Raw genomic sequence first — 72,089 nt, forward strand, 5'->3', positions numbered from 1 at the left:
AATGCATAAAGTTATTTGTGGAAGAAGAAGGGTGAGGTGTGTGGTTTACCCTGGAAAAGTGAAGCTCAACAGAAATATCTATACAAGAAGAGCTAAAAAGCTATAATCTCACAAGAATAGAGGGTTAGCCACTTCTTTTAAAGTGGCTCTTTTCTTTTATATTTATATATGTTGGTCTTTGGGGGTTAACCTTTACACATTCCACCTACTCAGCAAACTCATACATACTAGTTAGCATTAAAAGTACTTTTTTCCAGGAGCTATACTAAGGATGTATAATATTCATGGCCAAGGCCGCTGGTTGCAATTACTCAGAATACATTTTTTTAAATTTTCTATATGAGATTAATAATTACAGAGTGCCTTTCTATGCTTTGGCATAGTCAAGGCTCTTTTGATTAAAAAAATCACAAAAGATATTTTTATTAATATATTTTGCAAAATAGTTCTTTGACCATTTATCTTCAGGCTCTTAAAGGCCCAAAATTGTAGAAAATGAGAGCAAAAGAGAACAAAGAGATTACTGTTGATGTCAGAACATAAGCCATTAGATATAGGGAAAATAAATTTAATTTAGAGTCATCTACAAATCAAGACATAATAGGTATAACCGAGATATTTAATCACCTAAATGTGTAAAATAGATGTTAGGATATCAAATAGAGTGCAAATAGAGTGAATATGTTGCTAATTGATGACAAAATATAAAGACTACTTTTGCTTAGTATTCAAACAGCTACAGTGCTAATCAAAAGCAAACCAGGACAGGGATAAGTCATAACCAATTCCTTTATAATTTATATCACAACTATGATGATGGATTCATCACCAATATTGATCTAGTGGTGTTTACTAGCTAAATCTGTGGTGCGGAATTTTAGCATGTATTAGAATAATCTGGAGTAGTTGTTAAAACACAAGTTCCTAGGACCCAACCAGAGTTTATGGTTCAGTTCTGATTCAGTTTCTAATTAATTCTCACCCATCTGGATTGGTGGAATCTTAGAATGTGATTTCCTGGCAAGTCTCTAGGTTCTGATTTGAGACTCACGGATATAAACCATACATCAGTCTCTATATTTATTTTTCACCAAGCAACCTTTACATTCCATGTAGCTCACTCACAGAGAAAAACAAACAAACAAAAATTTGGTCAGATGATATGAAAATCAGACTTCCTTAGCTTTTATAGTTTGATTTAAAAAACCAGTTTGCATTCTGGTTTTATATATGAACTTCTGAGAGTTCTATTAGCTTGAGTCATCTGCAAGGTTATTCAAATATGGAATCTAAACAGATTATGCACATATTGTAGGCTGCACAATTACCTACTTAAAAAGATATGAGGCCTCTTTGCTGGCTTTTGCTAGTGGGAGCTTGAACATTAAATCTCCAGTAGAATAAGTTCAGTGTTTTCTAAGTAACATTTCTCTTCAAAAGATTGGCAAAAGTACACAAAGTGATTCCAATACACCCAAGATATTATTAAAACTAATCTCATTTCACATTTTAGAACCCTGGCTATCTCAACAACATCATAACTCTTATAACATATTTGTTAACATCTTTTCCTTCACCCAGATAAAAAAAGGCAATACATCCACTTAATGGCATCGGAAATGTAGGCTATAAGCAAGTTATTTTTTCTTATATGTTTTAAAGCTGAAATATAGTCATTAAATTGATGGAATTATTTTATATGCTATTATAAGAAATCTGTCATTTAATTTTGTATACCATTAAGACTTCACCTAATTTGTTTAAGCTTGGTGAAAGATATCACAAACATGAAAGCAAAAAGAAATGATAATATGAACATGAAGTTAAACATTAGAATCCTTATACATGAAATTATTCTCTTCAAAATACTAGAAATTTGAATGCTTAATGTAATATGATGAGATTTTGTTATTTAAAAAGAACTAACATTTAATATATATATATATATATATATATATATATATATATATATATATACATCTCAGCTCAAGGAAATAAATTATATGTGGCAGTGACACTTCCTATTTGCAAACAATATATACACAAATACAGACACACGGGAAAAGCCGATGTTTTGAACCTAAGGTTATATTTTGTTTTACGAAATATTCCTCCTCTTAGCTTTTAAAGATAAGGAAATGGTTCTTATAGAAAATATATAAAGATATAGTTATATATATATAGTTACATACTGTTATTTAGTCATATATATAAAACACTGAAGTGATTACAAAATTACAAAGAATTTCTGTATATATTAATAAAACAACATTCTTTTATAAAGAGATGGTTCTTTAAAAATATTTATTAACTAACTGGGCACAAATTATTTTAACTAGTTAGATATAATTGTATTTCAAGTCTCTTGCAATACATAATTTTATATACTATGAAAATACTTCAGTCAAATTTTAGGACACTACTGGTTGCCCTCATGCCCCATCCTTTCCCCAAATCAAGGGAGTGTTGGCATTCCCAACATAATCTAAAATTCTCGATGTCTCTAAATTTACATTAATTGACTGACCCATTAAAATATTGATTTGTAGCTATATTTTGTTTGATAAAATAGTAGTGTAGATTTGCCTTTAGTAAGGTCCTCCCAGAAATGTCAAGAATTAAATTTCCCACAGAATGTTTAAAAAACAAATGTTCTCAAAAGTTTCACGTAAAAGCTCATCTTTAATCTTTTTAATGTTACCTGACTAAATTCTAGTCATTTTAGAGTACCACAAGTGTTTGCAAATTTCTTTATATATGTTCTTATACTGATTATCTGATTTAAATTACTATTTTGGGAAAGAATTTAATGCTCTTGCTGTTTCAAAATATTTCTGCTTTAAACTTTGTGGAATATAAAAACAATGATGAAAATTGTTTCATTTTTAATTGCCTGTATTAAAAATACAGAAAAAGAAGACAATGCATAGTTTCTTAAAACAAACAATAACATACCCAGTTCCTGAAAGTTTCACCCTCATTAGTGAGATTATCACGATTATCGGATATATGAATTTGGTAGTCTTGCCTATCATGCAGTTTTTATGTTTTATTCAAAAAACATTTCTAAAAAAATACCAGGACACAGAGGAACACATATATACAGGAACCAAAAGTAAGGCAAAATATGAGATAAGTGTAGTAAACTAATAGATGTCTGAGAGGTCTGTTTTCCCTTGAAAATTCTATATTTAATCTATGCTAAAATTCCTCAGAAGATATCATTGAGGGATGAAATGAACCAAGAACTATTCAATTTAGCTATAAAGATAAGCAAACATATCAGAATGTGCATAATTCAATCTTACATTTAATCTTCTCTACAGGAAAACCTAAGGGTATTTTCTTCTATCTGAAAATTAAAAAAATAAAATAAAATAAACCAAACTCAAAGAAAAACGAGAGAAGGAATTCCTTGATTTAATCTTCTAATACTTTCAAACATCAGAAAATGTAAAGGTATGTTACATTGATATGTATCTTATCTCTCAGGATTAAATAGCACTGTATCATCTGAAGACATATACAGGCACTTATTTTTCTGTTTTTGATTTATTAAGCTAGTGTGGAGAAAACATAAAGCCTCAGCCATTCCTGGCAACTCAGCCATGTGTGCTTATTCCATGAGAATAGTTTTTGTTCTGCAAAGAAAACTTTCCTTCATGGTATTAATGGACAATAAAGGTGAATTTTTATTTCAGTCCTCTAATCAAGCAAATTAACTGTGTTTGAAAATGTGATTTAACATGAACATTAAACATAATAAAATTTCATACACATTCTTGTTTAATGAAATATAGAATTAAATACCCCAAAGGGCTTTGTAAAACCTAAATGTGAAAATCTCCTATTACAAGGAATATAATAAGTATATGCTTATGTTTTCAAACACAAACACACACACACACACACACACTTCCCTGAATTTCTTAATTATTGGATTAAACCATTTTTTTTAAATTGACTTTATAAATAATTCCTACTTGGTCTTAGTCTGGTCTGCTGCCATAATCAGTTGTTTCCCTGAAAATTCACATTAGTTTAGGCTTAAAAATAGTTCCACTACATTTGCAGAATAGTGTTTCTAGGGTTGCCCCAATCCCCCCTTTACCTTTAAAATGATTACAGTTCGACCACAATTAGACACTGAAGCTGCCAAGACCTGTAGAATCAATGCTGGAATGCTAGAAAATGTACATTCACTTTTCCCACAAGATTTTTTGCTTAAAAAATAATATCACCACTTTTATCAGTCTCTGATATGAATTTGATGAAATTTGGCTGGAAGATGATGTTATTGACAGATCTCTTCCTAGACCCCATATGAGCAGTTTCAATTTCAAGCACTTCTAACCTTTTGTATCAGTTCTCTTTATGTCAAGGTTTCTGTTTTTGTGTTGTTGTCCTTGTCCTTGTTTGATTTTCACATGACACTTACCCTAGTAGGCCCCTCATTATGCACAGATTAGTCTAAAAGTTTAGAATCAAGTTAGGATTTCTGATACACATAGATATAATTATGTCAAGGAATCATCTATCACAGACATTTATAGTCCAATGTAACAGCCATTTTCAAGCTACCATAGTATTCAAATAATGTTTTAAGTTCTGTATTTCACATATAAGCATAATTAACTTCTGACAGTAAGTTTTTAACTAATCACAATATATAGCTATCAATGCAAAATAATAACATTATAAATGTTTAGTAGCCAATCTGATGCCTTTGTTCATAATTGATATACGATTGACATTAAATGCTTTTACATTACAGATATTGACAGAAAAATTTGACAAACATTCAATTATTTATGTGTACATTAATATCTATACTGCATAAAAACATTTAAAAAGAAACAATGGGCAGGTAAACACAGCAGGAAGCTAATTTTATCTTAAAACGTATTTATTGTCTCTTAATGGCCAAGCCATTATTAGTACCCATGATTGAAAGATATGGCATCTAGATTAAACTGCCATTTATTTAAGATAATCTCTGTTCTGCATATTTTACTGTTTATAACAAGTATTCTGTTGCTCTTTTTGAATGAGTAAACCTCAAAATCATAGAAATCAAGAGCCAGAAAACACTTTTAATATTATTTTGTTGAGTGCCTATTTTATAGTTAAACTTAAATAATGTACTGATAGAGTCAAAGTATTAATCTTTAAAACTGCCATTCCCAGACTCCACCTATCATTAAATGCTGCCTCTTTTATAATGTAATTAATGTCTACTATTTTCAGCAAAAATTAGGAATATCTATACTTCTATTTGTGTACTAAGACTATTATTGCTTTTAAATTTATAGAACAGAGAACTAAATAATACTTTCTTATTTGTTTTTTATAACATGAGTTTAGAGTAAATAAAAACACTTTATTATTATTACAATAATATACATTAAAATTTAATTGCATGACAAATTTCAAGATAGATTTACATAAGAAAAATGCATATTCTTATTATTGCCTATGTGATTATTTAGATTTTTTAATGTGGTAAAATATTTAATGTATCTCATTGCTTCATTAACATAAAAAGGTGATGTACACAGTGTTCACAATTAACACTATGTATTTATTTAACTAAATAGTGTTTGCTGTTAAAATTTTTGGAAATGTGGAGTATTATATTTTCAACTCACTAATCAAGGTGATTAGTTAGATAAGGAAATATAAACTGCTGGTTTTGCTAAGTTATTTATTGATTTAAAGTATGTAATAATTTTCTTGAAGCCAGCACTCATCAAGTCATTGACTTGAAGAGTCGCATCAAAACAAAAGGATCTCCAAGTTTCATTTTTATTCATTTGTTATTTAGTTACTCTAAAATCTCTTTGGACTGTTATATTTAAACTTGTATTATATATATATATATATATATATATATATATATATATATTTAAGCCTGAATCTCCAATTTTTAGGGTGGTGCAAAAGTAATTGCAGTTTAAAAGGTTAAAAATAATTGCAAAACACACAACTAGTTTTGCACAAACCTAATATAAAGATCTGAAAACTAAAAGTAGAAATAATACATTTCCCCTTGCTTACAGTCTTTAAATTAATTAGTGAATGAACTGAAAAGCTGATCCTGATAAAACAGCATATTTTTAATCCTGAGGAGGGCAAACATTTATCCAGGAAGATGCGCTGAGCTACAGTTGATGCAGGATGCCTTCTCTCAGGGTAAGCAACCAAAAAAAGAAAATTATGTAATAGTATCCTGGAAAACAAAGTTGTTGTATTCTGCTGGGAATAAGCAACATTATCCTGCAATGTGTTGTACTTCCTTTATTGATCTAACTAGGGAAATGATATTCGTTTACTTACAGTCCAAATTCTCTGTTGGTTACACTGACCATGGAGGTAGACCAGGAAAATTAATCCACATAATAACTATGTGTCCAAATATATCTACAAATTGTGTAATATACCTACAATTAATGCTGGGAAATTAAAGTTTAAGTAAATGTTGGTTGTGGCAAAACTATTCATTGTATCACTAAAAGTTTAATATTATATTTGTTGCATTATCCTTTCAAACAACAAATATAGGATTCTATAAATTATTTGAAGTATAATTTCACATACTAATTTATCAATAAACCTTTAAAGATGAGTTTTTGAAGTTAAGAACATTATTCATTTCCATATGAGTATATGGATAATGGAATCCTAATTTAAGAAAAGTATATTAAAACAATTAGGCAGTATATACACATGAGAAATATATCCAGAAATTAAACAGATCTATTTAATTTTAAGGAATATATTTACACCTCACAGATATTCAGAATCTATTAGTGCAAACTAATTCAGACAACATACGTGTAAATTCAGAGTTAATTAAATTTACTTCTTTTATTATATTTATATTTTATCTACATGTTATATGCTTACATTTTATTACAAAAGCAAATGGAGTATAATGGCTATATATAAAGAGTTGGAATCCAAGTAGTATGTTCCAATATACTCCCAGCTAAATTTTAATACTTACACACTTAGGTCTGTTTTATCTGATGATATTGGATAGCTACTAGTTATTATTCTGTAACTATAAATAAATCCTTATGCTTTTCATACTTTGATTTTCACAGTTTTTTAAAGTTATTATTCAATTTGTGAAAATTGAGGCCCAGATTAAGTAACATTCAGGTAGTAATTGAAAGATTCTTGTGAAGTTGAAACCAGATCTGTTGAAATACCCCCAAGTATTATGAAAACTGTTTTTTAGACTAACACACTGATGCTTTATGATTTTCAATAAAATAGTAAATATATGTTATATATTCCATATATAACTAGTTCTGGATATGACTGCTAGAGGTCATCAAAAATATTTCTAATCACAATTTTTTGAAATCATGACAAAGAGTACTGTAAAAGAGCAGTATGACTGAAATTGTATTATTCACAATCTCTAAGTCATTTTTTTTAAAAAAATAAGAATTTTTGTCTTAGAGAAATTCTAAATTAGATGGTGAATCATAAACAAAACTATAAATGAGCTGCATAGGAAGGCAGAGACCATATTCTTCACATTGGAAGTTATTACCATATTGCAAAATCAATATTGTCATAACCTGTGGTTTCCTTAATTTAGCTGTTTCATGCATCTCTCCTTTATGTAATTAATGATTCATAAAATTTATTACATATTGGGTAATATAATATTACCGTAAAATAAATGGAGATTATAACCATAATTAGTTGCATAGTAAATAATAAGTGATTTCTGGCGTTATATATGTCTATTATTCTTTTTCTTTTTTGTTATTTGCCTATAAAATAATTGCATAATTAATAAGTATAGAAGTGGCAGATTAATTTCACTCTGAAGCAATTTACATATGAATCAAATCAGTAGTGGCAAAATTCCTAATAAACTTGTAACATTATAGAAATAAGATATTTAGCACTATCTCTTTCATGACCTATAAATTTTAATGAACAACAATATTTAATTAACATTTACTGTTTTAAAAAGAGTTTACTAGAGTGTAAAAACCTACATTGCCCTTGCTGTAGATATAACTCATTTAAAAAAAAAAAAAAGAACTAATTTGAACTAAAAAATGAACAAAGCAAAACATGTGCAACATCTTTGATTAACTTAAAAATTGCTTTCAAATGCTCAATTCTTCAAATTGTTATGTGGAAACGCTTTTTTAAAGTTATAAATATAAAAATAATACCTAAGTGTAAATTAGGTACTAGATATTTACTCTTATTACTTCAACTAATATTACCCTGAGAACAAAACCGCTGTTTTGTCGACAGTGTTTAATAAACATTGACTGAAGAAAACATTAAGAAATTAATGAACTACTGGAGATATGAGGACATATTATATTATTTGACATTCAGGAATTTAGGATCCCATAAGCAAGACAGCCCTCAGCCTATTCCAGAGTACCTTAGGGTAGATCATATCTTAAAAAATACATTTTTTTTTTAATGTGAGTAAACTTGAAGATCAATTCAACTTTAACGCTACCAGGATTTAATGACGTGAATGAAATAGTCTGTTTTCAGTGCAACATTGCATTGTGTTTGTACACTATGTTTTATAGAAAATATACAAAATTAATTGCAAATATTTAATTTAAGGAACTCATGTTTTAATTTTTAAACACTAGGCTGGCTGCCAGATTTTTCCATGTTTGTATAATCATCTTGTGCAATGGACCTTCTAACAGTGGCTACAGTCTTCAGGTCTGAACCATACAAGTTTCTTTGACATGGCTAAGACCAGCAGAAGATGCAAGTAGGATGGTAAGAACTCTCCTCAAAGTATTTACAAATTATTTTTTCACCCATAACTCCATTACCGTAACTCTTTAGCTACAGGTTATAGCACAGATCCTTGACTTTAGCTCAAGATGAATCTGAGCCTGGGCAGTGAACTAAGAGAATCAAGTTTAATGACACATTGCTGTGGTTGTTTCCTTCTTCTTCAAAATGTCCTTTAGATGTGGAAGTAAATAAACGATTATTAAATTTCAAAGAAATCAGAGACATACAGATGAATATGACTTTGCCTAAGGCAGAAACAGATTTTACAATTGTTTACAAACTACCTAAGTTCTGGGGATGAACATCTTAATAATGTCATGATCATAAGAGAAAACAGACCCTAGAAATATGGGTTTACGTTGTACTTTTACCCTAAAAAGTAATAAATCTAAAGCTTTCTAGGAAGATGCTGTGTGGAAAAATTTATAAAATACTCAGAGAATGAAAAGTTTTTGCTTTTGAATTTAGAAATTCCAACAACAAATGGTAACTTTAGAGGAGAATTGCAGATATACTCCTCAAAATGGTAACAAGGCTTGGGAATCTCCAGGAAGTAGGTTCAGTAGCAATTTAAAAAGTTATGATATTTACAAAATCCATTTATAAGCATAAATGATTAAACATTTTTCCAAAAAACTAAAAATCAAATATAGACTAACTTTATAAATCATTTTATTTTGAAATTTTATCATCATCTTTTTTTCTTCACCATGACATGCTGTTATATCCATGCTGTATTTTTGGTTTGAAGTTTATTTAATTCAATTAGGTTAGCTTTGGTCGAATACTGAGTCACTTTTATCTATAACTAGAAATAAAAGTAGACAGCAAGCATTGTATTTCCTACAGGCAGATAACCTAACAATATGTACATGAAGTGTTCTCATAAATACCTAAAGAAATGGTCTGGAATCCCAAAGCATATAGGCAATGATACCAGAGTCCTGTGTTTTAATATCACTAAATTTATTTATATATATTCCCCCCTTTGGTGAATCATGAGGCACTTTTGAACTTTATTACCTTATATACTTCCAGGCCATATTCATAGAAAGTTATATTATAGAGTAATTGGTAATGAATAATTCGTTTTGAAAGTATAATTATAATCTAAAGATATATCTCCATTTACCTAATGGCATTTTAATAAAGTTTTGTTAGTATGATGCAATAGAAGTTACGATCTTTCATAGTTGAAAATTTTCACCAAAATACTAAATGATTGATCAAATACATAATAAATTGCACAAATAAAACTAAGAGCTTAATCTGATCAGCACAAAACACATTTTCTAAGTGAATATGTGATATTTTGAATATTAATTTGCTTATTTATAATTAACATAAATAATTTTATATTTACTTAGAGTCTCAGTATTGTTTACATTATTCTTATGATCCTTTGTGTCTCAGAGTAGATTATTTTTCTTTTAAGAAATGTATTTTCCTATTAAGAATTAAAAAAAAACACACAGGAAATAACATTAAAATGTTTGGAAACAAGGACACATTTCTTTAGGGGTACCAAGTTTATTTTCTACTTGTAATATTTCCAAAGTCAAAGCCATCATATTGACATTCCCTCTACATGGTATAAAGCTAACATATGTTGTTTATGTGGCTGCATATATTTTTACAACCTTATATCTTTATAATTAAAATAAATTGAATCACCATTGTTGCCCAAAGATTTAAATTTCATAAATATGTAATATTTGTTTATATATTCATCAAAAAAATTAAATACAGACAATTGAAGTTAAAAATGTTTAACCAAATATCTGATAATACTGATGAAATTAACAAATGCTATGGAAAATTAGAAGTGGGTAATTGATAAAGAAATCATTTTGCAATGAACATCAAATCTTTAGACATTGTTCACTGATGATGTAAGTACAAACATTCATATTATCAGTCAATAAACAAGATAGGTGTTTTGGAGCCGACACAGTGGCTCAGGCAGTTGGAGCTCCGTGCACCTAATGCTGAAAGCTGCCAGTTCGATTCCCACATGGGCCAGTGGGCTCTCAACCACAAGGTTTCGGTTCAAGTCCTCGACTTCTGCAAGGGATGGTGGGCTCCGTCCCCTGCAACTAAATTGAACATGGTACCTTGAGCTGAGCTACTGCTGAGCTTCCGGATGGCTCAGTTTGTGAATGGCTCAGTTTGTTGGAGCGCTTCCTCTCAACCACAAGGTTGGCGGTTTGACTGCAACTGGACCTGGAACAGAGCTGTGCCCTCCACAACTAAAATTGAAAGAACAATAACTTGACTTTGAAAAAGTCCTGGAAGTACACACTGTTCCCCAATAAAGTCCTATTCCCCTTCCCCAATAAAATCTTTAAAACAACAACAACAACAAAAGATGGGTGTTTTGATATAGACAGAATAAAAACATTATTTCATAGACTCTGTAGCATCTGAAATCCAGAAGAATATTAAAATGATCATGAGTTTAAAGGCCTGCAATACCTGGTCATCTTGGATGTATCTACAGACGAAGCACATACACTAACATAACAGAAATTCACAAAGATTGGGTTAATTTTATTATAAATAATACATCAATCAATGCTCCCTATATCACTATATCATATTACATTTTAGTCAAGAATTGTGCGAAGACATAATAAAAAATAAGTTAATTAAAAAACCGAGCATCCACAGTTCATCTAATTTAGCAACACAGCCTCTACTTAATGGACATCATGAAGACTGTGAAATATCACCTTCCCCACAACAAACAAGTAAGCATTTGCAAATAATTCTATTGAGACTCTTATACAGCTTTAAAATTGGGGTTCATACAATAACACAGCAGCTTTAAGAACTAGACATGATTTTCGTGATATAGAACCCACAGAGAGTCAGGAAAAAAAGGTCACAAATCATCGAATTAATAGAACTTATAAAACTGACACTAATTGATTCTCCTTTAAAAAATTGTGAAATAGATTAAAAATTGTAGACTATGCAAATGTTATTCTGGAGTCTCAATTTCTTTCTTCTATTCTCCCTTTCCCATCCTTTTCACTCTCACATCCCACTCTTTAGGCATGTTTGCTTGCAATGTTCAGGCCCTAACTTTACTCCAGTTATAATATCTTTAAGTCCTCCAACTTAGAGTTTTTCTGTCATTTTCCTTTTCCTTTTTCTATCTCTTTATGAGTAATGAGAAAGTAAGATTTTTAAATGGGATTAAGGTGGAATTTTAGAGACGGAAAAAGAATACATATATTCTAACCTGGAGTAACCATAGCCCTTAAATGTTAACCATACTAAATAATGAACAGTGGGAGGTTTGGGTGAGAAAGGCTGACAAAAGGAATCATAAAATAGTGAACCTGAGACGTGAAACCAATTAGAAAGCTACTCAGAAAAAAACAAAAATTATATCTCATATATGCTCTGAGGAAGGGCTAGATCAGACTAATTTGAAAGATAATAAAGCAGAATAATAAAGGACTTGGTGATCCACTGAAAGAGAGCCAGAAGTATTTTATGTCTCCAGAGACTATCAAGTCTTCATTCATTTCTATCTTTACTTCTCACAAACTGTGCATTTGTTTTCTATCCTGCACAGAAAATCACCATAAAACCAATGGCTTAAAACAATACTCATTTATTATGTCACAGTTTCTATAAGTCAGAAGTTCAGACACAGCTTGCTGGATTATCTGTTCCTAGTCTCAAAAGGCAAAAATCAAGGTATCAGCTAGATAGTGTTCTCATATTAAGATTCATCTAGGAAACGATTGGCTTCCGAGCTCACTCAGGTTGTGGGAAGTTTTCCTTGTGGCTATAGAATTCATGGCAGTTTTCTTCATCAAGGTTTTATCAGGATAATTTTTTGCTTAAGTCTGCAAAAGACTCCTAGTCTTACACAATACAACATAATTGTGTAAGGGACTCTCCCATTCCCTTTGCCATACAATGTAACCTGATTAAGGGATGACTTTCCCATCACTTTTGCCATATTACTGTCTAGAAGCAAGTCACAAATTCCCCCACATTACAGGGGAGGAGATTATACAGGGGTGTCAGTCATTGTTCATCTTAGAATTCTACTTAGTGCAAAAATTATGTCACTCCTGTAAAGAAGAACCCACATCACCACCCTTAAGAACAAAGAAATAATTCTATGTATCATTGTTATGGGTTGAACTGTTCCCCCCAAAATTCACATGTTGAAGTCTTAACACCGAGTACCTCATAATGTAATTATATATGTGGAGATACGGTCTTTAATTAAGTTAATTAAAGTTAATGTAATTAAGTTAAATGTAATTAAGTTAAAATGAAGTCAATAGGTGAGCCCGAATATAATAGGACTGTGTTTTTATAAAAAAGAGGAAATTTTAAAACAGACATATACTGAAAAAAGGTGATGTGAAGACACAGAGAAAAGACTGTCTTCTACAAGTCAAATAGAGAGGCCTCAAAAGAAACAAACCTGGCTAACACTTTGATTTTGGACTACTGCTCTGCAGAATTATCAGAAAATAAACTTATATTGTCGAAGACATCTAGTCTGTAGCTTTTTGTTATGGCAGTCCTAACAAACTAATACAATCAGTTTCCAAGGTGTTGATTTTCTCACACTTTATAGGAAGGCATTTTTTGTGGTAGTAAGTTTGTTTTAATGTGGGCATGGCAGGGCATCATAACTGACTTCCATATTAAATGTAGTCTGTCTCTCTCAATTTTTTTTCTAGATGGAGAGATTAAAATATTTAATAGTATACAATTTTAAAATAGTTTTATAAGTCTTGTGACTGTGTTGAGAGAAATGTACTTTTACACCCCTTAGGAGAAAATGTACAAAAAAATTATTTCAAATTAACACAAGACTTGACCCATGAATTACTCATTGTGTATTTATTGAGTGCTTAAATTACTAGGCTGCTTTTGATGTCTGAGATACATCAGGAACCACAACAGGTGAAAGTTCTTGTAACAATCTAGTGGGAGGAGAGACCCAAAAATATAAGAAATAATTATAAAGTGTGTGGTTAGAAGGTGATAAGCATTGTGTGAAAGCTTTTATAAAATGAAAAATGGGGACATATCCTGAAGATGACAAAGTAGGTAAATGCTGTGCTCACCTCTAGTCAGCACCACATCAATTACAAATAAACTATAGAACAACCACCATTGTGAATTTCCTGAAGTCTAGCTGAATCAAAGCCCTACAACTACAGACATACAAAAGAAGCCACCTAGAGACTGGTAGGAGGGGCAGAGACATAGAATGGGCTGGTCCCACACCCACATGTGACCATCAAAAATCAGGAGGGATATCTCAGTAGCAGAGGTTCTCTCTGGAAGAGCAAGGTGTCCTAGCCCCACACTAGGCTCTCCAGCCCAAGGTTCCAGTGCCAGGAAGAGAATGTCCCATAACTTCTAGCTGTGAAAAACAGTGGAGATTGTGGCTGAGTGAGCCAGAGGTCTGGGTTCTCCTCTTAAAGGGCCTTCCCGTGGACTTGCTGACGGACTCACTTGCTCTGAGCTCTAGTGCTGGGGAAGCAGCTAGAAAGGCAACAGGAACATACAGGGAGGAATTGAGTTGGCTGCCAGCAGGACGAAGGCTAAAGGGGGAGCTTTCCCCCAGACAGAGGAGCTGGCAGAAGCCATTGTTTTTTTATTGAGCCCTTTTTACATGCAGACACAGACAGATGCTACATCTGAGTCTCCATCAAACTGGTTATCACTTATCATTGCCCCACCCTAGTAATTCCCTGAGACGTAACCCCACCCAAGTTTTAGGCATACCCAGGTGGATTCCAGTGGTTTGTTCACATAAATAACCTGTCTTAGGTCCAGCTGTGGACTTTCATAAAATCTCTCAAAGGTTCACAAAGCCCAAACAAGCATCACGTGGCTCAGGAATGTCCTGTATCCCTGGTTGAGAAGCTTTAAGCCCATCACTAGAGACAGCTGTCCTTGATTTGCAGATTGGCCTCTTAAGGCATTTCCAAGTCCAGTACAGGTGGTGACCATCTGTGGATGGATGGCTTTGTGGCTCATAACAGGTGGCCCCAGGCAGGGCCCCGGCTGCTACTAAACTTGGCCTGCAATGGATCTCCTCCCAAAACACCCCAGGGCCAACATACCTCGTGGTCAAATTTGGACCAAACAGGAGGATCACCCAGTCACCTCCAAGGACAGACTGGACAGGAATCAGAGTCCTGCTAAAGCAAACCCTGCTCTATAGGGTCAGCTCTTGCACCACAGCTACTCCACTGTAGTCATCATGGCCAGTCCTCACAATAAATCAGCCTGAGGATCAATCCCTCCTATTGATATGCAAAGAGCAACCAAAGCTTAACTATAACAGGAAGGCACACACAACACACAGAAATGACACACCTGGAGCACCCAGCTCTGTTGACCAGGGAGAGTGCATCACTGGTCCCACAGGATAGCTAGTATATATGGCCACTCTCCTAAGACTGGAGGGCATAGCCATCCCACCTAATACATAGAAACAAACACAGGGGACAGCCAAAATTGGGAGACAAAGAAACATGTCCCAAGTAAAAGAACAGAACAAAGCTCCAGAAAAAGAACTAAACAAAATGGACACAAGCAATCTACCAGGTGCAGAGTTCAAAACACTGGATATGAGGATTCTCAGTGATCTCAGGGAGAACATCAACAAAGAGTTGGAAAACATAAAAACAGAGATAGAAAACATTAAAAAGGACCAGTCAGAAATATTATAAATAATACAATAAAATAGTTAAAAAAAATATGTTACAGGGAATCAATAGCATATTAGATGAAGCAGATGATCAAACCAGTGACTTAGAAGATAAGGTAGCAGAAAACATCCAATCAGAACAGCAAAAAGAAAAAAAATAATTCAACAAAATGAGGATAGTTTAAGGGGCCTCTTGGACAACATCAAGTGTACCAACATTCACATCATAGGGGTTCCAGAAGGAGAAGAGAGAGAAGAAGGAATTTAAAACCTATTTGAAGAAATAATTATGTAAAGCTTCCCTAACTTGGCAAAGGAAATAGACGCACAAGCCCAGGAAATACAGAGTCCAAAACAAGATAATCCCAAAGAGGCCCACACCCAAAAACATCATAATTAAAATGCCAAAGGTTAAAGACAAAGAGAGAATCTTAAAAGCAACAAAAGCAATTATTTACCTACAAGGGAATTCCCATAAGACTGTCAGCTGATTTCTCAACAGAAACTTTATTGGCCAGAAGGGATTCACAGGAAATATTCAAAGTGATGAAAAGCTAGTATCTACAACAAGATTACTCTACCCAGCAAAGCTATCATTTAGAATTAAAGGAGAGATAAACAGCTTCTCAGATAAGAAAAAGCTAAAGGAGTTCATCACCATCAAACCAGTATTAGAAGGAATCTTAGAGGGATTTAAGAAAAAAAAAATCAATAATGATTAATAAAATGGTAATAACTACGAGGTGTGATCAAAACATATGGTAAATGCGTAAATAAAACAAAATTATTACAGTATAAAACATATTGCCATTAATCCCCCTTAAAATATTACCCCTTTGGAGCATGTTGAGGGGGATTGATGGCAATATGTCTTTTACTGCAATACATTTTTTTTTATTTAAACATTCACTGCATTTTTTATCACACTTCTCATATCTCTCAACAATTACTTTAAGTGGATTAAATTCTCCAATCAAAAGATACGGTGGCTGAATGGATAAAAAAACCCAAGAGCCTTATGGATGCTGCGTACAAGAGAGTCACGTGAGATCAAAAGGCACACAAAGACTGACTGTAAGGGATGGGAAAAAGATATTTCAGGAAAATGAAAAAAAGCTGTGGCAACAATACTTACACCAGACAAAATAGACTTTAAAACAAAGGCTATAACAGGAGACAAAGAAGGACCTAGTAATCCCACTTCTGGGTATTTATCTCAAGAAACCCAAGATTCTACTTTGAGGGGATGAATGCATCCATATGTTCATTGCAATATTGTTTATAGTGGCCAAGATGTGGAAGCAGCCTGGGTGCCCACCAATGGAAGAATGGATAGAGTATATATATGTGTTTGTGTGTGTGTCTGTGTGTGTGTGTATTTTACATTTATATTCATAATATTTATATTTGTAACATTCATGTTTATATATACTGCTTAGCCATGGATGGGAATGGGTTCTCGCCATATGCAGAGACATGGATGTACCTGGAGGGTATTGTGCTGAGTTGAGTATGTCAGACAGAGAAAGACAGATGCAATGTGATTTTGCTTGTATGTGGAATCTAAAGAACGTAATAAACAAAAAAAACAGAAACAAACTCACAGATGCAGAGAATGTTTTGATGGTTGCCAGATGGGAGGAGCTTGAGGATGAATGAAAGATGGGAAGGGATTGAGAAGTATAAATGTGTTGTTACACAGTAGTTAGGGGGATGTAAGATATAGCAAGGAACATAGTCAATAATATTTTAATAACAATGTTTGATGCCAGATGGCTACTATATTTATTGGGGTGATAGGGAGGTTTGGGAGCAGGGTGAAAAAGGTAACAGGATTTAAAAGTACAGATTGGTGGTTGCAAAATAGTGATGGAGATGCCAAGTAAAGCTTACAGAATATGGGCAATAATGTGGTAATGAATGTGCATGTTTCCAGGTAAGTGCTAGACCAGTTATGGGGGTCACTTTTTAAATTATATAAATGTCTAACCATTGTACTGTATACCTGAAGTTAATATAAAACAATATTGAATGTCAAAATAAATTAATAAATAGTAAAAAACAAATTTGGACATATTCTTTTGAGGTACATGGATAAACTAACTACACTAACCAAAGGCTGTAGCAGGTATGGAAATTCTTCATATTGTATGAGAGAGAAGAAAGAGAGGAGAGAGAGAGAGAGAGAGAGAGAGAGAGAGAGAGAGAGAGAGAGAGAGAGAGAGAGAGAGGAAGAGAGGAAGAAAGAAGGAAAAGTAGAATGTAGTTCAGGGGTGTAGACTGAAATGTCAGACATTTTCATTGTGGATGGTCATGGTAGGACTAGAAGTTGGTATTTAAAAACAGACTTACTTACAGAGGGTGAGGAAGTGACCTTCCATAATTTGCAGGGAAACAGACTCACTGCAGAAGAAACTGGTAATACACACAAAGGCCCTGAGGCCAGGCATCTTGAAAAGGAGCAAGAAAGCTTCTGTGGAGAAAGTAGAGTTATTAACTGGAGATTACTATGAGATGAATTGTTCTAAGTAAAATGATACAGCTTTGGAAGATTTTGAGCAGAATCATAATATCTTGGTTATCAGATTGAGGTTACATTGTAGGGAGCAAGAGTAGAAGCCAAGGACCATTGAGGAGGCTGTAGCAGTAATCTAGGTGAGAGAGGGTGGTAGCCTGGAGAGCTGGAAGCTGTGGAGGTCTTCAAAAGGAATATAGTCTATTGTACACCACTTATACTTAAATAATACATATACGTATATACATATATAATACATATACATATATATTTTGATATGCATGTATAAACAAATATATATATAAATTTGATATCAAATATATCCAGACCATATATAGATACAGATGATAGATACTGATATGGATATAATTTTAAAGCAATACACAGTAAGATTTTTTTCTCCAAATTCATTCTACAAATAGACTTGAAAAAGTAAATAAAGATGTACGTAGAAAGATATGCACTAGATAATGTTTAGTAATAGAAAACACCTAAAAATAGCCTACCAACAGATGTCTACTTAAAAAAAAATTCTGCTAGATCAATACAATCAAATTCAACAGTCATTTTAAAAGGTAAGGTAGGACTATAGGTGCTAATATGAAAAAAGGCACGTGACATCTACACACATGAAAAATGTAAATAGTAGGACAGGTATATATTATAATTTTCCTAAAAATGAAAAACATTTTATAAAAATATAAAATATTGTATGTGGTTAGAATTTCTTAAACTAGTTAACATGGCGGAATAGAATTAAAGTTAGGAAATTGAAAGTATTTTGTTTTTTATTCTATATCCTTTGCTACAGTGATATTTATAAACTATGATGTGTTAATTTGATAACAATATTAATTATTAAATATACTATTTTTTAAGGAACAGATAGTACTTAAATTTTCTCCCAGTATGAGAATCTTTGACCTTAACTCACATACAAAATTGATAATGGTAAGCAGGGGATCAATGATCACCCTAAAACTGAGTATTCATTCCAGTAAACAAAAACTTTTAGTATCACATAAACTAAAGGTACTACAGTGTTAATAGGGGAAAATTCACTATGAAAACAATAATCAGGAGCAAACATAAACTAAAGACAATAAGTATTTGGTTCTGCTTGTCCATGACGTGAAGAATGCAGTAAATAAAGCACAACTTTTTCTTTCAAAGTTGTGCAATGGCTGCTCATTAGAACTCTTAGAATAAAATTATCTATAAAAATTAAGGAATTAAATTTTTAACAGAAATTTCCCCCATGAGGAGCTTCTGACACTATCCCCCCCACCCCCACCCCATAGGCTGATTCTCACTTTTCCATCAGTTCCAGACTTATAGCTTCTTATTTCAGGCTGGCAGTTTGCACTTGCCTTGCTTTCTGATTTCCAAGTTACTACTCTCTTCTTCCAAATAGGTTGTTCAGAAAGTTCTGAAAGAAATAATTTCTCCCTTGGATTACAACATTCTCATTTCTAGGTGATTTCACAGAAACACATAGATGCCGATCCCCAGTTTTTGTTTTTTTATAAATTCCTATTATTGATCTGGCACTGTTATAACTTGTTTGTATACTCTAGATCTTACATTTTGCTTAGTTAGGTAGATGCCAGTTATAATAAAGTCCATTAATGACAATCTTTTTTGATGACTTTTTTAACAATAAACATTAAAAACATGCTATGAATAAGATAGCCACTGATATCTGAATGTGATCGATTTGACCTGGTGTTTTAGCTTGCTATTGCTGTACAAAGTGCGACAAATTGTGTGGCTTACACAACAGAAATTTATTTTCTCATAGTTGTGGAGATTAAAAGTTTGAGATCAAGACGTTGGCAAGATTGGTTTCTTCTGAAGGTCATAAGGGAAGTATCTGTTTCAGGCCACTCTCTTTGGCTTATGGATGGTGTTTTTTCTCTTTGTCTTCACATGTTCTTCTCTGTGTATGTTTCTGTATCCATTTTCTTCTCTTAAAAGAACACCAGTCACACTGGATTAGGGTTTACCCAATGAGCTAATTTTAATTTATTTGCCTCTTTAAAGCCCAATGTCCAAGTACAGTCTGAGGTACTGAGGGTTAGGACTTCAATATATGAATTTGGGGGTTGACACAATTCAGCCCATAAAACCTGGGATTTACCTGCAATATCAAATTTGTTACCACAAAATAAAAATAGCATGTAAAAAGTAAAGTTTGGAGTGGCATTAATAACTTTAAGGTTTTTATCTGATGATCAGAGTCGTGATACCCAGACACACTCTAGCAATAAAGCCATGTTGCTAAAGCACTAGTCAATCAATTCAACAGTTATTATTTCTCATACACATGTTTTCCTAACCTCAAAAAAGGTGTCATCTCAGAACATGCAGTGTTTTAGACAAGTCTTGTTCTTTGGGGAGCAGGGGGATAAATAATGTGTATGGTACCAGTAGAAAATGCTCAATGTAGGAATGAATTTTTTCTTCTACTTTCACCAATTCACAATCTCAAATATTTAATTTAATTTTTGATTCCTACAGTTCAGACTCAATTTGCACCTTACCTTCCTTTTTTAAGAAACAGCCATCGAGAACTTTTCAGTGTATACACAATCCCTATCATGGGATTAATAATATATCAAATTATCGTTTTAACAAAATATTATGTTCTCCTACAGTATCTGTTCTTGTTCCCATTATGAACATTAATAGACACAGTGGAGATGAGTTGTATCAGTTTCCTATTGCTGCTGTAACAAATTTTCATAAACTTTGTGATTAAAAATAACAAAATATTTTTTTCTTATAGTTCTTAAATCACCAGTCCAAATGGGTCTCACTGGGCTTAAATCAAGGTGTCAGCAGGATTATGTTTCTTCTGCAGTTTATAGAGGTGAGAGAATCCACATCCTCACTTTTTCTAGCTTCTAAAACCTACTTCGTTGCCCTTCTATCTTCAAAGGCAGCAATGGCCTATTCAGTCTTTCTCACGTGGCATCACGCTGACATTGACTTTCCTACCACTTTGGGAATACATGGGGTCAACCCAGATAACTCAAGATAATCTCCACATCTCAAAGTCTGTGGACTAGCAATGATACATCTATTTGCCACCTTAAATTTTTCTTGTCTTGTGATGTATCATAGTCACAGGTTCAGAGGATTGGAACGTGTACATATTTGGAGTAAAGGTATGGGTCATTCTGCCTACTACAGGCTGTGAACCTAGGACTGTCTGATTATAGATGCTAAATAGAGACATGTTAAACACTGTAAGTAAAGAGTAAGTACTTAATAATTAGGTGCTATTATTGTTATCATCATTACTGTCATTATCTTGTGAGGTCGACCAGTACTGGGTAATGAAGATTCGATAAGGTGGTCAGAAGTCAATAAAATGGTCAGGATGGAGTCATCACCATTTCCAGTCTGGCTACATGGCTACATAAAATAGAGGAAGCAGCATTTGCATTGATACTGCTTGTAAGAAATCAAAGGTGGTCTGAATTTTTGAACAAATGTTCACTGCAGACAAATATGTAGAACAGTAAATACAAGCAGAATTTTCAAATAGCAACTGCTAAATATAGGGCAGTTTTTGCATGATAGAACCCAGAAGGTTCCTTCACAGATGCCATAGCAATGCTGATGAAGAAAGCACATGAGCAGACTCAGCTTCACTCTTCAGCATGGTTTTTCCCACCATCCCATAAACAGAACTGGGTGCTTGACAGTCAGGAATACTGGAGGCCGAGTAGCTGCCAAACATGTCTGAGTCTCAGTGCCCAGAGGAGGACTATGAAGATACTGAGGCACGTCTTTCTATCTCTCAAGTCTGTGATTAAAGTTTGTAAACCAAAACTTATGTTTTTATTCATATGCCATAGTTCTGGTCTTTTGCTGTTCCTACTAATCAACCTGAATGATCAATGGAGTTTTGCCATGAATTGATTCTCCAAAGAATAGTAGTAGTCCACATGTATCTATAACCATGAAATTCAATCAAGGATATAATTTCAGATGTTTGAAAAAAAAAAGAATTCTATAAACAATTTGCTTTATGTATTCTTACTTAAAGATATTTACATCATATAAAAGCCTCATTAAATTTATTTAAAAATCACTGAATCCTCTCCTATGTTTGTTTTTTAATTCAGTAAATTACTTTTATGGAGCATTAGGAAAAGTTTAAAGTATGCATAAAAGTACAAAACCAATATAAGTTAAAAAGGACTCTTAAAAGTTAAAAAAAAAATAGTAAAAGTAAACTTTTCGCAGCATTTCTAAAACACCCATTTTATCCTAGCAGTTGGTGAATTCTTGCTTATTCAAATCTACAGAAAAAAAAAATTACACTTTTTTGCTTGAAAAAATGTGAGAAATTCTAGCCCAAAAAGGTACTTGTCATGAAGTTATATACAACTGAAAATACGAGCTAAGAATAGCAGTACCATCTGAACCATAATTACAGTGCACTGTTATAATCTGAATCTACAGTAATTTCTAGAAATAATTATTTTTTAAGAAGTGAAAACTAACTTTAATATTTTAAACCTAGCCTAACTCTTAAGGAATATTAAGGAGCCAACTCTTTTAAAGTTACTTTTTGTAAAGTTAGTTTATTTTAGATTTATGAGCCAGAGTTGAGCCAAGCTGAACAACAATTTATAGGAATATCTGAATTACAAATATAGAGTTAATTTTAAAGGCATCTAAAATGTTTAATATTCTGAACTTACCCGTAACTTGGGTAGCTGGCAAAGCCTCCATTTTATAGGTAGAAAAAAAAAGGTGTTTTATTTTATTTTCTTATTGTTATTTTTTATTTTATTGGTGAACATTGGGGAACAGTGTATTTCTCCAGGGCCCATCAGCTCCAAGTTGCTGTCTTTCAGTCTAGTTGTGGAGGGCACAGCTCAGCTCCAAGTCCAGTTGTCATTTTCAATTTATAGTTGCAGGGGGCACAGCCCACCATCCCATGAAGGAAATGAACCGGCAACCTTATTGTTGAGAGATCATGCTCTAACCAAATGAGCCATGCGCCACCCAGAAAACTTTTTACATATTAATGTTAAATCCTTTTCATCAACCAAATATTTCTCTGATGATTAATTATTATCAATAATCATTAACAAAATATGAACAGCTAACATCTATAAATATATATTACATATATATGTTTCAGACGCTATTTTAGGCACTTAAAATATATTGCCTAATTAAAATCTCATAATAATTATACGAGGTAAATATTTTGCTTTGAAAATTAGGAAACAAGTTCAAGAAGATTAAATATTACTTAGCCTTATTCAATTTTGATCTTTTAAAAATATTATTGTGAGACTTTACATTTAGGTTATGCAGTTTTAGGAAAGATTTTCTAATTGTGATTTTATTTTATTTTATTTTATTTTAATTAAATTTATTAGGGTGACAATGGTTAGCAAAATTATACAGGTTTCAAGTATACAACTCTGTAATACATTATCTATATATCACATTGTGTGCTCACCACCCAGAGTCAATTTTCCTTCTGTCACCATATATTTGACCCCCTTTACCCTGTTCTACCATCCTCTCCTCTTCCCCAGGAAAGGTTTTCTATGGCTGAGAGATATGGTGTAAAGAAAACAACATCAAAAGTTTGGCCTTCCTTAGATAGAAGGGTCTTTAGCGAAGAAAATTAAAAAAAAACTCAACAAAAAATAACTTTCTAATTTAAAGTTTGTGATAAACACACCTAGCATTAATCTAATAGAATCAAACTCTCCAAATACAGCCCAGTTATTGCTCTTTCTATTATGAAGTCCTTTATGTTCAGATTGCACCACCATTTTCCAAGTTTTACACAGGCAACATAGATGATCCTTGCACTTCACCTTGTTGCTGTCTCCAACTTTACCTAAATCAAATCCAACTGAATATGGACTTTGATTTCCGGAAATTCTAGTCAACCCAAAGAATTAAGGGTATTTGATGGAGCTAAATAAAAAGGTTAGTAAACATGGGCAATTGTAAGTTTACCAAAAATTAAAGCCCCATGTTAATTTTTCAAAATGGAATAAGCAAATACTAATCGTTAACATAAATATTATATATACTCTTAGGAGAATGCCTCTCAAATTATTGTATCATAATTCTCAACAAATTCAGGTATTTTTACTTAATCAGTATCTCTAATTATTGCATTAATTTTGGGAATAATTTCTAATAATTTTCTTTATATCACTTAACTATTTTTAATCTCACAAATGTATTTTGCATCCTATGATTTATTCATGTTAATCATATTCTTTCAGTAGTATCTTGGGTTTGCAATTTTCACCTGAAAGGAGTGCTGTCCAGGTAGCATTGGGAAATGTAAAGCCTCAACTAGTGCAGAATCACACAGCTTTTGCTCCTTTGTGAAAATATTCAAATTAGTAACAATGCACCTTTTATACTCAATTTAACTCAATATTTTATTCATTATTACACTGAAAATTTTATTATCTAATCACATGAGATAAATTAAAATTTTGTATGTTTGGATTTTGTCATATACCAGGGATTCTCAACTCTAGCTACACATTAGAATCATCTGGGAACCATTTAAAAATATTGATTATCCTGCCTTCACGCCAGAACAATTGACTTAGACCCTCAGGGGTTGAGGCCCAGGGTATCTTTATAGTTGATTTAAGAAGATTGAGATTTGAGAACTGGAAACTTCATAAATTAAATTTACATGAAATGGGGATTAGGGTGTTCTTTTAAATTAATTCCACTAATATTTTCTGATTGGATGTCTTTTGTGCATTAAAGTTGGTGAAACAAATCTCTGAATAGTGCCTTATTTAGTTGTTTTTGTCCTAGATATTCAATGAATTTTCAAAATCTTTGGAGGACACATAAAATCACTTCTATAAAAGGACACATAAAATCACTTCTATATCCCAACAAAATAATAGTAAATTAACAGTATGCTTTTTCTGTGTGTTTATAAAGCAGATCTAGTGTCGTAAACCCTCATAAAAATGGGAATACTATTAATTGATATTCCAAAATGCATGCTTATTTAAAATATTACCAATTCTATTATGGTTATGTTTGAGGTTTATATAATGCCAATATAACCACAATATAGCTAACATTCTTGGTTAATAGTATGAAAAAGCACTTTTTTATAAGAGTTGATATATTGATTTAGTTCATAATTTAGTTCATAATCTCAGGAGCTAGACTGTTCAAATATCACCTTCAACTATCTACCGGTTATGAAAATTTAGACAAGTTATTTAGCTAACAGATGAGGTATGGATATCCAGAAAGTAGCTTTGAGTATGAAAGATTTTATAGGTGAAGCAATTAGAATAGTATTTGGGCAATTATAATTGTTGTAATGCGTAAGCATAAAGATGAAGCAAGGTCCCAAGAAGGCACAGTCTCACAGACTCTTCTTTCCTTAGGGAAAGGCACAAGGGGACAGTCGGCTAGGCTGCTGTGTGACAACAAATGGCCTTACTTATTATTACTTCTAATGACCAGTTTAGGGAATCTGTGCTTCCTGTTTCCACAAAGTTAGGCTATGTGGTTCTAGAAGTCCTATTGACAGAGACATACCCTCTTTCCCCAAAAATAAGACCTAGCCAGACCATCAGCTCTAATGAGTCTTTTAGAGTGAAAATTAATGTAAGACTCGGTCTTATTTTACTATAAGACCAGGTCTTTAATATAATATAATATAATATAAATTAATATAATATAAATTAATACATAATATTAATATAATATTAATATAATAAGATTGGGTCTTATATTAATTTTTGCTCCAAAAGACGCATTAGAGCTGATGGTCTGGCTAGGACATATTTTTGGGGAAACACAGTAACACTTTCACCAGGGGAAATAAGAAGAGTTCCCTTAAACTTTAAGCCATGGCTACTGCCTTTTGCCTTGGATTCTGTGTGCCAAGAGACCAGCAGAAAAAGAAAGCAAATTTATGCTGGCAGACACAAACGACTCTTTTCTTCAGAAAGAGGTAAAGTTGCTCTTATTAAATCGGGCAGGAAATAACTCATTTAGCTCCAGATCATCTACTAAGGTTGCTCTTGGTCTTGTTTTCCTTAAATTTAAAAAGTTTAAGGAAGGCTCAATCTGCTGCTTTTCGTAGGCATCAGCTGGAGCCTATGAAAAGCACAGTTACCAAGGACCACCAGAGAAGTAGACCACTCAGAGATGAAGGTCTGTGTTCCCACCACCACCCTTGACTCCGGAGTGTTGCATCGAGCGTAACACAGGCAATGAGCGAACGAGAAAGGGCAGCGAAGGGTTTAGAAAGTAAGAAACAGAAATCAAGAAAGTTATGAAACAGGGGCCAAGGGTCTCATAGCCTCAAAGGAATGAGAGCCCTGAATGGGGCCATCCTGTGGCTTTTATTGATGCATACACAAGAAAGCAACATTTTTTTTTCCAAGGTCTGTGAATTTCACACGTTATACTAAGAAACTGATTTGAACTAATTACCCCTGCCTGCAAGCAGCTGAACTGTCAATTTCAGGGTGTAACTCCTGCCAGCAGCTGAAACTTTATGCTTAAACTTACTGAAAGGGATAGATTGAAAACTGATGTTATACCATTGAATCTTTTCCCAAACAAGTTGTGGGAAGGAATGCAGCCACAAAGGCATAAGCTCTCCTTAACCAGGGGAAGGTGGGTGTCTATGTCCACCTCTATCAACCCGGTGGGGTCTCCTGCTGGTCCCCACTCAACTGTGCCTGGCTTGAGTTCTCCCGTGCATGGGGAATCTTACTCGTCATTGGCTGACCAGCCATCCTCTGGGGCTAAACAGGGAGACATAAGGTGTAAGCATAAAGGTGAAGCAAAGTCCCTGAAACGATTAGACTCACAGACTCTCCTTTCATTAGGGGCAGGTGCCAGGGGACAGACGAGTAGGCTGCTGCGTGACAACACAGGAGAGATGCTATTCAAAGGTGATGGACATCTAGAATGGATACTGAAGAAGGCAGGCCAGCTCTAGTGGCACAGGCTGTACCTTTCTTTCTTTCTTTCTTTCTTTCTTTCTTTCTTTCTTTCTTTCTTTCTTTCTTTCTTTCTTTCTTTCTTTCTTTCTTTCTTTCTTTCCTTCCTTCCTTCCTTCCTTCCTTCCTTCCTTCCTTCCTTCCTTCCTTCCTTCCTTCCTTCCTTCCTTCTTTTTCATTTATTGGGGTGACAATTGTTAGTAGTTACATAGATTTCAGATATACAATTCCATAATACATCATATATATATATATATATATATATATATATATATATATATATATATATATATATATATATATATATATATCACATTGTGTGTTTACCACCCAGAGTCAGTTCTCTTTCTATCACCATATATTTGATCCCCCTTACCTTATAAGTTACTTCAGGAAATGAAAACTACCAGAATCCTGGAGAACGAGTGAATTTATTTTACACTTGGAGTAAACTTACTTTATGATGCAAATGGATATAAATAAAGAAAGAATATACTGTCTTGTATCTATTCCTGGAAAAACGAAACAAAACAAAAAAACACGTGATTGGTCCCAACAGAGATTACAAAATTTGGTGTTGGGTAGGAAAAGCAGTCTCCCTGATAAAGCAGAGTGATATTTTTAAAGAAGTCCCTAGGCAAGCAAAAATGGCAGATGTCCACTGTAGTGAAGGATAGGAATGTTGCTGACAGAGCCACAGTAAAATGCCAGATACAGAAGAATCCTATGATTTATTTAAATATCCCAGAGTAAAAATAAAAAAAACAAAAAAATTAAAAAATCATTAGCAAATACTTCGTGACCCAGACAGGAGTGTATATTATAAATAAAGAGCTATGACTGCATTAATATCTAAACTATTCATAATATCTATGAAGAGATTCCTAGAAAATTCATGAGCTTGCAACAGATTAATTCTAGGTGTGACTGGGCTATTTGCCATTTATTTGAAGAAAGAGTTTACCAAATAAACACACTTTTTTAAAAAAAGACATTTTTAATCAGAAAATTTAGAGTATCAGTAATAACTACAAATATTCTGCAAAAAAAAATTATTTGGCATGCGTCAATGTATGGCTTTAAACTTTATTTGATGATATATGTAGTATTCTAGTATTCTACCCATACCTCATCAACCTCTGGCAATATACTGCTCCTTTTTTTTTTTTTTTTTTTAGTATTCACTAAGTCCTTTTCTGTCCAACAAAGTGCTCCAAGACTTGCTTTCTCATGCTTTTGAAAATACACACCGCATAAAGTGGACTCAAAGTTCATCAATAATCATAGCATTTTGGTGATTATTTAAATTTCATAAATATTGTCATGAAAGTACCATTATAAAGTCATTTATTTAAATGAACATAATTAATATAATGTTTCAGTTTCATTAAGCTTAATTTATTCATTTACTATTTATGATGCATTATTTAAAAAAAAACTAGCACAAACACTTCAACTAGCAAAATAAATTTGCCAATTGATTGCACTGAACTTTGGAAAACACTGATACATTTTACTAAAATTAATTTCACTGAATGTATTTGTTTTGCATAGATTAAGCTACCATATGTGTCTTGAAAAGTAAATGTAAGAATGCTATGAGATGCAGTTTACAAATTTACAAAACTCAAAACAGATATCAGAATATAATAAGTGATGGATGATTAATTATAACTTGATAATTTGCTTCCAAGATCATATATACTTCTATTCCCAAAGGTTGATCTGCTCTCTAGGGGTATTTTATTAGGGTAGTGCTATATGTGGACAAAAATAACAATATTCACTGACTGAGAAGAAATTTATATCCAAAGGTCAATAGAATCCTCAAAAGCTAAATTAAAATTACCAACCTTATGTTCCAAGAATTCTGTGAAGCATTCTTGTCAGTAACACAATATCCACAATGTGTTTATTATTCTCCTTCTTTGAAAACATATCAAATATCTTCTGATTTATTAACTGATACTAATGTCGGAATCACAAATAATATCGAGAATTCAACAGTTATTTACAGCTCTTTTGTCTTTAACCTGAGGATATGTAGTCAAAATATCGTGCTCAAGAGTTACTTGGATTAGTTTCTTTATTCCTTCGGTGTGGCTATGTTGTCATTTGAAATTAGCTTGGCAATTTGCTTTTTTATTAATAACATTTTTTCTTATCCTTCTTGATTTTATTTTTTGAAAATGTGAAAAACTATGTTCTAAAACTCAAAACTAAACAAAATGTTGTACTCATAAATGTGTCATTTTTCCCTATATTTTATTCTACCTCAACTACCCACCCTTTCTATTCATTCCAACATATCCATGTTATAAACTAACCTTATTATTGTCTGGTTTATTTGTCCTATGTTTGTTTTACACAAATGAGAAAATTTGTGTATTTTTCAATTTTCCTTCTAAACAAAAGCTAACATTCTATAGATCCTCTTGTGTACTTTGCTTCTTTTTATCTAAAAGTATAGTTTAGAAAATACCCCCTACTACTTCAAATAGATCTTTTTGTAGATGAATATGTCTCCAATATGTGGATATACCATAGTTTATTTCACCAATATCCTATATCTGGGTACTTAGGTTGTTTTGCATTATTTTGCAATTAAAAATAATGCTGTGATGAATAATCTTGGAAACATCTAATTTTATATTTTTGGAGGCATGTTTTCAGAATAAATTCCTAGAATTGGAATGATAGTCAAAATGTAAATGTTTAGGTAGTTTTGCTACATGTTCACAAACTGCTAGCTCCCTTTAAAACCCTGCCCAACTTCTCTCAAGGAGTCACCGGAACCCTTCCTTTCTCGGTGTTGGTTCCTTTCTGCACAACCTTAATAAACCTCTGCCTCTTGCCTCAACTTTCTTATAGTGATCTCTCTTGATTTCCATCCTGGCCTCACAAGAACCCATGGCACTGGTAACATCTCTGTTTTTACTTTACAAAGGTGATTGCTATAAACATTGTATTCCTTTGATAAATTGTGTCTTTCAGCTATAAATTTTTATTACTTTTAATGTAATTACTTTTAATGGGTATTGTTTAAAGTCTTATTTTTTATTACTGTTATAACAATACCGGAATTCCTTTCATTTCCAAATCTCAAAATACATTTATCCATTCTTTTCTATTTAGCCTTTTAGATTTATATCTTTATAATTATGTACCATACAGTTGGATTTTGAGTTGCTAGCTAAATTTATGTTTCTTTCTCTCTTTCATAAGCATGTTATATCTATTTTGATTTAGTGATATGAAAGATTTTTTTGGTGTCAACTTTGTCATTTTATGAAAATATTACTAAGTATATTATGATATATTTTCTGCATTTATCTATGAAACTTTCTTAAGATGGTTTAACGTTTTTTTCTAATAATTACTGCATTCCTTTTTAAATGCACTCTTTTTGTTTTCTAATTTAATATTTTACAATTTGTCAATTTAAAATAATATAATTTAACTTCAACATTTTATCTGTATGGCAAGTCATACGCTTATTCAACATTCCTCTTTCCTTCTTCCTTCTCCTATTTTTAATCTTTAATATTTAAAAATACTTAATGTCGAAAATGCTGATTAATTTTAAATTAATTTTTTATTATTATTTCTGCTTTGTCATAACATATTGCACAAAAATATGACATATTGTATACTATACAATATAAAATAATTATTTTTTTTGCTCTTTTTCTCATCCTTGTTTTAGTCTTTAATTAAAATGAATGCTCACAATTAATCTTTTTCCTGAAGTTTTACCAGTTATTTCTGGGTTGGACGGAACTCTTCTTTTAGTAGATTGCTTGAAAATGACTCACAGGCAAAGAATTCCTTGATCATTTGAGTGAAGTGAAGGGAACCAAAATTTTGCCACCCCACAGCTGCTTTTCTTCAATATTGATTTTAAGTTGTTTATTAAGAAAAAAGACTCAGAAAGAAACTGTGGCCCTTCCCCCCTTTCCTGCCCAAGAGATTCAGACAGAAAAACCTGCTTTAGGAAGGAAATCTTAGAATGCTGCCTTAGCCTAATTTGAATTAAATATTGTTAAAAAGTGGACATCAGGCAGGCCTTACTTGATAACTGAGTATCACTTGGTCCCATTGTTTCTGAGTTTCCCAGAAAGAATATTTCTGGCATGTATGTTTCCCTCTTCCTCAATTAACTGTAAATCACCTATTTTCATTTTTGAAATCTTTTCTTTCTTCCCTCCTTCTTTTTCCTTTGTCCAATAATGTCTTATATACCCAATGTTGCCTCTCTGTCTTTGGAATTTTTATGCTTATGTGAATTTCCCATGCATATATAATAAACAGTGTTAATCTGCTTGTTAATTTGATTATTAACCCAGCTGAAAGAATTTAGAAGGTAGAAAAATATTCCTTTCCTTTTAGCTCCCTGAGAAGAAAATGTTATTTTATTGCCTTGACACTTGCAAGACAGCGAAGCTAAATTCAAATCACTGATACAATTTTTCTATTAAAAAGCTTTAGAAAATTCTTCATCACTGGTGAAATTTTATGTCAATCTAATTCTCTCATCCTTTTTAGTTATTTGTTATTCTGGCCAGGAGGCCCTGAAGATATACTTTTTAACTGTAAAGTTGAATAGAACAGAATTCCTATGAAAGATCTAAAAATTGATGTTGGCAGGTCAATTTTCCTTGGTAATTCTTTGGCCCATTCAACATTTAGATTTACATATCTTTTTGTTTCCAGAAAAAATTGGATTATAGTTTTGAATATTGGTTCTATTCCATTATTTTCATTGTCTTATTCAGAGAATCCAGTTCAACATATGCTGTTAACGAATTTAGGTTTGCCTGCTTGCTGCTTATGAGCCAATGATTGAGAGACAAGGGTTGTGGAAAGAAAATATTGTGGTATTTCATTAAAAATGCTAGCATTCCAGGAAGATGGCAGACTACGGTGTCAAAGGCCAACTTCCCCATTCCTAGAATGGTAAAGGAGTTTTATAGGTACAAAAGACAAGGGAGAACAAAGGAAAGAGGCAATTAGTCATGTGACTCCTGGAGCTGATGCCTTCCCCAGGTGAACCAGATACTTGGGTCCAGTTTTTTCCTTGATAGTTATCTTGAACCCCACCATATGGGTGATTTATATGTCATCTGATGGAAAATTGCAGTCCAGAACCACAGCCTGGATGTCAGCATCCACATGTTTGAGGGCTGATTCAGTTTCTTTCAAGTTAGAATTCTGGCAATTAATCAGATTAACAAGGTATGCAGGTAGCCTCAAGGAAACAGTTGTTGAATCAGGTAGGAGGGAAAGGAGAAAGAATAAAAAACAAGAAACTAAATTGTTAAAAGTTGAAAAGTACACTGTTACCCTTACTAGATTTTTTTTTCCTATCTTTCATTTTAAGCATAATCTCTGACCATTTTTTATTTAGTCTTTACATCATTCTCTTGGTTCTTTTGTTGTTTTTCTTTATTGCTCATTATATTTTAACTCAGATCTACTTGTTATTGAAAAATTTAGTTTATTCATGATTTCAGATTTTTGTCTTTGTCCTCTATTTATTTTCTTATTTGAGCCAATTCTCATTTTCTCCTGGTTTTTCCCATTTATATTTCTAATTTTTAAAAAAATATTCCCCAATACTTTGTGAAGTATAGAAGGTGCCAAAAAATGTGTACAGATTTTAAGAAAGGAAAAAAAACTGTATTAAAATTGTAACACTCAGAGTTCGGCCAGGTGGCTCAGGCGGTTAGAGCTCCATGCTCCTAACTCCGAAGGCTGCTGGTTCGAGTCCCACATGGGCTAGTTTGCTCTCAACCACAAGGTTACCAGTTCAATTCCTCGAGTCCCACAAGTGATGGTGGGCTCTGCCCCCTGCAACTAAGATTGAACACGGCACCTTGAGCTTAGCTGCCTCCGGGATGGCTCAGCTGGTTTGAGCGCAGTCTCTCAACCACAAGGTTGCCAGTTCAATTCCTCGACTCCTGCAAGGGATGGTGGGCTGCACCCCCTGCAACTAGCAAGGGCCACTGGACCTGGACCTGAGCCACGCCCTCCACAACTAAGACTGAAAGGACAACAACTTGACTTGGAAAAAGTCCTGGAAGTACACAGTGTTCCCCAATAAAGTCCTGTTCCCCTTCCCCAATAAAAAAAGAAAAATTGTAATACTCAACATATACCAATTATAAAAGATGAATACAAGTCATGTTTCACTTCTGCAATTACAAGAGGTATTCAAAGTGGTTACCATCAGTGTAATTTTAATACAGTTTTTTTTTCTTTTCTTAAAATGTGTATACATTTTTGTGGCACCCTATGTATCTATTAAATGTATATGGAGTTATGCTAAAAGTATGAAATGTACATAGTTCTGTTTTTAAATCTTGTTGCAATCTTTTTGGAGGAAAGTATGAGAGATTTAGTTATGTTTACCCACCATTAATTGTGCTATTGATGCGTACGTAGGTTTAATCTGTCAGTTGAATTGTTTTCTTTCCTAGTAACCACCTACATTTTATAGAAGTTTACATAAATGAAAACTATTTATTAGGTCCTTTACATTTCCATGGCTTATGGTTTACGGTGGCTTAGAAAGCAGCATGTTTATGAGTGCAATCCATTTTAACCAAACATGGCTTTCTTTCTTTTTTCCAGAAAAATCTTGCATTTATTTCTTAATATATTAAAAATAAACAATTGCCTTAATTTTGAAGATAGTTTATTTTTTTAAATTTTGCTTTATAATGACTTTATTCAAAGTGATGATTATACGAGTAATGATTCTAATACATTTACTAATAATTTCCTTTGTAGTCTCTATACACTATTTTCTACAAATGTCATTTTCATTGGAAATAATTGGGTTAGTTTAAGAAATCAACAAATTATTTTTAATTCAAAATCATGGCTTCTTTATGGATGACTTTAGAGGCAAGGGCAATGGAGTGGTAGGGTGGTAAGCCTTTTAAGTTTTAGATATTTTTCATGTTACTCCATGTTATTTCATGATACCAATTTTTTTTTATCAAATAAATATTCTCCCTTACTTTTTATCCTTCATTCCCCTGAATCTTGCTTTTAAAAGACTGCCTTCTCAATTAACACACACATTTTGTAGTTTCTCCTCTGTTGGTTCTTCTGATCTACCAGGAATGTTTTTCACTATATTTACACATACATGAGGCTTTCTCTTTCTCTTAGTTAGTTCAGGTCAATTTTAATCCTGCTCTTACTCCTCTATTCTCTCATCCATCTAAAGTTTTCCAATACTGCTTTTGCTCTCTAAGAATCAAAAGTTTGGGCAGAAGGATGAAAAATAACTGTTGAGTTGATATTTATTGTTCTATTTACTGATGATTGAAATTTTCTCATTATCTTCTAGTTATACTAAAAGCATGAATTCTATACAGTTTTGTTTGTTATTGTTGTTGCTTTTTTTTGAGGAATTGGTGAGAGATTTGAATTTATTCATTCACCATTAACTTTGCTATTAACAATTCCTAGCCAGTATGTACATATTTGTTTTTTAGAATGCAGAAATTGTTTATTTTTTACAACAAAAGAGTTAAAATTTCTGTCCTTTTTCTAGCCACTTAGGGTTTTTTCAATTGAATTTATTTGAGTGACATTGGTTAATAAAATTATGTAGGTTTCAAGTATACAATTCTATAATATATCATGTGTATATTGTATTGTGTGTTCACTGTTCAAAGTCAATTTTTCTTCTGTTACCATATATTTGACCGCCTTTACCCTTTTCTCCCTCCTCATCCCCCTTTTCCCTCTGGTAACTGCTGCATTGTTGTTGTATGAGTTTTTGTTTGTTTGTCTTGTTCATTTTTTTGCGTTCAGTTTTATACCCCACATAAGATAAAGAAGATGTGGTACATATGTACAATGGAATAGAATATTACAAAGTAATAAGAAAAGTTGAAATACTGCTGTTTGTGACAACATAGATGAATCTTGAGATTATCATACTAAGTGAAATAAGTCAGAAAAAGTCAAGAACCAGTATGCACATTTTCAAAACATGGTATCACATTTCTCTGATATTAAGTTCCATATCCCCATTTTCTATAAAAATAGCTGTGTTGAATTTATTTTACTATCTTTCTTTGTCCTGAAGTCTACTTTCTGCATTGTGTCTCCTTAATTCTTCCTTTTACACAAATATTTAGCACAAAGTCTAGCAGGCTAGTCAGATTTTTAATCCAATGAGAGAAATACAGAGAAATACAGAGGTTGAAAATGGATACTTTATCTCTTTCACCTTGTCATTTTAGCTGTTTCTTAACCAGTAGATTTCCAACTCCATCTTTGAATGTGTGTGTGTGTGTGTGTGTGTGTGTGTGTTTTAACTTTCATTAGTTTATGCCTATATATACTAATATCTTCTTTTCAACAGTCAGGTTTCTAAATTACCAAAGCAATAAAACTCAGCATCTGTGTACACAAATTAGCTCAAGCATGCATGATAAAGAGAAAAGGGTAATAGGAAGTGGAATCAAAGTTTAAAATATAATTTTATGCCTGATTTGGTTAGAATTGGCCTGATTTCATTTGTACTTCACATTAGCAGCCGCCAATTCAGTATAATTTAGAACCATAAATTATTGATGACAAAATATAATTAAATTTCTTATCAAATTTAAGGAGCTTTGTAGTTCTTTTGCTAGTATAAATAGGAAGAAAACCTTGTGACATACAGTCAAGGTTATTATGTATAAGAGATATGCTCTATAATGACTTTAGTTAAGAAACAAAATAAAAATTTTAAAGAGATAAAATGACATTTCTTCTCTTCTACTCAATAATTTGACAATATCTCTCAGTGTTTTTCTTTATATCTTTTCCTCTTCCTCTTCCACTTTCTCCTCCTCCTCCTCTTCTTCTTTTATTTCTTCATCTTCTTATTTACTAGGGTCCTATTCTGCCATAAACTGATGCTGTGTTCTGGCTAACATGAGCCACAAAACAAATATTAGTAGCCTCACAAAAATTGGATGTAAAAGAACAACACACTTGGAATAATTAGATTCATTTCAAATTAATATGTGTATTTTTCTTTTTGAAGTATGGAAAGTTTATATATAACTGGTTTGTCATAAAAAGAGAGTGAAGTGGATCTTTAGCAAAATGATAAAGAAAATGGTATGATGAAAAAATATGTGGAATGACATAGATTAAAATAGAAGGAAAATAAATTGAGAACAATGTATGTGGGGACAGAGTCCCAGAGAGCAGTTTCCAGGCTCTTGGCCTCACGTGAAAGGTGCCTGCTCAGGTAATAGATGGCTGTCAGCTGTGGCTAGTTGGCCATCAGCTGTAACCAGTTAGCCAATTAGCCAATGATATAACTGCCGCAGCTGCTTTGGTTGTTGGTTGGTTCAGTCGGTTGGTTGGCAGGCAAAGAAACAGGTTGCAGGTCGTGTGGATCGAGCTGCCAGCAAGACTATCGTGGTATGACTCCCTTACCTATGGCTCTGTGGGTGTTCCTTTTTGGCCTAGCCATTTCCTGCGTTCTTATGTGGGGAGCAGGACTAGAGGTCCCACAGACTGCCCTGCACAACAATATACAAAAATAAAAAAAATAACAATCATTTATTTTTTATTATTAAAATATAACCTCCTTAAAATTCTATAGTGTCTCTCAATTATGTTTTATATCCAAAGAAACTAGCAATAAGCTTTTTCACTCAATGAACTTTTGTAGGCTTAGTTAACATTGAGTGGGTAAAATTACTAGTAAGGATGATGAAATTTCGAAGAAGGCAAGTCACATAATTAAAAAAAAAAGAAAAGAAAAATCATCCTTTTTGTTCTATAAGAGAGAAATGCCCGGAATGGGCTCTGTTACTTAAAGGTAAAATTAAATCATAATTGCATTAGAGAAAAGGTCTATGAATCTTTAAAAAAAAAGAAAAGAGAGACACTGATTCAAATATAGATTTGTAAAATTATACACTGTGAAACTAAGGGAAGCTTGAAAATTATCTAATCTATTCTCTACTTTTACATTTGACTAAATACATAAATCCAAGAAAGCTGGAAGAGATGAAAAGCATAAAACCTAATTTTCCCAAACAAAGGCTACTTGGTCAGCTGAAAGAAATGGAACGCAGCTGTCTATGTTCAAAGCAAATGGTAACATATGAGGGCCCAAGATATGCTTCAGTTGCTTAGGAACTTCCAGAATTCTGGGCAAGTTCAGCATGCAATGGAGAGATTAGTAATGTGAAGTTGGCATCTTAAAGCAATGTGAATGACAGAAGCCAGAGACTGAAGCAAATCTTTCCTGAGAACAGACCAAAAACCTATAATGCAAAAACTGAGTGGCTGATATTGTCCAGAGTTTGAAACAAGTGAGTTGCTGTTACCAGGTGTACCATTGTAACCCAAGGTCAATTTCCCTGAGAAGTTGCACTCAAACAATAGACATAGGCTTGAAGCCAGTTTCCTACTTATTGGTGCTTTTTAAGGTACAACAAAACAGTATGGCTTTAAAGCATCGTCCTATCTGGGTTTGGGGGAAGCTTATTTCCCATAAGGTGCACAGGCTTTAAGTTGGTCAGAATAAGGAACTGGCCAAAGATCCAAAAATTAGCAAATATCAGGTTTGTAACTAGAACTTGGATTTCCTAATATATGGGTTGGTGTGTATTTTACTAAAATTCTCTAACATTGATACTTTAGAGAGAGAAGAATAAGCCAAACAATTTTTACATCTACTGTAGAGTTTTATCTTAGGTAATAAAATTCAGATAACAAATATTTGCAAGTAAGCAAAAGAATTTACTGAACAAACCAATGAAAAGTACCAGAAGTATGGTACAAAAATTTGAATTGCTCACTCCAAATAATAAAATCAGTATAGCCTTGTAATGCAGGGTCTCTAGTCCCACTCCCCGCACAAGAACATAGGATATGGTGAGGCCAAAAAGAAACACCAATGGAGCCATGGATAGGAGGTTCATATCACCATATTCTCGCTTGCGGCTGGGTTGGAGATACAGGATGCAGGAGCCACATGATCCGCAATCTGCTGTCCACTTCTCTGCCAACCAACCCACCAAGCAACCAACCCCGCTCTTGCTAGCGTAGCCATGACAGTTATATTAGTGGCTAATGGCTAACTGGTTATAGCTGATGGCCAACTAATTACAGCTGATGGCCATCTACTACCCAAGCCAGCACCTCTCCACATGAGGCCAAGAGCCTGAAAACTGCTCTCTGGGATTCTGTCCCCATACTCTACCCTTCCAGGGTCTTGCTTCACAATCTACACAATAAGCGTCTTCCACGAGGAGCCCTGTGTCAGGAACCCAGCTCATGAGAAAAGTTTCAATCCAGTTCAAGTAACGTCACAGGGGGTGTTTCTCAATGTCCACCTACTTTCTGGCCACAGCCAGGGTTTTCAGGGTACCATCAGTCTTTCTGGGCACAGCCAAACTTCCTGAGCACAGCCAGTGTTCTCAGGGTACTACCAGTCTTTCTGGGCACAATCAGACTTCCTGGGCACAGCCAGGGTTCTCAGGGTACCATGCTGGAACAATAGTGGCTCACAGCCAAGGTCCTTACATATTCTCAATGGCGGCCGGTTGAGACACATGAAGCAAACATCAGCCGGTTCCCCTGCATGGTGGTACATTCCCAAGCAAACAGTCAAGCAGTCCATCAAATCACGGATGGAAAGCAATTCCCCATAGTCCACAGTCATTCGCCAGGGCTGTGAGTTGGACTCACAATGTGTGCCCTCTCTGCAGGGCGAGGGCTCTAAGTCCTCCCCAACCCTGGAGTGAAGGATGACCATGACCTCACCCGCATCCTCCACCGAGGACTCAACAAGTGTTTCCTCCTGGGACTACAAGCCCGGCACCTGGATTGCCTCAGCCAGCACCTCCCAGCCCGCACAGCCACAACGACCTTTGCTTTCTCCAGCAACTGCTCAGCTAGAACCTGCAGGGCCCTCTCCACACTGCCTGGAGAGCCATCCATGTCCTCCCACCCATCCTCAGGTGTCCAACTCCTGAGAACAGTGGCTACCAGGTACCACACACTGTATGGGGGCCACATGACCTCCTGTCCAGAGTCAGACAGCATTCCTACCTGGCCAGAATCCTGCTCACTGCACCAGGTGTCCGAGTGGGTGGTGGCCTCGGTGCAAGATGTCCACAACTTTAGGAGACTACGGCAACAGCAGACCACCAAAAGGAAGGTGACACCTTCTATGGCTAAGACGGTGGTGTACCATCCGAAGGCTCGAATCTCCCAGGGAGACCACGTCTCCAGTTCCCAGCACCACTCCTCATGGGCCTCCTGAAGCTGAGCTTTCACATATATAAACTGCTTCATTACCCCTCTGGGCAGTATGGTCAGTGCTGTACCCTGCTCGCTGCACCATGTGTCCTTCAAGGTCTCAGCTCCCGCTCCCCACACAGGAACACAGTATATGGTGAGGCCAAAAAGGAACAACAATGGAGCCATGGTTAGGGGGGGTCATAGTAGTATATTCTTGCTGGCGGCTGGTTTGGAGATGCAGGAAGCAGGCACCACACGATGAGCAATCCACCGTCTGCTTCTCTGCCAGCCAACCCCACTCTTGCTAGAGTAGCCATAGCAGTTATATTAGTGGCTAATGGCTAACCGGTTACAGCTGATCGACAACTAGTTACAGCTGATGGCCATCTATTACCTGAGCCAGCACCTTTCCACATGAGGCCGAGCCTGGAAACTGCTCCCTGGGACTCTGTCCCCACATGCCTTCTTCTCCATCTTCACTGGTTTTCCATTTCAGATGTTTCTGTTACCGGCACAGGAGTCTTTGCCCCTCTCAGGATAGAAATCAAGAGAGTGGGCAAAACACTTTTCGGAGAGAAAGGCTTATTAAAGTGAAAGCTTGGTGTACCAAGGGAGCACATTCTGAAAGAGAACGGATGTGGCTTCCAGTGGTTTATGGGAAGAGCTCGTATGGGCCCCTGTGGTTAGGGTCTGGGTTAGTTTCCCTAGAATGGGACTGGGAATTCCGAGAATTAGGCTGCAATTTTGGTCTTATGCAGGCCATTCAGCATCTGTCATGGTACGGGTGGGTGTATTTAGTATGGTCATAGGGCAGTAGGCCCTTTCCTAAATTTGACTACCTCTCTTTTGACCGACCATAGATCAACATATAAATGTCACAAAACTGAAGCCATGTAACGACTAGAAGAAACATAGGGTGTAGTTTATTATCTTAGAGTAGGGAAAGGTTTTCTAAGCATGATCATAAAATCTGGAAACACAAAGGTAAAGATTTTGTAATTTGCCTGCATAAACACTTCTGTAGGAGTAAAATATCATAACCAAAGTCAAAAGACAGAAAAGAAACAGTATGTGCAACACATTTGACCAGACATAGTTAGGTCTTTTGTTTGTCTATTTGTTTCTTTATTTTCACTACAGAAATGGTTCTTATAAATCATGTTAATAGAAAAATGGCAAAATAATAATAACAAGCAGTTCATAAAATAAGGGGTCGGGGGTGGTGATAGCTCACAAACATAAGGGAAAACAATCAATACCACTCAGAAAACACACAGAATAAGAGAGAGAGAGAGAGAGAGAGAGAAACTCTCCCTGTGGCAAGTGTTGATCAGTTTGATGACAATAATTCTGTTTAGCACTTACATGCACTTTGAAGAATGTTTTGGGAGTGACACCTTCTTTACAATACTGAATCAGAGGGCTCATCTAAAACTAGTTGTAGAGTATAATTTGATTTTACAATTAGTGCTATTTTGCAAGTTACATAGTATCTAAGGAATTTAAACACTTGTCTTTTTTGCATTTTGGAAATCTCACAATATTTAACAAACTCTAAATGACAATAAGTAGTATTCACTACTTTCATCTGGTGCTATAATATTTGGCCTCACTAACCTGAATTCTCCTGAAGTTTATCCTCAGTTACAACCACCCAGGTTCTTTTAAGAACTTGGGGTCTCTGCTTTGGGTAGTCCGTCCAGTTCTGATAGTAATGAAACATTTACTGCTTATTTTTTTCAGGAAATATCCTGTAGCCATTCTGACTGACTCAAGCAGTCAGTTAATTTTTAAACATGCAAATTAACATAAATTGCTATCTTTATCCTATAGAAAATCATGCTAGTAAAGGGAACCAAAATACTGCCATCCTCAAGCTGCCTTTTGCGATATTGACTTTGAGCTATTTATTAAGAAACAGTCCTCAAAAATAACTTTTAGCACTTCCCCCCTTTCCTGCTCAAGAGATTCAGACAGAAACCTCCTTCAGGAAGGAAATCTTAAAATGTTGCTTTAGCCTAATTTGAATTAACCATGCAAAATAAAAGGACATCAGGAGAGCACCTGTTAACCCGTGGTTCCTGTTGTTTCTCAATTGCCCAGCAAGTATTTGTTGTCCTGTCTGTTCTCCTGTTCCTCAACTACCTATAAATAGCCCATTCTCACTTCTGAAATCTAATACCTCTTCCCCCATCTTCTTTCTCCATGGTCCAACATGTCTTATATACCCAGTGTTGCCTCACTGTCTTTGGAAGTTTCATGCTTATGTGAATTCCCCATGTGCATGTATTAAACATTTTGTTTTCTCCTATTAATCTGTCTCCTGTTAATTTGATTATTATCGCAGTTAGAAAAACTTAGAAGATGGTAGGAAAAGTAATAATATTTTTTAACCCCACAATATGGAAGGCCTAGCCAGAATTCACTGGCTGGGACACAATGCCAGCTCCTTGGACTGCTGCAACTGGGAGATTGATTAATGTCTAACTGTCAGCCGGCAGAAGTGGTAAGAATTTTACCTTTCAGCCTCTCTGATCTCCTGTCTGCAGCGGTTTGCTGGAACTTGGTAGGGGTAAGAACTTTTTCTCTCTTCTAAATTTCGATTGGCAGGACAAAACAGTATTTGTGGCACTAGTTTCTTGGGCAAAAGTGACTCTGGTAAAGACTTTTTTTTTTTTTTTAATTAAGGTTTATTGGGGTGACGATTGTTAGTAAAGTTACATAGGTTTCAGATGCTTTTCTTTTTTTAATTAAAGTTTTGGGTTTTTTTAATTAAAATTTATTGGGGTGACAAATGTTAATAAAGTTACATAGGTTTCAGGTGCACAATACTGTAATACATCATCTCTATATTACATTGTGTGTTCACCACCCAAAGCTTTATTTTGAGTCTCTTGTTTTCTATTGATTCCATTCCTTCCAGTGATGGTCTATTATCTCTGCCAGCTGCATGTATCTGGGGGCAGCCGAGTAGGCTGTGGATTCAAGCTTAGGGATTCTTATACCTTATTCTGTTCAAGGGGGTAAGGCACGTGACTCCCTGTGTTTTGGAACAGCTATTGAAAGACAGGGGTCCCCATCTTTCTTAGGCTGTCTCTGGAATGAACTGTTAGATCTGTGAGGGCTGCATCTTTGTGCTCTTTAAGGAAGCATTTTACTTCCCTAGTGAGGCCATAAAAGACTTATTGGTTTGAATCACTATTAAAATCCTACTGTCACTGGCCAGATTATGGATCCTTGAATTTGAAAAACTTTTAAATCGGCAAATTTTTAGAGAGCTCTCATATTAGTATGATAACTAGCAATTAAGGCACCCTTAATAAGATGGAAGGACCAAAATTGGAACAAAAATCTAAGTCCTCTCAGACTCTTTTCTGTTTACCTCCAGATATTTAGAGATATTGTAAAATGAAAAACAAAGAAACACACACACACACACAAAACCCCCAGTACCTTAGATTTACAATTGTCCTGTACTTACAAAGGGAAAAAAAAAAAAATAGGATACAAAGAAAAATAACTTAAAACTTTTGAACTTGCTATTTAGCTTTTTGGGTCTTACAAATATTCATACAAACAGGTAAATAAGAGAATGAAGAAAAAAGGCAGAAGGAAAAGGTAGAGATTTCCCAACAAGGTGGGGATTTTTAAAAGGTTCTTGCAATAAAATTATGAGAATTGATGCATTTGAACAGGTTTTAAAGGATTTAATAATTTTTTTTATCAGAAATTTAGCCAAATTAGGAAACTAATATCAGAGTCTGAGGATTATTTTAAAAGTCTCAAGCTGGTCTTCCTACTGGGTAATCAGAAATGTAAACACAGCCCACTACTGCCTGGGCTGAGGTAACTGAAGAAGAAAATAAATAAATAAATAAACTGGAAGGGAGTACTTTTAAAAATAAGTGGCTATAGTTTCCTATGTCTGACCCCTTTTTTTCCCCAGCATCCTTAAAAATTGTCTAGGGTGGGCCGCTGGATGGCTCAGTTGGTTAGAGTGCGAGCTCTGAACAACAGGGTTGCTGGTTTGATTCCCACATCCACCAATGAGCTGCACCCTCCACAACTAGTTTGAAGACAATGAGCTGCCATTGAGTTAGTTTCCGGAGAGGTGGATGATGGCCCAGTTGGTTACAGTGAGAGCTCTAAACAAAGTTGCCAGTTCAATTCCCTCATAGGAGGTGGGCTGCACCCCCTGCAACTAAAGATTGAAAAAGGCAACTGGACTTGGAGCTGAGCTGTGCCCTCCACAATTAGATTGAAGGACAACGACTTGGAGCTGATGGGCCTTGGAGAAACACACTGTTCCCTCAATATTCTTCAATAAAATTTTAAAATAATAATAATAACAATACTCTGATCCTAACATATTAAAAAAAAAAAGAAATTGTCTAGGGTAAATGAAAAAAATCTCATCTTCTCTACAATTATTGGTAATTCTGTTTGTGTTTTGATCTCTGATACCTGTGTTTTTCTGTCTACATATATGGTATATTTTCTGCCTCTGGATGGTATTACTAGTTTATAATATTGATTGGATTAAAGGAATTAAGCACTTATATAAATTAAGAAATGTAATGGAAACTAATTCATATGCTTTCCAGGATCACATGATCTGGAAAAACATTTGATATTAAACTAATTTAAGTTTGGTTTGATTAAATAGACATGTCTTTTAAGTTATTAACATTAACTATGATATTTTTACTTAACCTGGGTCTACCAAAAATAAGTTCATTTTATCTATTACAAAATTTGCCAAGAAAATAGCTTGTTAATAACTAACTTTGAAATCTCATAGAGTTAAGAACGAATAGATGTAGCTAAAATAAGGTTTTAGATAAAAATTTTCAGTAATACTTATACATATATATATGTATATATATGTATATATATATGTGTATATATATATATATATATATATATATATATATATGCTTAACCGTAGTTCCTAACATTTGTTGATAACTTGAAATTTTACAGTTTTACTAAAAAAAGTTCATGATAAAATTATTGGATACCTAGATATTGCATTTTTAAATAACATGAGATGGTGAAACAATAATTATTTTATCTAAGTTTACTTTTTTGGGACTTCCTATTCAGAGAGATGCGAAGCAATTGTGGCCCTGGGAGGGTTGTTCTCATGCCTGTGGGGGACCAAGGGCAAGGGTTGGCGTTCAGTGTGGTGCTTTTTTTCGCAAGTCGGCCTCCGTCCCCTGGGACTATGGCCACCAACATGTGAACCCTGACAGTGGATGAACAGGAAGCAGCTGTCAAGTCGATCAGCAATTTGCAGATGAAGGAAGAGAAAGTCAAAGAAGATATTAATGGTGTTATCAAAACCAGTGCCACTGCAGAGAAGACAGATGAAAAATAGAAAGAAGACAGAGCTGCCTAGTCCTTATTCAACAAGCTGATCAGAAGTAACCTGTTGATAATACAAACCAAGTGGAAGTCCTGCAGTGGGATCTAAAGTCCCCTCTCCACTCAGTGAAGTCCTTTGAGGAGCTTCAGCTGAAACCACAGCTTCTTCAGGGAATCTATGCTATAGGCTTCAACTGACCATCCAAGATACAAGAGAACCCATGATGCTTGCTGAGCCCCCTTAGAACCTGATTGCCCAGTCTCAGTCTGGTACTGGTAAAACAGCTGCCTTTGTCCTGGTCATGCTCAGCTTCGTGGAACCAACAGAGAGCTACCCCTAGTGTTTGTGCCTCTCCCCAACATGAGAGTTGGCACTTCAAACAGGAAAAGTGATTGAGCAGTTGGGCAGATTTCACCCAGAACTAGAGCTTGCTTATGCTGTTCAAGGCAATCAATTGGAAAGAGGTCAAAAGATCAGTGAGCACATTGTTACTAGCACCCCTGGGTCTGTGTTAGACTGGTGCACCAAGCCCAAGTTCATTGACCCCAAGAAAACGAAGCTGTTTGTTCTGGATGAGGCTGATGTGATGACAGCTACTCAGGGCCACCAAGATCAGAGCATCCACATTCAATGGATGTTGCTCAGGAACTGCCAGATGCTGCTTTTCTTAGCCACCTTTGAAGACTCTGTATGGAAATTTGCCAAGAAAGTGGTCCCAGACCCAAACATTATCAAACTGAAACACGAGGAGTAGACACTGGACACTATCAAGCAGTATTACGTCCTCTGCAATAACAGAGACAAGAAGTTCCAGGCTTTGTGTAACCTCTACAGGGGCCATCTCCATTGCTTAAGGTGTGATCTTCTGCCATACGCAAAACAGCTAGTTGATTGTCAGCAGAGCCCGCGAAAGAAGGCCACCAGGTGGCTCTGCTGAGTGGTGAAATGATGATGGAGCAGAGGGCAGCAGTGTTGGAATGCTTCTGAGAGGGCAAAGAGAAGGTTCTGGTGACCTCCAATGTGTGTGTGAACAGGTATCTGTTGTCATCACCTTTGACTGTCACGTGTATAAGGATGGAACCCAGACAATGAGACCTGCCTGCACTGGATCAGGCACACCAGCCGCTTCGGCAAGAGGGGAATGGCAGTGAACATGGTCGACAGCAAGCACAGCATCAACATCTGAACAGAATCCAAGTACATTTTAATAAGAAAATAGAAAGATTGGACACAGATGATTTGGATGAGATTGGGATAATAACTAACAGAAAAGCTCCACCAATCCCTGCAAGGGAGACTAGTGCTTTCATGGCACAGTCCTGGATAGTCACCAAAAGATGAAGGCATTAGTAGAGAGAAATTGTCTACCTTTAAATTACATTTGGACTTGACAAATGCTATGCAAATGATCGAGAAAGGTAGAAGAAAAAATTTGCATTTTGGAAAAAATTTAGTCTTTCTCCCCCTATTTTTTAAAGCCACTGTATCCCCCACCTTTGTAATAATCTGGTTGCTATTGGTAATCACTGGCCCCGGGATCCTCAATTTGTTTTCTGGCTAGGGGTGTTGGGACCAGCCTCCAGTCCATAAAGAAATGATAGAGGTAGAGTGAAGGAGAGCGCCATCACATGGATGGAATATGAGGAGTAGTAGCAAAGAGGCCTGTGAGCTGTCACCCTTCTCTGACCCTGACTAAGACCCATTACAAATGTTTCTTGCCCTTAAGGACATCTTCCTTCTAAAGTCCAGAGATGTTCCGGCTGATCCCTTTTACTTCTGTTCTCTCTGCCAAGGGATATCCCTATTTCTCCCTGGGTGAGCATCTTGGCTACTTTCATAAACCTCTGATTGGGGGAGAAACACTGAAGTCATTGAATCTTCAGAGGAATTAGCCTGGCAAGAGTAGGTGAATCCTTCGAGGATCTGGACCTGCCTTCTCCTCCTGTAGTTGCTCTGTTTGCTCAGGCACCTGGTAGTCAGTCATGGCAGCCAGGAGACATTGGGTAATTTTCTAACACAGTTTTGCAGAGTGAGTTCGTTCTTATCCTTGGGTGTCACGTTTAGCCTGAAGGTGAGCAGCAGAGTTTGGAAATGAAGTTATAACCAAGTGAAAACTCTAATTATGCTATTTATTTGTAATGTTGGTTATTTTAATCCATACATTGTGTGTACAAATAAGGATTGATAAATTAGAGCTATACTCATCATTCATTAACAAATTTTAAAATAATTATGAAGCATTCTACTAATCATGATTTGTTTTTATTTGTATTTTTCTGGTTATTAGACTAATACGTGCTCATTAAAAAATATATTTGGGTGTGAAAGAAAGAAAAAAAGGAAGGGAGGGAGGGAGGGAGGGAGGAAGGAAGGAAGGAAGGAAAAAGAACCTGGAGGAGGGCCGGCCCGGTGGCTCAGGCGATTAGAGCTCCATACTCCTAACGCCAAAGGCTGCCGGTTCAATTCCCACATGGGCCAGTGGGCTCTCAACCACAAGGTTGCTGGGTTCAACTCCTCAACTCCCTCAAGGAATGATGGGCTACACGGTCCTGCAACTAACAACAGCAATTGGACCAGGAGCTGAACTGTGCCCTCCACAACTACAATTGAAAGAACAACAACTTGACTTGGAAAAAATCCTGGAAGTACACACTGTTTCTCAATAAAGTCCTGGTCCCCTTTCCCAATAAAATCTTTTTAAAAAAAAAAGAAACTGCAGGAGACTTGTGGCAGTTGAGACTCTCTCAACTCGGAAGCTACCTCTGCCTCCAGACACTTGCAACACGGTGACTTTGCTGGGTTCCAGCACCTACAACAGACAGAACCCGGAAGATGCGGACTTCCCATTCTGTGCCAGACATGTCTTGGAGAAAACCCAAATATCCGAGTGTTTTGTTGTTGCCCCAGTATACATTTTAAGAAGACCAAAGTGTGCCAAACCTGCAATAAATTGAAGAATGTCTGTCAGACCTGCCTCTTGAATCTAGAGTATGGCCTCCCCATCCAGGTTTGTGACGCAGGATTGTCTTTTAAGGATGACATGCTGTCGTGCGGGGGACCCTGCTCACTGCGCCATTTGTCGTGCAGGGTGTCTGGCGGGGCGGCCTGTGGGGTCTCTGCTCCCGCTCCCCACATAAGAACGCAGGATACGGTGAGGCCAAAAAGGAACACCCACGGAGCCATAGATAGGGAAGTCAAACCAATATATTCTCGCTGGAGGCTGGGCTGGAGACACAGGAAGCAGGATCTACATAATCTGCCTAACAGCAGTCCCCGCTTGCCAGCCACCATCTTCTTGCTAGCCCCCATTCTTTCTGCTAGCGTAACCACAGCAGTTATATTAGTGGCCAATGGCTTACGGGTTACAGCTGACGGCCAACTAGCCACAGATGCTGGCCATCTGATCACAGTTAATGGCCATTTACTACCCAAGCCAGCACCTTTCTATGTGAGGCCGAGAGCCTGGAAACTGTTTTTTGGGGCTTTGGCCCCACACATGCCAAATTCAGATGTCAACAAAGACTACTACACACAGAATATGGAAAGTGAGATTTCTAACTCTGACAGAATACAGACAGTTGGCATGCTGGGGAAAGCCACATCCACCAGTAATATGCCACTCAAACTGTCCCAGATCACACCCTACTACAAAGGGAATCGACCTCACATTTGCTCTTTCTGGGTGAAAGGGGGATGTAAGAGAGAGGAGTGTTGATACAGACATGAGAAGCCAACAGATCCAGATGATCCCCTTGCTGATCAGAATATTAAAGACCGATATTATGAAATCAATGACCCTGTGGCAGATAAACTTCTAAAGTGGGCTTCAAAATGCTTTGTCTGGACCCAACAGAAGACAAGACTATCACCACACTATATGATGGTGGTCTGGGTGATACCATTACTGAGACAGATCTAAGAAGTAATTTCTACCAGTCTGGAGAATCTCGGACAATCACCGTTGTGCAGAAGCAGCAGTGTGCTTTCATCCAGTTTGCCACAAGGCAAGCCGCAGAAGTGCCTGCAGAGAAGTCCTTTAATAAGTTAATCGTCAATGGCCAAAGACTCAACGTGAAATGGGGAAGGTCCTAAGGAGCCAGAGGAAAAGAAAAAAAAAAAGGATGGAACCACAGATTCTGGGATGAAGCTAGAGCATGTTCCAGGACTGCCAGTGTTAAATAAGGGTACCTCGACCCTAGGATCCATGGATGCAATTCCTCTGAGGTTTTTACTGATGATGCATGACACACTCCAGCCAGGCCTACTGAGTTCAAGATAACTTTGTGAAGCAGACCATCCTACGGAGGGTGATTTCTCTAGGAGGCAATTTCTCAACTATCAGCCCTGGCACTTACAGGACCAAGTCCCACCTTTCTTTGCCCCCCACACCCCTCCATCCCCCCACTCCCCCCCCACCCCCGTCTCACATACCTGCCTGCCTGTAAAACCTCTTCATTATCCTCAGTTCGGGAAAGGTGTTTTTTTCTAGATATTAGTCTGTCATCTTCCCTACCTGCCAGCATCTAGAATAAAGTATGCTTTTCTCCTCAAAAAAAAAAAAAAAAAAGAAAAGAAAAAAGAAAAGAAAAAGAAAGAAAAAGAAAAGAAAAGAAAGAAAAAAGAAAAGAAAAGGTAACTTCGGATCTGTTAATGAGTATGTCTTGTACTTTGTTAAAAATATGCTTCTAGAAAGTTGTAAATATATTTGCCAATGAAAGGACCTATGTTTCTAGAAGTTATGAAATGTATTCATAAATTTCCCAATCTAAAAAAATACTAATTGCTTACTTTTAGTTGTCACTAAAAATTGAGGTTTCTAAGGGTTAGAATGCTAATTTTAAAAATTTGAATTAAAATGGAAAGAAACTATACTTTTGGTAAGAGAAGGTATAATGTATGGAGACGCATTTTAAAGAAAACTAAAAGAAAATGGTTTACCCTAAAGTTGGTTATTTCTGAGTAAGAGACAGACAAAAAGGTACTAGGAAAGTTGTAGAAGGTTTGTTAAGAGAAATCTGAGGAAATTTTATATATTATTAAGCTAAATAAGATCAGAATAAATTAAATTAAGTAAATGAATTTAAATATCAAAAGAAAGCTGCAGAAAAAACAGAGTTTGGTTCTTTGTCAATCTGTTTAAAAGAAAATTATTTCCTATATTTAGTGTTCTGCTCCAGATAATGTATGAAAGTTTTCTTATTAGAAAACATAGACTCTATGTTTTGTTAAAATAGTTCTGTGTTTTATATTGTTTTAATCATGTCCTTGATTACTTAAGAAAATAATCACCTCCATCCTAAGAACTAAAGTTTTGCTAATCTGCATTTATGTCTGATATTTTTGTCACTTTGAATAAATAGGTAATTTATTATTGTTTCATAATGATATATAATCTTTTTTGGTCAAATGTATTTTATAATCTTCCCAGGGTTCAAATTTTAGAAAGACTTTTTTCTTAGCTTGGAAATGGATTTTGATTGTTCCAGAGGAATGAGCCTCTGGAATACCTCAAAGATTGGTTCTCTCTCTCCTTCTAAGAGAAATGTTATGCTTACTACACCTATTTGATATACTAAAATTACATGGGAAGCTCTGTTAAATAAGTAATAATTATGTTGTATTTGTATGCATGTGTTAATATAAAGTAGATATTCTAGATATTATATAAAAATCTCCAAGAGTCTACAAAGTTCTGAAGTATTTTTATTTGTAATTCGAATTATTTTCTTAAAATATTATGTTACAGAACAGCAAAGTTCTTTGTCAATTGCATTATAATCAGAACTATAACTATGCCATTTTAAATGTTTTTTTCATTTATAGTCACTGTTTAATTCTGACACTTGCAAATATGCTTTATCTTCAGAAAGATCCATAGACAGGACTAACGTTTTAAATTACAGGTTTCTGAGGATAAATTTTCAGATTGTAATTTGAACTGAATGAAAATTTATAGAACACTGGGAAATAACTGGATTCATAAAACTACTGGCAAATAATCAAGATAAACAAGAATTGATTTCTTGTTTATAATTTTTGAAACTGAATGAGCTGAGGCTGATTGTAGTTTTTATAACTTTCTGTTTAAGATATTTTGTTATGTTAAAAATATATTGTTTTCCAGATATAAGGAAACTTGTTTTATGTAGAGCAATTTGGTAAATCATACCGTTGTAAGCAGTGTTGAAGCATTTATATTTTTCTCCCCACCTGATCCCTCCAGAATTTGGAAACTATTAATGAGTGAGTATTATTATTTTAATGGCAATATGGTTTGCATAAATTCAATAAGAATCTGTTCTTTTTACAACAAGACACAATTGGAAACTGGGTTATTAACCAAGACTGACTGGAATGTCACATTTGAAAGAGATATGCACAGACTCTGGATGTCACCAGATGGCTTTAAGAAAGTAAGATTGACTTTGAAAGCCAATAAAAGAACCTTGGAAAAACAACCTGGTAACTTGATTACATGGTTCACAGCAGTCATTTTAGGTAAGGAATGAAGGATGCTTTCCTGGGAGATACAAAGAACCTCCAGCATTTCGGGGGACCTCAGAACATGAGGAATTCACCCAATTGTATAGATATTGCAGGTGAAGTCTGGTGGCAGGGATATGGCTTGGCTTTTTAGCCCTGAGAGGCAGATTGAAGTTCAATCTGGGGATTCCTTATGAAATTCTGGCAACGAGGATTTAAAAGAGCCTATATGATTAAATGCTATTTGTCATGCAGGGTCTCTGGTCCTGTTTCCCACACAAGAACACAGGATATGGTGAGGCCAAAAAGGAACAACAACAGAGCCATAGATCGGGGAGTCATATCACTATATTCTCGCTGGCAACTGGGTTGGAGATGCAGGCAGCAGGAGCCACAAAATGCACAATCCGCCGTCTGCTTCTCTGCCAACCAACCAACCCCCTAGCATAGCCATGGCAGTTTTATTAGTGGCTAATGTGCAACCGGTTCCAGCTGATGGACAACTAGTCACAGCTGATGGCCATCTACTACCCGAGACAACACCTTTTCATGTGAGGTTGGAAGCCTGGAAACTGCTCTCGGGGACTCTGTCCCTACACTATTCTTATTGTACTTATGCGAATATCAGGCCAAATTTGTTGAAAGGACTTGCAATAAATTAGTCTTAATTTGGCTCTCTAACAACAACGAGGGTGAATTTAGAGAGAACGTATGCTTCAATAGGAACTATAATACACAGTTATGGAATATAAGGTTCTTGTTAAGTCATCTTTAAGTTTTTATTGTTCACCTTTAAACTGGACTGGATCCTGAATTTTCTAGTTTTCTTAACTATTTAGCTACAGCCCTCTGAACTAATGTTTTATTTTTCTCCCATCCTTGGACTTGAAATTATTGAGAACTAAAACTGATAGAGGAGGAGGAAGGTGGACAAGAGCAGGAGGAGGAGGAAAGGAGCCCCCACAGGTAACCTAGTGGTGTCATCCGAATCCTGTTACAGACCCACTGAACGGAATAGCCAGAACAGAGATTCAAGCTAGGGCAAACACACTAGGATGCAGGGTACCTGCAAAATGAGGATGAAAATAGGAAAAAGGGAAGAGGAGGATAGCCCTATCTATAGGATATAAAGCCAGGGTCCCAGAGACGTTGGGTTACTACCCACCCTTGGATCAGCTCGCTCCATCCTGGAAATAAACTTTGCTCTCTGCTGCTTGCTTGACTCCTGTCTCTTGACTTAATCCTTTCTTTCAAGATGACATCAAATGAGAAAACTCAGCATTCCTGGTGACAAAAATGCTCTCTTTTTCTGAGCTTTGCTATTTTAAACTGCAGCTAGATGATAGGATATAAACTTCAGAGAAATCACAACAGCTCATGCTGAAACAATCTCAGTAAATGATGTCGTGCAAGCCATGCAAAGTTTACCTAAGAACCTGATGACATCATCAGAGACATTCAAACTGCAGACCAGGACAATCTGTCAGATTGTCACTGCCTGCCTTCATTCAAGGAAAAGGAGCTTTAAGCCTTTCATCTAGAAATCTATTCGACTAGCAGCCTCTAGACTTAAACTGGTTTATAATTTGCTCTGATCATTAACCTTTGTTTTCCTTTGTTTTTATAGATTGTTGACACAATGTAGGCCTCACTTTGGGAGCCCATCTGCATCACCCATCGCCTCCTGAAATGAGACTGAGGAGTTTAATATGCTCAAGACTGAATGATTGGATCAATGAAATAGGGAGCAGTCTACCAATTTAGCTTAAGGGAACCAAACTTTTGCCACTCTGAAGCTGCCTTTTGGGCTATTGATTTTAAGACGTTTTATTAAGAAATAAGGGTCAGGGAGAACCTTTGATCCTCCCTCTATTTCAGCCCAAGAGATTCAGACAGAGAAACCTGCCTTACCCTAATTTGAATTATGGTAAATAAGAAGACTTCAGGCAGGCACCTATTAGCTAGGTAACCTCTGTGTCCCATTGTCTGAGTTACTTACTCAGTGAGAAACTTCCTGCCCTGTGTGTTCGGATCTCTTCAACTACCTGTAAATCGCCCATTCTCATTTCTGAAATCTAATATCCCTTCCCCATTTCTTTCTCCTTTGTCCAAAATGTCCTATATATACAATGTTGCTTCACTGTGCTTGGATTTTTTATGCTTATGTGTATTCCCCATGCCCATGTATTAAATATTTGATTTTCTCCATTACTCTGTGTCTTAATTTTGTTATTAACCCAGCTAGAACTTAGAGATGAGAGGGAAAGTATTAAATTTTTTAGCCCCAATGGTGCTCAAATATTTCTGTATGTTTTTAATAATCATGAAAAATGAAAACTTAAATTTCTCAGCTATTTTTTAAATTATATTATCACAATAAAATGAAATTCAGTCAAACTGTACAGTTTTAGAAGCACATTCAATAACAAAAGATATATGCTTACTATTTACTATTAATCAAAAGGAACATTTAAGACTGAATTAAGTTTATTATATTCACATTGCATACAAAGACAAAGGCTGGGTAATAGAATTAAACTTGTATTCTCAAAAAATACCACAGTCATCCAATAGTAGTTTTATAATATGAAAAATGGGAAAAACTTTTGTTCTATCCATACAGAGTTGGTTATTTCTGTCAAAAAAGAAAATGAGAATTTTTATTGATTCATGGTATTTAAACGAATACAGATATATATACAGATACTATATAAAACTTATTTCCATTTAAATTCTAAAATGTTTCTACTATACTATTATACATTGTATGTGTTACTATTAGTTAATATTATGTATACCACACATTACATTTACATATACTGGCCACATTGCATTTTTATTGATTCTACTTTGAATAAACTATACTCATAGACAAAATGTACATTTTTATTTTTTCTAAGACACACGAATTTTTTGTCCAAAAAAAGCTTTTGTCCAAAAAATTTAAAGCTTTAATATTTTAAGAAATGTTTTTCCTCATTTGTATATAGCAGAATCCTAATGTTCAAATTATATTTTAAGTATCAGATATTTAGTTTTTGATGTTAATGAATTAAACAAATACTGTGGTATATTTTATTAATATTTATAATTACCATCTAATTTCTTATAAATTCAATTTAGTCATTTATAAAGAAAATCAGCAGCAAAAAGTCTATTAAGAGGAACAAGTTGTTTATGTTGTCAGTTAAGAATGATTGTTGAAACTGTTAAAGGATAGTTAGCATGTCCCTAAGTAGACAGGACTATCCCTGGTGGAATCAACAAAGACGGCCCTATCCTAAAACTTCAGGTTTTGAAATCAATCCTTTGCTCCAGGACATAATGTAACAAGGCCTTGAGATCAATCATAAAATTCATTTTGGACTGACAAACGGAACAGATTTGATAGATAAGAGTGGGTTACTTGGCTAATTCCTTGAGGATGGGCAAGCAGAACAAACCTGGTAGATGAATTTCATTAGAAGGTGCCAGTTCCCTTCTTCAAACAAGTTCCCTTCAAACAGCTCCCCTTCCCCAAGCAAGCAAGGGAAGGTATAAAAGTAAGAGTTTTTGCCTCACTCATGGGCAAAAGTCCCATTCGGAACACCCTCCCAGCTCGGGAGCTGCAACCTCTTCTCCTGCCTCTAATAAAGTATCCTCTTTTTAAGACTCTTGCCTCTCCTGGATCTGTGTTTCCATTCTTTGGTCTTATGAGACACAATCCCGGCCTACACCCAGAAACTACTGGCAGATCCAACATCATCTACGTTATTTGGGGAATCAGAGGAAAATATTCCTCCATCAAAACTTTATAATAAAGTTAGCAACCAATTGGTTTCTGTATTGTATATTGATGACATGCTCAAGTAAAAAGTTGTTAATTGTACAGGAAAGCAGTTTTAAATAGTAACTAATTGTTTTAAGTTTAAATAAGTCACAAAATCCTCTTATGTGGGTTCTGACATCTGAGACTGTAGTAAAAAATACAATTTTCTTAGAATTTCATCACAAACCTAATCTAAACTCCCATTCTTATTAATAATTTATACATATAACCAGTCTCCTAAAATCAACCCCCAAACGGCTTATAATGTTTGAAGATCAGTTGTTGAAATGTATCATTTATTTCTCAGGAGCATTTCTACTTGCCTAGTATGCAATTTGGTGTGTCATTTGTAGAAATGTAGTTCTTTGTATATTTTACAGCAAGTGGCTAGGCTTAAAACAGGCAAATAAATACCAGCGCAGAACAACAAACTTTCAATTCAATGACATATTTCTATAAAGTATAAAGTACAGGCTAATAAAGTTTATTCTGAGTTCTGCATAAAAATGACCTTGTTTTGCAACATTAAACAAGTGTTCCTCCGCATTTCATGACATGTGTATGCTTATGTGGGTTTTGTTTGTGTGTTTGTTTTCTCTTAGTTAAAGGTTTAGTGATATGTAAAATGTAGTTTATACAGTAAATTTCAAATTTATGATTTCAAAAATCCTGGAAATACTACTTCGATTTGAAAAAAACTCTATTGGTTATATTCTGGTCTCAGTACCTTTGTGTCTTTGCACACTTACTAGGGAAAGAAAAAAAGGCACAATTAGTTCTCAAATAATTGAATATATTGGATTTTGTATTACAAAGACACTTCAACAAAACTTCTTAATTGACTTTGATGTTAAGATATCAAGGAAAACATCAAACTACATACAGCCTATACATGTGTCTTTTAAGAAATAGTAACAGATTCATTAGGATAAGTGAGAAGTTGAATGTCTTGTGGACAGTTTCTTAGATATGATATCATTTATAATATTCTATTTTAGTTTATATTCTTTTCTTAATTTTGTTTCCAAATTGTCAGGTTCCATTTAACTAGCTAACAGAGAAGGGTACTTAATAAAAATGTAAATAAATGCATTATTTTATTAACTTTTGTAAAGCGAATTAGATGTCTATATTAGGGTTCATATTATACTCCGTATGTATCTTATCCATGTTTATTAAATCACTGCTTTATGAGTATCATTGTTATACTGTTTTGACTGCTAACAGTGATTTGATATCTAAGGAAATTAAACACAGTCTCTTCCCGACAGGGGTTAGTTTTCTTACCTTTCAGTGAATCTCAAAAGTTTAAAACAAAACGAAACAAATCTCAATATGTATATTACTGAAGTACTGGTATTTTCTTTTTGTTAATGATATTTCTATATCTATAATTAACAAGGAATTCCTGGCTTTCCAAAGCACTAGATAATGGAATGTTAAAAATATACTAACTCCCTTCCAATCTCTTACAAAATGACATAGGCTTTCAAAAATATAACTGACTTGAACTAGGAAAAGAATGTAATTATTCTGGGTTGAAGAGAGGTTAAGTTTTGCTTCTGCTCCTCTAGCATAATCTCAGGTTAAGAATTTTAGCATGTAGTTTTCTGCTCACTCGGGTGGTAGTCTTTCATCAAAAGTCTGCAGAAGCCCAAAGTCAAGGGCATTGAGTTTTCATCAAATAACAAAGAATTTGTCTCAATATTTGCATGTAATAAACCCTAAGAAGCATGGTTTTCTTTAGCTATACAACTATCTACTACTATCTACTTATTTAGTGATTAAAAGTCTATTTGTATGTGAATGGAGTAAGTGAAGGTATATTAAGCTTAGGCAGAATCATAAAAAGAAGAAAAGGGCTTGGACTCAATAGTGAGAAAGTGCTTTCTTTCATTCACTGAGGAGATACAAAAATTCTGCAGTCTGTTAGTCATTTAGATATTTATTGACCAGGTTTTGATAAGCCAAATTTTACTTATACTGAGAAGAAGAAAGAGAAAGAGAGCAATAATATGTAAAAAGGGAAAAAAAAATCTAAATATCCAAAAATCTCTTCCTGCTTATCAAAGAAAGATGCAAATAAATCTGTTGTCTTTTCTTTTGATAACCTAGAGAATAAACATAGCCCGAGGCTTTTTATATGAATCCTTATTGGCAAATTTCAAAACACATTTGACATAATGATGTCTATCAATATGTTTTGTTTTGTTTTATTAGATACAACTTCTTTAGTTACATCTTATCTATAGGGACAGCAAGTTGCTTGACTTCCAATATATCTAGATCTTAAGAAGCAACTTTAACTCTCACCTTTCAGTGTGATTGAAACCAGGTTGTTTTTCATTAAGTTAAAACTTAGCAAAATCAATTTCTCAATTCTCTGCCGTTTCCTATCTTTTTTAGACAAATGATCTTGTAGAATAGAACATTTAACAAACATACAATAGACTTTACATATTTAATCCCAGGAGATTTCCCATCAACAAAGTACGGAAAGAATACTGGTTCTTGGAAATAGAAAATACTGTCAAATAGTAAGTATTTACCTTTGTCAATTCTAAGATTCTAGTCTGTTTTGTGATGTGCATAAAACTGTTTACATATATGCTTGAATACATATGCTTTTGTATAATAATCAGTGGAAAGAAAATAGTTTAAAACCACAAGTTCACCGAAAATAATTTCCATACGTATTTGTGCTCGGAACACATTTCTCATTTTTCACGTTTTTACTTTTATAATGATAAAAGTAAGATGTGAGATGAATATCTATAAATGCAAGCAGTCTTCCTGTATTTCCTAAATAAAAAAGTATTTCTATGAAAAGCTTTTTTTGTTAAAATTATGACAGAGAAAAAATATATTTATTTTCCAAAATGATAAAATATTATCATGTCAAAAAAAAAAATATTATCATGTCATATTAATTTTGAAATTCAATTTGTTTTTAAGAAGTGTTTTGAAAGGTACAACAAATCTAAATTTTAAACATTTTCAGGTGTATATCTAATTAGTATCTGCATAAATTTTGTGACTGCCAGCCATTACTGTTAATTGATGAAGATTACTAAAGACTGTTTACTGAACATGTAGTCATAGGAATATAAACAAATTATTTGAAACCAGCTTAGTAGCATTCTCTTTCTGAAAAATAAAATAATTATTATATTATTATAATTATATTACTATATCATATTATAATAATATAATATTTATTATAATAAAATAAAAATTGTATTAATATAATAATTATCATATAATAAATATTATATTATAATGATACAATTATAAAATAATTATTATTATTATATCAATAATATAATAAAAAGCAACATTTTATACTGATAAATAGACCTATTATATGCCTTAGGCTTTTTCAAAAATGATTTTATATTACTTTAAATGTCTAAATTACAGCTATTTTACAATTGATATTGTTTAGAACATAAAATAATAAATACAGTTACTTTATATAGTTTTATAATAATGGAATTTCCATTATAATTTCCATTCCTCATTTTCTTTTAATTAGATTTTTTTTTCATTTTACTTATAAAGCAGTTAAATTGTCTCATTTTCCAATTAAAAAATTTTTGTAACAGAGCTGCAGTTAGGTTTTAGAGATTGATCTGGAATTTAACCTTAACTTATCCTAACTTAAGGCATGTTGACAATAAACAGTTGACGTAAATGAATTCTCTGAATGTAAAACCAGAGATCTTGATACTCTGGTTACTATATTATGGGCCTGTAATAATAAAATTGAAAGTTTGATTGAATCTCTCATATTTTACTTTTTTAAGTAAATAGATTCAATAAACTCCATTTTTTGAAAAATGTTATTATGATACTTTACTATGCTTATTTAGGTGTACTACTATAAGCTTGTAACTACTTTATAACTATTGTCTTTACCAAATATAGTAAAAATCTTTTGAAGATATAAAACCTTATTAAATACTAATAGAGTTCCTAGTGGTTTAATTTCTTTTTAAAAGAATATGGGCATTAATAAGTGAATGACTTACATTGATAGCCTTTTTTTTTTTTTGCAAATGTTGTGTTTTATTAAGTGAAGTTGTTAATCCAAATGCTTTGTATGAAATTCTGTTTCTCACATTGAGACCTACATATAAATTAGCATAAATGAGACTATAAAATTCTGAGTTCATCAGAATTTCTTAATAGAAATGTTTGATTTGTAAATTTAAATAATTGTTTGGCATTTTTGATGTAGGATTGTGTAGTTGTATAGATGGATGTGTAAAAGAGACGATGAATAAGTGTTTTTTGATAGAAAGAGAAAAATAAGAGAAAAGAGAGTAGTTAAATAAATTCCCTTTTTAAAAACCTACTTGCAATTCAGCTTCATTGCCATGTAGAACAATATTTGTTAAACTTGCTCAAAATGCAAACAAATATAAAGGGATTTTCAAACCATTTCCTTTAGTCATAATAACCTATTATGTTTAGTAAATAAGTCAGTTAAAGACATTTAGTATTACTTACAAACTATTCAAGTTTAAGAAATCGCAACAAGTGTTAATTTCTAACTTTTAGTTATACCTTTATTTGACTATGGAAGTCTGAACATAAAACGTAGCAAAACTAATATTTAAGTAGCTGCAATTTAAAACATTACAAACATTAAAAATCCAAGTGGTTTATTTGTTTGTAAAACACTTAACTTACAATAGAGTATCTTTTCTACGCCTTGGAAAATTGTCATACTCCTTTCTAAATTTGGAACTGCTTCCAGCATTTTGTTCTTTGGACCTTAAATATCATAAAATTTCTTTGAGAGTTCAAAAAAAAAATAAACTGATTTTAAATATAGTAATGACAAAACTTGAGTTTTGACTTATTACTGAACTGAATAAACTATAGTAAATTATGTACTTCTGAATACAACCACAAAATCTGGGAATTTCTCTAAATTGGAGTTGTGTCTCATTGCCACGTCTGGAATACATTCGGTAACTTGCAATCAAATATGTGTGAATAAAATAAAATAGAGCACAGAAAAACCTGCTTCAGAAATGAGATCTTAGGATGTATGCCTTAGCCTAATTTGAATTAAATGTGGTAAATAGGAGGGCTTCAGACTGGGGCTTGTTAGCCTACTTATCCCTTGAGTCCTATTGTGTCAGTTGCCCAGCAAGAATTTGCTGACATGTATGTTTCAGCTGTTTCTCATACCTCTAAATCACCCATTCTCACTTCTAAAATCTAAGACCCCATTTCTCCCTACTTTCTCCTTTTCCAAAAATGTCATATATACCCAAATGTTGCCTCACGGTCTTTGGAATTTTCATGCTTACATGAATTCCCTTTCTGCATGTATTAAAATTTTGATTTTTCTCCTGTTAAAACAAAACAATAAAAGCAAGTAAGATAGAACACAAAATATCGGGGTTTATCTCTATGTCAAGTCTATTTTGTTTTTAAAACTTCTGTTACTTATTTTTTTATACACACATTTCTTATTGATATTGTTGAATTTGAAAAAACATGCTCAAGTAATTTGTCAAGCAACAGACAGTTTCATAAATGGAGTAACTCACCATGGTATTGGTTTTACCTTGAAAGATTCAGAAATTTGATTTTCCATCATCCAATTTTATCAGATTGGGAGGGGACTAAGTCTCAGTGTCTATCCACTCAATGATCCACCAGTCACCTACTCAGGAATTATATGATGAGTGCTTGTCTATTGTCATGTTCTTTCATAGATGTGAGTATACAGTGGTGAATAAAATAATGTCTGTCCTTATGCAGTTCATATAACACACGTTGTATTTGCCCATCATCTCTTGGAATATTTATGTAATTGTATGCCTGCATAGTTTATTAACAGTTATATATAATGCAGATATATTTTTGCCAATATATTGTTTTCACTTTTATGTTACTTCCGTAAACCTAAATTTTCTGATTTTAAGGTTTATTTTATAAAATTAATATTTGTTTCTTCCAAAATTTCTTCTGCCACAATCCTTGCAGACATTCATTAACAGTTATGAAAATATAATTTTATAATTAACATTTCTAATAAATTCTGTTTTATATATTTTTAGAAGTTTTGAAACTAAAATAGTCTTCAAATTGTTATTAAGATATAATATTACTAGATGTATGATAAGTTATTATACATTCAATTATTATCTATGTAGCATGATCTTTTTCTCTACATTATGTTTTAGCTATATTTGCATTCTGATTTATAAATACATTTCATGAAATTATAAGGAATCTGTTTCTCAAGGACAAAGTACAATCATCATTCATTAGTCAACTTTTCTGATCCCAAGATGGCTTGCTATACTACTGTGAAATGCAGAAAGCTTGCTGAACTGCTGACACTACCAGAAGCTCTTCAAAGAACCAAGATAATAGCCATGTTATATCAGCTTAATCCCATCTCAAGGAAACAAAAAAAATTATATTTTTATCTTAACTTTCACCACTGTTTGTTTAGGATATTTTGTGCCTTGCCACAGTTTTATCTCTTTTAATCATCATGGCAAAGAACATTTTTTTGTTTGTTTGTTTGCTTAATTCTCTATTTTATTATGAACAATTTACTGATTTCTTTCCACCAATACCTTTATAATTTTTAACATAACATTCTTTTAGATTTATAAAATCAAGAGTTCATCATTTTCTTTTTTTTTTTCTTCATGGTATTATACATTTCCCATAAATTCCACTTAGCCTATGTTGCATGTATTTGCATTTGTAGTCATTTTATCATTTTTAATTTTCCAAACACACACACACAAATGTGATTAGTCTAATAGCCCATCTTTCTCCACTGCAATACTCTGTGTAGTGTTTGGCTCTGCTAGCACAGGGTGGACAATCTCTTTATAATAACCATCTTCCAGGGCCAAGGATCCCTTCTGCAGCTAAACACCTCACTTCCTGCCGCTGTGGAAGGACCTTGATCTCTCTCTCCTGGGTCTGAAATACTGAAAGCTGGGGGAGAGCCTAAGGACCACTGACGTGCACTTAAGCAAAACACAAGAGAACAAATTCTGTCTGAAACACGGCAAGGTATCCCAAGCAAGGGGAAAACTAGCTGTGAAGACTCTTTATTGCACAATTGGAAATGATCAAGACCAAACCTATTCTCATAACCAGCAGGGAGCTCAACAGATTGGATTCACTGCCTTTCCCAACAGATGTGGACCAACTTTAAATTTACAATTTTATTCAAACCTATGGGAGATCCAATATTGTAGAATCACCAAGTGGCCCAAGGATAAAAGAGACTTTACCTGCACAGAGAAAGGAAAAGGTAGCATGTACTCATCAGGTAAACATACCTGATGTGCCTAAGAAGAGTTCAGCAGAAGAACTGACATTTGATGAAGCCCACGTGTGTTACAGAACAGGCTCTTTATGAACTTCACTGGGCGCTCACAGAAAAGAATGGAAAAAGCCCTAAAATGTGTCTATGTTGTCCATCTGGATTCAACGAACAACAACTGTGCTTGTGGGAGCAACAAAATGTTTAACCCAAATCTGTTTCCTTTTCTCTCTACTTTGGAAAAAAAGCATTTGAGGAATGAACAATGGGAGGCAATAAGCATTCTTACTTTTAAGATATTGATGAAAAGTCATCATAGCTGCGGAAATGCGAACAACATGTAGACACTAAAGGCTATTGGGTGGGCTGGGGGGTGGTCAGGATTACATGCTGAGCCCAACCACCAGTGCAGGTGAATAGAGAAGGTCATTATGAAACTGGAGGGCAACTGAGTCCAGGCTCTTGATGGCTGAGCCTTTCAGCCAATAAACGGACACAGGAGTTGGGCTATAGGGTAAGCATTAACTGTCAGAGCACCAGTGATCTGAGAAGGCAGCAGGTTAACACCTTTAAAAACTGCCTTCACATTCTCAGACCAGCTTAGAGTATTTAAGGGAAAATCTGGATGTTCCTCCACAGGCTACATGATGGTTCCCAGGAGTCTGCACGGAACCTTCCATCTGGCAACATGGTTCTCTGGTGAAGTCAACAACCAGGAACAAGATGGGATTAGCCTGGAAAGAATGCTAGACCGTAGAGGTTGTGATCAATAAGCCTAAGGGTATTAATCCTAAATTTCAGGGTAATTTTCTAAAACAGGGAACTGGGACAGGGGACATTCTGAGCTCAAGTCGAAGGGGCATGATCTATTGTCAAACTATAGGTCGGTCGAGGAAAAACGAAGCTGGGGATACTGTTAGGCTTCTACTGTGGGGGTCCCAACTGGGCCCTGCTTCAATATCCCTTGAAAAAGAGAACAGGGTAGATCCCTAAGACTGAGGTCTATCCAACACAATGGACTGTGAATCCATTGTCACCATTTCCATACTAAGCTAACAAGCTTTGAATAACAACCAATAGTAGAACATTAGGGGGAGAGTGTGAACAAAAAAAAAAGGTCCTGTCATAAATCCTGTGAGTTCAGTGACAGAAAGTAACCTCTTTCTGATTAGGGTGATTGTCATGCAGGGTGTCAAGTGGGGTCTCTGGTCCGCTTCCCACATAAGAACTCAGGATATGGTGAGGCCAAAAAGGAACACCCACGGAGCCATAGATAGGGGAGTCATACCACTATATTTTTGCTGGCTGCATCCACCACTCTGCAATCCGCAATCCACAATCAGCCCTTGTTAGCCCCTATCTTCTTGCTAGTCCCCATTTCCTGCTAGCATAGCCACATCAGTTATATTAGTGGCCAATGGCTCACTGGTTACAGCTGACGGCCAACTAGCCACAGCTGATGGCCATCCAATAACATAACAGTTGATGGTCATTTACTACCTGAGCCAGCACCTTTCCAAGTGAGGCTGACAGCATGGTAATTACACTCCTGGCTCTGTCCCCACAGTGATCTAATCATAAATTCCTAACTGGGCAGGTCATTGTGGATAGTCATGCCCCAGTCCTATAACAGGTTTATCTTTGCCTTAAGCAAGCCCTGTCCATGGTTCTTGTGTTTGTAGGTTAACTCACCTTTAAAATGTCAGAGGAATTCTTTTTCTCAGACCTTTGAAGAGTGTAACTACCCTCAAGGGAGCACATAATCCTATTAACTATCCTGTAATCCAATCACAGAGATTGCCCCACCTTGTTCCCTCCCACCTTCATGTAATCTCCCTTAAGGTCCTTTCTTTAATTGCAATTGTATAAAAGGAAACTGTAAACCTGCCATTCTATGGAGCATTTTATATCCTGCTTCCCAGCATGTCCTCAGGTTTGCTCAAATAAACTCTCATAAAAATTCTGTACAAGTTTGGGCATTCTTAGGTAGACAAGAGAAACCAGGAGGGAAGAGGGCATACAGAGAAAACCTCTCAGAGGCATGGAGGGAAGGAAAGCCTGAGAACTCAGAAGGAACAGACATTACTCTGCGAAAACAACTTCTGCCCTAAGTACAAGTTATTTCTATAAGAGTTATTTTATTTATTTATTTTTTTAAGGAGGGCGCAGCTCACTGTGGCCCATGTGGGGATCTCACCAGCAAACCGGCCACCCTCTATAGGATTTTAAAGTGTCAATGTAAGAAATGTCCAAACCTGTAAAGAATTTTTATAGAGTTTGTTTGAGCCAAACTGACTGACAATTGTTGGTAGGAAAGTTCTAAACTGCTACCAGAGAATGACAGTTCAGTTTCCTTTATGCATTTGGAATTAAGGAGGAAAAGTAATGAAAATTAAAGAAGGTTGGAGAAAACAATGTGGGAATTGGATTACAGGGTAGTTAACAAGATTATGTGCTCCCTTGAGGAGTGATTACACCCCTCAGAGGTCTGAAAAAGAGGATTACTCTGGCATTTCAAAGATGTATTATCTTAGATGCACAAGAACTTTGGACAGGGCTTGCTTAAGGAAAAGCCAAATATTTTACTGAAGGTAAAACAGTATACCTGGGGCATGACTATCCACTATGACCTGCCTACTTAGGAATTTATGATCAGATCCCCCGATGAGGTTATTTTCAGTTACATTTGTTATATTTCCCTTCCCTTATCCACAGAAGCCTGAGGAACAGTGAAGTTTACTATATCAATAACAAAATGAAATCCACCTCAACTTCTAGGTGGATAAATTCAAAATTCCACTCTAAAGGCCAGAAGAACAAAGGCCATGTCCATTTCCAGGGAACAAAACTATTGACCTTAGTATTATAGTTTTATACAAGATGTCTGGCTTTCAACTTCCAAAACAACAGAAAATGTTACAAGGTATATAAAAAAAATAAGAAAAATATACTCAGATGATACAAAGTGAGCATCAAAATCAGTGTCATATATGACATATATGTTTAAAATTCTAATAGAAAAAGTGGAGATAAGAGACCAAATGCATTGATCCATTAAAAAAATGTATATATTGGACTTCATGAAAATTAAAAACAAACAAACAAACAAACAGAAAAAACCTTTGTGTGTATGACAGTGTTAAGAGAATAAAAATGCACATCACAGACTGGGACAAAATATTTGCTTAACATTTTTGTGACAAAGGACTCGTGTCCAGAAGATATAAGAATTCTCAAAATTCAATAATATACAAACAAAAAATAAAAAAAATAGAAAGAGGGCGTATGATCTAGACAGACACTAAACACTTTTACTAAAAAAAGATATACAGATGGCAAATAAGCTTATAAAAGTATATTCAAAATAATTAATTATTACAAAAGTGAAATTCTAAGTCACATGGGATACCAACATACACTTGTTAGAATGTCTAAAATCAGACAAAACTAGCAATAACACGTACAGGGGAGGATGCAGAGCAAATGACTCTCATATAATGCTACTGACAGTGTAAAATGGTGCAGTCACTTTGGAAAACAATTTAGTTGTTTCTTATAAAGTTAAATATGTACCTACCTGTGACCCAGTGATCCTGCTAGATATCTACTCTAGCGAAAAGAACATATATATTCATACACAAACTTTATGAAAATGTTTATAACACTTTACTCTTAATCACCAAAACTGGGAAATGACTTAGATATTCTTCAATATGTGAATAGATGAACTGTGGAATAAACCCTTAGTTTATGTAACAACATGGATAAATTTTGTTAAATAAAAGAAGTCAAATCCAAAGGCCACCTACTACATGGTTTTATTTATATGACCCTTTGGAAAAGGCAAAACTATAGTCAGGAAAACAGATCAGTGTTTTCTTGGAGTTTGGGAGAGGGTTTGACTCGAAAGGGGTAACATGGGTAAAATAATTATTCTGCATAGAACTCTGGTGTTGGACACATGACTACACATTTACCAAAACCTCTAGAATTACACAAAACAGAAAGTAAAGTTGTTGTATCTATTTTTTTTTTTTTTTTAGTGAAGTATATGTGTTGGGGGAAGGTAGAGAGCAGACTGCGACAAATGGATCTAATTGTATTACAAATGAATAACAACTACAGTGAAGGGAATAGGGAAGAAAAGTACTGATCTTAATACTTTTGAAAAAAAATATTTTTACTGGGTATTGTGAGGCTAAAGATAAAAATAACTGTACACAATCATTGTACTCTAGTTGGTAAGTCTGCTTTTCATAGATATTTGACTTAGGAATTCTGAAACTACTTAATTGATATAATATATTGGAACAAATATGTAAATATATTATAGACAATGAGAATCAGATAAAGAAGTTACAAATAAGAGGAAAAAGTTAGAATGACCCCTGTGGGGGTTAGACTGGAGTTGATGATATCAATATTGACTCATTAAAAAAAAAACATATCAAAATAAATTCAGAAAAAAATGTACAAACATGTAGTCATGAATTAGTATGCATATATATATTTTCTAGCTTTATCCATTGACATGACCTACAAACAGTGACACCCCAGTATTAATGAGCACAGTTGGCATCTAGATCCTGGCTTCCAAACACCATTCTCCAATTAAAAGAATCAGGATTCCTTGGAGAACTGGGTGATTCCAAGTGTGGGTCAGGAAAAATACATGAGTTTGCAGTATTTGGTGGTGCCAAAAAATCAGGAGGTACTTTACACCAAACCAAAACAAACCAAAACAAAACAAAACAAAACAAAACAAAAGGATAGGAACTTGTTAGCCTATTGAAAAGACAGAAGAGCCTATCTGAAAGTCTCCAATGGTTCAACTTGGGACAACTTGAACAATCAAATAGCAATAGTATGGTATACTAATTCAATGAATGATAAATATCTGAGTCCATACTGACATAAATGGATAGCAGAATCAATAAATGTGGGAGAAGTGACAACTCTTCCTTAAAAAAGCATTGCAATTAATAAATGTAGAATGATGTAAAAATTACTAGATGGAAGTTTAAGCAGAAATAAAATGCATGCATAAACTCAAGAAATCTCCCCCCCAAATCTTTAATAATTACAAATGGGAAACAGTAAGTGTATAATGGAGAATCCTAGCAGGATCACTGTATCCAAGTGATTAAGGTTAATATCTTAAGCAGTATGTGTCCACATTATGTACCCACTTATATGATGCATCAGGAGGAACTATTACATGTGTTGTATACGTCCCAATAATGAATAATGTCAATCTAGGCATGAAAAAACAGCAAACAAACCCAAATTGAAAGATATTCTACAAAATAACAGGCCAGTAATCTTTCAAGTATCAAAGTAATATAAGACAAGGAAAGACTGAAGAACTGTCACAGATAGGAGGAGACTTAAGAAGACATAATTAAGTGCAATGCAGAATCCTGCATTGGGTCCAGGAACAGAAGAAAGGATATTAGGTGGAACAATTGTTGAAATCCAAATAACTTCTGAACTTTAGTTAACAATATTGTACTAAGAACAAATGCTTAATTTTGATGAAAATTCTATGTTTATAATATGTTAATCCAAAGGGAAGCTGAATAAAGGGTGTTGGTGGAACTACTGAGCCACAGTGGTCTGATGCATATATATTATGAAGAAAGAGAAAAAATTTGTATGTGTGTGTCTGTGTGTATGATTTTTGCTTTTGAAATCATGCAAGGATGGGGCTAATCCACCTGAAGAATATAATTTATATTTATTCAAATAGTTTTTAAATGCTAATAGAATAACACAAAGTCTTGTTTAAAGGCCTTTGTATGTGTTTTTATTTATGATAATATTAATTATGAGCTTCAGACTAAATGAGGAACTAGACTCGCTGAAAGTATCCCTACGTTCTAGAAGAGAATAAAGGGAAAGAAAAACTTATTACTTATACGTGTAGCATTAGTACACATGTGCTAATAATGCATGTAATACTAATGCACAGTAATATATATGAGGTTAACATTGGCGAGATATCTAGGATCGATGTCCAATAGAATAATGTAAACTCAAGATAGGCACTGACATTGTATCAGAGTTTCAAAATGAGCTTATATAAAGTTAAACAAACCATGCTGCCTGAAATCAAAACATAGCAGTTCTGTGGACTCTCTATTTGTTAAAATTCATTTGACTATTTGACGTGTTATGTTAATATCTATATTAACAAACCTCATCTAAAAGCCAAACAAGTCATAAAAAAATCAAGTGAACAAAAAGCCAACTGTTCGTGTTTTCAACAAGAATACTGAACTTTCACATTAATTAATACTGTTCAAGTCACACAATTCGCAGTTACGGGTTTTGCTGACATTAATTCACCTTATTATTTTGAAGCATTTCTACGTATGTTTTTTGCTTTTATGAGTCTGATTTCATAATGCAATTAGACATGTCAGCCCAGGCATGCTAGACCTAATTCACACTTCACTCATTTGATAGCATTTGGCTTTCAGACTCATGACTGTAATCTACCATGTGTAAATAAATGCCACATGATTCACACTCTGTTGTGTCTCAATGTTTAATTTTCTAAATACAGTGAAAAGGGACAATGTGTTGCAGTCTACAACATATTAATTTACTGCAAAACATTTGAATGATCTTATTCTCTATGAATTGGTGTTCACTGATACTTTGAAAGGCCACAGATGAGATACTTTGATATTAAGTTTCAAAGCACCAAACTGAATATGAAATGTTTTACATAGGAAAGCTGGATATGACCAAAGTCTTGGATTTTGTCAAAAGATGGCCTCCTTAATAGTTGGAATGCAATTTCTGGGAATAGAATTCATAGTTTTATCTTTATGGATAAATTCAGTGAATCCTAGTACGTTTAGATAACAATAGTAACATTTGCAGGGCACTTGAGGTGTCCAGGCATGGAGTATCTTGTTTTCTTCTCTCAGAGCTACTTTAAGAGGTAAATACTTTTATTACCCTTACATTAGAGATGATAAACTGATACATACACCCAGAGTCTCAAGCTGGTGAATGGCAGAAACAGGATCTGTGTGAACAGTCTAAATACATACCTCACTCTGAATTACTCTGCTTTGCTGTCTCTGCTGCACTGAAATAAGCAATAACGCAAGAGGCTATGGTTGGACGGGCATTTCTGCAAAATCATAAATTATATTGATTTTATAATCATGCTGAGGAATTTCTTCCTAACATCAGAGATAGATGTATTTCCTTCTACAAATTCAGTTTTGTTTTTTAAATTGAAAATTTCAGCAACTTGAATATATTTTCATTTAAACTAGGAGGAAGAATAGGCATTTTTTTTTCATCAAATGCTATTATCATTTATAAATAATTTTCCCAAGGAAGGTCTTGAAAAGACCAAGACAAATGCTGAAGATTACATAAATTCAGATGGTAATAAATTCTTCAGTTCAAATATTGTAAAATATTCAAAAGGGCTCTATTTTATAAGCAACAACAACAACAAAAAAACTTGCTTATGGGTAAATCCGTTTAATTCATTACTTTTAGAGGCGGTCAGTAAGTAATAATTTCATGAGCCTTTTACTATTGTTCTAAAACAATAGTTCCAGCTGTCATAACTGTATGAAGTTACTCTGTTCATCTGGAAATTTAGAGCTTGAATGATAAATTGTGTTTTTCATGTCAAACACTTTTATAAATATAGGGACATTCTTATGAATAATATCACATTGCATGTATGATGAAAGTGTTCATTATAGAAACAATAAAATTTAAATAAAATACACCTATTCATTTTAATGTGTGTAATATTGTGGAAAAACATTTTACTGAAAGAAGTACTCTCAAAATCAATAAGATTACTAAAGGATGAATAAAATTAATGAGATCTAATTCACTTCCTTGGAGATTTTAATTTTAATAATCTGGAGTAGATCCTGATCATCACTATTTTAAAAAGTACCCTAGGTGATTCTAATGTTCTTTAAAATGGAAGAAAATTTTTAAAAGAATGCACATTTTAATATGTAATTAATGTGAATTGCTCGTAATCAGTAAGAGATGCCATATGTATAATATTAAAATGCAGAATTCTAAATGAGGTCACCACACTTTGAAATGATTAGTAATTGTGTGCTGTACCACATTTTAATATCATTCCTTTCCATAAGGTCACTAACTGAAGTTGAGGGAAATTTCAGGTGTCCCCAGAGATATCATTTTCAGAAAGGTTCTCTTTAAATATTTTTACAAAATACACTTCTTTTTATTGCACAGAACTTTTAAAAATGGAGTTGAGGTTCACTGAAGAGAGTTGCTACACATGAAACAAAAATATTTTAGTTGAAGTCTTTCTCCATCTCACTGAGGCAGAGTTTGGTTTAACATTGGGCTTAATTATTTGGATGAAGGGCACTAACTTTGAAATTGAAATACTAATCATCAAACAGTATGCTATTTAGTCATTAAGTGTAATTATTTAGCTGTCTGCAGAATAAAAGTTAGACTATAATCATTTTAAAAGATCATTGGATTCAACATGTCTCTCAAGAGAATGTGAATCTAAGAAATAAACCACAATGTAACTCAAGCTTTCAACAGCTCTCAATGGCATTGTAACTTTTTTTTTCTTTCAATCATCTATAATTGAGGCCTGTTAAAATAGTATACTTCGGTTTTAATGTTCTGAGTCACTGTAGTTTACAATATCATAAAGGTAAGAAACAATAAAAACATGATACATGTGAGATTGTTTTAAGAAGATTCTAACCAAATTATGCAACAGATTAAAAAATTGAAGATTACTAGGTAGGCAAATAATATGATTACCAAATGTTAATCTTTATTTGGATTTTCAGCTATTAGTTGTGATTAACTAAGATAACAACTGGTCAAAAAATTGTGGTGATTAAAGCTATTTATGAATTTAATGTGATGATCACTAACATACAAACCACTGTCTTTGTTTATGGAAACATTTTGTATATTTTGGGAACGTACAGTTTTTAGGAAAGAATAACATAAGATCATATGTTAGCATATTAATAACTTTCATTTAATTTTGTACTTGTTTTAATTATTTCTTCTGCTATTGTAACTCAAATTACAAACCAATACAATATAATACAAAAATAGCTTCAGTTATTGTATTCATCAGAAAGTCAATATATAAGATATAAGGGGAAAAATAATGCTCTAACTCAATGTGTAATTAAAATTCATGAGTTTTAATATGTGAAATAGAATTATATAAGTGAAATTTTCAATACCAATTGTTATTTCAATTCTAATTGACAAGTATTGTAAATAGGGACAGAATATAACTCTTATCCTTAAGAAAAAGTTAGATACTATTCCTTCTGATGGAACAAACTGTTGGGTCATCCATTTGGGGAATAAATCAATAAAATTTCACTAGAGCTATTTCAAATTTAAATAATTTGTCAGTTTGCATAAGTTAATTTCCACCAGTTATATGGTGACATGAAATAAAATATGCACAGGATAGTAGTATTTATTATTTAAAATTTTAAAAGAACTTTGTGGTAAGCAGAATAAGACCACCCTCAAAGATGTCCATATACTAATCTGGAAACCAGTGAATATGTTATCTTACATGGCAGAAAAAAACTCAAGATTGGGAAATTATTCTGGATTATGTGGGTGGGCCTGATCTCATCATGTGAGTCCTTAAAATTGGAGGAGGAAGGCAAAAGCCTGGGTCAGAGAGATGAGACTGATTAAGGAGGAGGAACAATTTAAAGAGTGGGAGGACACTGACATGCCATTGCCAGCTTTGAAAAATGGAGTCAGGGTGCCATAAACCAAGGAA

General features: G+C 34.4%; 2 pseudogenes across 2 annotated transcripts; both read left to right on the forward strand.

The window, feature by feature from the left end:
- Positions 1-26,287: 26,287 nt before the first annotated feature.
- Positions 26,288-46,013, forward strand: LOC308506507 (ATP-dependent RNA helicase DDX19A-like; annotated as a pseudogene). The gene is made up of 3 exons: positions 26,288-26,324; positions 44,560-44,833; positions 44,917-46,013. The product of its transcript is annotated as an ATP-dependent RNA helicase DDX19A-like (transcript).
- Positions 46,014-46,077: 64 nt separating this feature from the next.
- On the forward strand, positions 46,078-48,951 carry LOC308506508 (pre-mRNA-splicing factor RBM22-like; annotated as a pseudogene). Its single transcript has 3 exons — positions 46,078-46,090; positions 47,445-47,720; positions 48,177-48,951. The product of its transcript is annotated as a pre-mRNA-splicing factor RBM22-like (transcript).
- The last annotated feature ends 23,138 nt before the right edge of the window (positions 48,952-72,089 follow it).

Source organism: Rhinolophus hipposideros, assembly GCF_964194185.1.
Source record: "Rhinolophus hipposideros genome assembly, chromosome: 2".
In the NCBI taxonomy this organism is placed as follows: domain Eukaryota; kingdom Metazoa; phylum Chordata; class Mammalia; order Chiroptera; family Rhinolophidae; genus Rhinolophus; species Rhinolophus hipposideros.